This window comes from Grampus griseus, assembly GCF_964374135.1.
Source record: "Grampus griseus genome assembly, chromosome: 3".
In the NCBI taxonomy this organism is placed as follows: Eukaryota; Metazoa; Chordata; class Mammalia; order Artiodactyla; family Delphinidae; genus Grampus; species Grampus griseus.
The window spans coordinates 132,056,446-132,128,534 of NC_139019.1; the positions used below are offsets into that span (position 1 = coordinate 132,056,446).

At 38.8% G+C, this 72,089-nt stretch overlaps 2 protein-coding genes across 2 annotated transcripts in view; both read right to left on the bottom strand.

The window, feature by feature from the left end:
- Positions 1-16,351: 16,351 nt before the first annotated feature.
- Positions 16,352-40,664, bottom strand: HAVCR1 (hepatitis A virus cellular receptor 1; the record flags this gene model as incomplete). Its single annotated transcript, XM_082650347.1, has 6 exons — positions 16,352-16,454; positions 24,073-24,109; positions 31,677-31,772; positions 34,915-35,256; positions 38,425-38,757; positions 40,619-40,664. The coding sequence occupies 6 exons, from the start codon at positions 40,662-40,664 to the stop codon at positions 16,352-16,354; spliced, it is 957 nt and encodes a 318-aa protein (XP_082506473.1).
- A 22,452-nt stretch (positions 40,665-63,116) lies between these two features.
- HAVCR2 (hepatitis A virus cellular receptor 2) overlaps positions 63,117-72,089 on the bottom strand; it is a gene marked incomplete at both ends in the record, with an annotated part of 17,010 nt that continues 8,037 nt past the window's right edge. Inside the window, 4 exons of the mRNA XM_082651093.1 lie at positions 63,117-63,276; positions 64,940-64,976; positions 69,005-69,131; positions 70,818-70,858. Coding sequence (XP_082507219.1) covers positions 63,117-63,276; positions 64,940-64,976; positions 69,005-69,131; positions 70,818-70,858 — 365 coding nt within the window. The remainder of the gene's footprint in view (positions 63,277-64,939; positions 64,977-69,004; positions 69,132-70,817; positions 70,859-72,089) is intronic.

Sequence of the window (72,089 nt, forward strand, 5' to 3'; positions counted from 1 at the left end):
GGCCAAGAAGCGCATGAAAAGCTGCTCAATATCACTAATTATTAGAGAAATACAAATCAAAACTACAATAAGGTATCACCTCACACCAGTTAGATGGGCATCATCAGAAATTGTACAAACAACAAATGCTGGAGAGGGTGTTGAGAAAGGGGAACCTTCTTGCACTGTTGGTGGGAATGTAAATTGATACAGCCACTATGGAGAACAGTATGGAGGTTCCTTAAAAAACTAAAAATAGAATTACCATATCATCCAGCAATCCCACTACTGGGCATATACCCAGAGAAAACCATAATTCAAGAAGACACATGCACCCCAATGTTCATTGCAGCACTATTTACAATAGCCAGGTCATGGAAGCAACCTAAATGCCCATCAACAGACGAATGGATAAAGAAGATGTGGTACATATATACAATGGAATATTACTCAGCCATAAAAAGGAACAAAATTGGGTCATTTTTTGAGATGTGGATGGATCTAGATACTGTCATACAGAGTGAAGTAAGTCAGAAAGAGAAAAACAAATATCGTATATTAATGCACATATGTGGAACCTAGAGAAATGGTAGAGATGAACTGGTTTGCAGGGCAGAAATAGAGACACAGATGTAGAGAACAAACATATGGACACCAATGGGGGAAAAGTGGTAGGGGGGTTGGTGGTAGAATGAATTGGGAGATTGGGATTGACATGTATACACTAATATGTATAAAATGGATAACTAATAAGAACCTGCTGTATAAAAAATAAATAAAATAAAATTTGAAAACAAAGGGAGACAGGCTTTAACGTATCAATAATTACATTAAGTGAAAATGGTCTAAATACATATTTTTAAGAAGAAAGACGGGAAAAGTGGATTAAAAAGCATTACCAATTTATACGTTGTCTACGCTTCAAATATACAAATATAAGCAGGTTGAAAATAAAAGGATAGAAAAATACACTGTTATGGGCTGAATTATATTGCCCCAAGTTAATGCTGATGTTCTAATCTGCAGTATCTCATAATGTAACAGTACTTGGAGATAGGGCCTTTAAAAAGAAAACTAAGTTAAGAGGATCATTAGGATTGGCCCTAATCCAATATGGCTGGTGTCCCTAAAGAAGAGCGAATTAGAACACAAAAATATACAGATGGATGACCAAGTGAAGACACAGTGAGACTTTGCAGCCATCTATAATCAAAAGAGAGAGGCCTCAGAAATAAATAAACATGCTACTACCAGGTCCCAGACTTCTAGCCTCCAGAATTGTTAGAAAATAAAGTTCTATTTTTTTAGCCCCCCAGTCTATATTTTGTTATAGCAGCCCTAGCCAACGAATATAGATACCAAGCAAATACCAATCTAAACATTAATCAAAGAAAGCATGAGTTGTTTTAATACCATCACATAAAGTAGATTTCAGACCAAAAAATATTACCAGACACAGAAAAGGACATTATATAAAGATAAAAGGGCCAGCCCAGAAAGACATAGTAATCCTAAATGCATATGCATCAAACAGCAGAGCTGCAAAATATGTGAAGCAAAAACTGACTGAACATAAAGAAGTAGAATATTTCACAATTATAGCTGGAGACTTCAACACCACCTCTCAATAACTGAAAGAATAACTAGACAGAAAATCATCAAGGATACAGAAGAATTCAACAACACTATCAGCCAACAGGATATAATCAACATGTATGAAACCCATAAATAGCAGAATACACATTCTCATCAAGTTACCACAAAACACATTTCAAGACAGACTATATCTTAAGCCATAAAACAAACTTCAACACATTTAAAATAATGGAAATCATATAGAGTATGTTCTCTACTCACAGTGGAATCAAACCAGAAATCAATAATAAAAAGATAACGGGAAAATTTTCAACCACTTAGAAAATAAACAACAGACTTCTAAATAAACCATGGATCAAGGAAGAAGTATCAAAGAAATTAAAAAATATATTGAGCTGAATAAAAATTATGTCAGAATTTGTGGGACACAGCTAAAGCAACATGAAGAGGGAAATTTATAGAAATTTTACACATACGTTAGAAAACAGGAAAAAACTCAAATTAGTAATCTAAGCTCTAAACTCAAGAAGGTAGAAAAAGATGAGAAAAGGAAACCCAAAGGAAGCAAAAGAAACCCAAGCCAAAAGAAGGAAGACAATAATAAAGACAGGAATTGAAATCAATGAAATTTAAAACAGAAAAACAATAGAGGAGATCAAGGAAACAAAGAGCTGGTTTTTTGAAAGGTCAACAAAATTGAAAAACCTCTAGCAAGAACAACCAAAAAAATAACAGAAAAGAAACAAATTGCCAATAACATAAATGAAACAAGGGCTATCACTATAGGCCCTGTAGCCACGAAAATGATAATAAGAACAAACTAAGAATAACTTTACAGAGATAAACAAATAAACTTGACATTAGATGAAATGGACAAATTCCTCAAAAAACACAAACTATCACAACTCACACAATTTGGAATAGATAATTTGAATAACTCTACAACTGTTATGGAAATTGAATTCATAATTTAAAAATGCCTCCAAGGGACTTCCCTGGTGGCTCAGTGGTTAAGAATCTGCCTGCCAATGCAGAGGACATGGGTTCGATCCCTGGTCTGGGAAGATCCCACATGCTGCAGAGCAACTAAGCCCGAGCGCCACAACTATTGAGCCCACGTTCAACAATTACTGAAGCCCATGCCCCTACAGCCCATGCTCTGCGACAAGAGAAGCCACCACAATGAGAAGCCTGCATACCACTACGAAGAGCAGCCCCTGCTTGCCACAACTAGAGAAAGCCTGCGTGCAGCAACAAAGACCCAACGCAGCCAAAAATAAATAAATAATTAATTAAATATTTATTTATTTATTAAAAAAATGCGGGCTTCCCTGGTGGCGCAGTGGTTGAGAATCTGCCTGCTAATGCAGGGGACACGGGTTCGAGCCCTGGTGTGGGAAGATCCCACATGCCGCGGAGCAGCTAGGCCCATGAGCCACAACTACTGAGCCTGCGTGTCTGGAGCCTGTGCTCCACAACGAGAGATGCCGTGATAGTGAGAGGCCCCTGCACTGCAATGAAGAGTGGCCCCCGCTTGTCACAACTAGAGAAAGCCCTCACACAGAAATGAAGACACAACACAGCCAAAAGTAAAATAAAATAAATAAATAAATAAAAGAAATGCATTCCATTAAAAACAAATACCTACAAAAGATTTCCAGGCACAGATGATTTCATTGGAGAATTCTACCAAACACTTAGAAGAGAATTAACATCAATTCTACACGATCTCTTCCAAAAAATGAAAGAGGAGGGAACATTCCCAATTCATTTCATGAAATTGGTATTACCCTGATACCAAAACCAGGTAATGACTACAAAAAGGAAACCACACTCAAGAGCACAGATACACAAATCCTTCATAAAATATTAGAAAATACAATTCAGCAACATATAAAAGGAATTACACATTATTACCAAATGGGATTAATTTCAAGGGTGCAAGGCTGATTCAACATTAAAAAATCAATGATTGTAATCTACCATATCAATAGGCTAAAGAAGAAAACTCATAAAAGCACATCAATTGATCCAGAAAAAGTACTGGATAAAATTCAACACCCATGTGTGAATAAAGCTCTCAGACATGTAGGAAGAGAGGAGAAATTTCTCAACTAATAAAAAGCATGTACAAAAGAAAAAAAACCCCTACAAATAGATCATACTAAAGGGAAAAGGCTGAATTTTCCCCACTAAGATTGGGAAGGAGGGAAGAATGCCTACTCTCTCCATACTTATGCTACATAGACCTAAAGTTCTATCCAGGTCAATAAGGCAAGACAAGGAAACAAATGATATACAGATCAGAAAGGAAGAATTAAAACTGTCCCTGAGTACCCTCTTGCACTGTTGGTAGGAATGTAAATTGATACAGCCACTATGGAGAACAGTAGGGAGGTTCCTTAAAAACCTAAAAATAGAACTACCATACAACCCAGCAATCCCACTACTGGGCATATACCCTGAGAAAATCATAATTCAAAAAGAGTCATGTACCACAATGTTCTTTGCAGCTCTATTTACAATAGCCAGGACATGGAAACAACCTAAGTGTCCATCAACAGATGAATGGATAAAGAAGATGTGGCATATATATACAATGGAATATTACTCAGCCATAAAAAGAAATGAAATTGAGTTATGTGTAGTGAGGTGGATGGACAAAGAGTCTGTCATACAGAGTGAAGTAAGTCAGAAAGAGAAAAACAAATACTGTATGCTAACACATATATATGGAATCTAAAAAAAAAAAAAGTCATGAAGAACCTAGGCTCAGGACGGGAATAAAGACGCAGATGTAGAGAATGGACTTGGGGACACGGGGAGGGGGAAGGGTAAACTGGGACGAAGTGAGAGAGTGGCATGGACATATATACACTACCAAATGTAAAACAGATAGCTAGTGGGAAGCAGCCGCATAGCACAGGGAAATCAGCTTGGTGCTTTGTGACCATTTAGAGGGTTGGGGTAGGGAGGGTAGGAGTTAGATGCAAGAGTGAGGGGACATGGGGATATATGTATACATATAGCTGATTCATTTTGTTATACTGTAGAAACTAACACAACAGTGTAAAACAATTATACTCCAATAAAGATGTTAAAAAAACAAACAAAAAAAAAAACCTGTCCCTATTTGTAGATAACATGATTGATCATCTATGTAGAAAATCCCAAGGAATCTTAAAAAAAAAAAAAAAACTCCTAGAACTCCTAGAACTCATAAGTGAGTTCAGCAAAGATGCAAAATACAAGATAAATATACAAAAATTGTTTTTTATTTCTATACACTATTTTATTTCTATTTACTAGCAAGGAACACAGGGACACCAAAATTTAAAATATACCATTTAAAATTGCTCAAAAAAGAGAAATAGGTGCAAATCTAACTAATATATATGTGTGTATATGTATGTGTATATATATATATGACTTGTATGCTGAAAACTACAAAATGTAGAGGAAAGTGATCAAAGAAGATTTTAATATATTGAGAGATATACTGTGTTAATGAGTTGGACAACATAGTAAAGATGTCAATTCTCCTTCCCCAAATTGCTATATAGGTTTAATACTACTCTTATCAAAATCTCAGTAATATGTTTGTAAAAATGAAGATTATTCTAAAATTTACATGGAAAGGAACTAGAATAGTTGAAAAGATTTTGGAAAAGTAGAATAAAGTGGGAGGAATTAGTCTACCCAATCTCAAGATTAATTACATACCTACAAGATTAATTACATAGCAAGATTGTGCAGTATGGACAGAGAGATACAAACACAGACCATTGGGACCAAATAGAGAACTCAGATATCTGATTAGGGGTTAATATCCAAAATATATAAAGAACATATAATAACTCAATAGCAGAAAAAACAAATTTTTAAATGGGCAGAGGATCTGAATAGACATTTTTTCAAAGACATCCAAATGGCCAACAACTACAGCAAAAGAAGATTAACATTACTAATCATCAGGATAATGCAAATCAAAACCACAATGTGATATCACCTCACACCTGTGAGAATGGCTGTTACCAAAAAGATAAGAAATAACAAGTGTTGGAGAGGAGGTGGAGAAAAGGAAAACCTTGAGCACTGTTGGTGGGAATATAAATTGGTATGGCCACTATGGAAAAATGTATGGTGGTTCCTCAAAAAAATTAAAAATAATAAAACTAACATATGATCTAGCAATTCTACTCTGGAAATTTATTTGAAGAAAAATGAAAACACCAATTTGAAAAGATATATGCACCCCCATGTTCACTGCAGCATTATTTTCAATAGCCAAATATGGAAAAACCTGAGTCCATCAATGGAGGAATGTATAAGAAAATGTGATATATATCTACATATAATTGTGATATATACTACACACACACACACACACACACACACACACACACACACTGGAATACTATTTAGCCACAAAAAAGAATGAAATCTTGCCATTTGCAACAATACGGATGGACTTTGAAGGCATTATGCTAAGTGAAATATGTCAGAGAATGACAACGTATGATCTCACTTCTGTGTGGAATTAAACAACAACAAAAACAACAAGCCAAGCTCACAGATACAGAGAACAGATTGGTGGTTGCCAGATGTGGAGGATGGGGGACAGGAGAAATGGGTGAAAGTACAAAAGCTACAAACTTCCAGTTATAAAATAATTAAGTCATGGGGATGTAATGTACAGCATGGTGACTACAGTTAATAACACTGTACAGTTTATTTGAAAATTGCTAACAGAGTAGATCCTAAAAGTCCTCATCACAAGAAGAAAATTATTTTCTAACTGTATATGCTGATGGATGTTAACTGGACTTATTGTGCTGATCATTTTGCAATATATACAAATATTGAGTCTTTATGTTGCACTCCTGAAATTAATATAATGTTATATGTCAAGTATACCTCAATAAAAATAAATAAAGGACCTAGAAATAGACCCACACAAATATGCTCAGTAGAGTTTTTAACAATGGTGCAAGTGCAATTCAGTGGAGGAAAGATAGGCTTTTCAACAAATGGTGCTGGAGCAATTGGATATCCATAGGCAAAAAGATGAACTTCGCCCTAACGTCACACCTTATACAGAAATTAATCCGGGGGATGCAGCTGTGGGAATGGAAAGGAGGTGATGGATTACAGAGACAATGAGGGGATATAATCCACAGGCTGGACTAATTTTTTATAGGGGATGGATTAAGAGCTTTAGGCAGGAGTGAAGCAAGAGGGAAGAATCCAGGATGAACTTGGTTGTTGGACTAGAAGCTATTTGGGAGAGTGGGGCTAAAAGATGATATGTCCAGATGTGGACATAGAAAGCTCCAGCTGCCTATAAGATATCCTGGTGGAAAAGCCCAGTCAACAGTTCACAACTGGGCCTAAAGCTCAGGAAAGACATGTGACTGTACTAGAGATCTGGGGGTCGCCAGTAAATAGGGAGAGGATAACAAGAAAAAGGCAAGCAGTGGATTGAGTCCTGGGAACATTAACACTTAGGGAGATAGAGAAAGAGGATCCAGCCACAGGTAGTAAGAACAAATGCAGAAGGATAGGAAGAAAATCAGGATAAATGGTACCACTTCCTGAGAGCAAAAGGAAAGAGAGAGTTGTAAGAAGCATGGCTTGGTCAGTGGGGTCAAATGCTACAAAGAAGTCAAATATGATAAGAATTGAGAAATAGCCACTGCACTAACATTGAACTTTTGCTTGATAGCTTCAATGGAGGAGTAGAGCCAGAAGCCAGTTGCATTAATTTAAGGAGTAAATGGGAGGCAGGGAAGTGGACATTTGGGACAGAAAAGTTTGGCTCAGATATAAAGGAAAGAGGAAGGGGAGTAGCTAGAGATTGTGAAGGCATTAAAGGGTCAAGGGAAAGTTGTTAGGGGGCATTGTTTGTTGTGCTCACAGGCAGAGGGGACAATTCCAATAGAAAGCAGAAGGCTGGAGATATAGATGAGACTGGAACACACATATATCAAGATATCTTATAAAATTCTCATAGTCATGGCTTTTGTTCAAAGCCTGAACTAGGTGCTTTTCCACTAAGATCAGAAACAAGGTAAGGATACCCCTCTTCTTTTCAACACCATACTGGACATTCAAGCTAATGCAAAAGGACAAGAAAAGGAAATAAAAGGTATACAGATTCAGAAGAAAAGCAAAACCCTTTGTTCACATGACATGATAGCCCATATAGAAAATTCCACAGAAGTGACCCAAAAAAATCATGAAACTAATAAGCAATTAAATCAAGATTGCAGGATACAAGGTTAATATCCAAAGTCTATTGTTTTCCCAAATAACAGCAATGAAAAATTAGAACTTGAAATTAAAAACATAATACCATTTATATTAGCGCACGTGAAAAAATACTTAGGCTTAAACCTAACAAAATACGTTAAGATCAATATGAGGAAGTCTACAATATTCTGATGAAAGAAATCAAAATTGGGCTTCCCTGGTGGCGCAGTGGTTGAGAGTCCGCCTGCCGATGCAGGGGACATGGGTTCGTGCCCCGGTCCGAGAGGATCCCGCATGCCGTGGAGCGGCTGGGACCATGGGCCATGGCCGCTGAACCTGCGCGTCCGGAGCCTGTGCTCCGCAATGGGAGACGCCACAGCAGTGAGAGGCCCGCGAGCCGCAAAAAAAAAAAAAAAAAAAAAAAAAAAAAAAGAAATCAAAATTAAATAAATGGAGAGCTAGTCCATGTTCATGGATCAGGAAGCTCAATATTATTAAGATGTCAGTTCCTCCCAACTTCATCTGTAGACTCAATGCAATTTCAATAAAAATCCCAGAAAGTTATTTTATGAATTATAACAAACTGATTCCAAAGTATATATGGAAATGCAAAAGACTCAGAATAAGTCAACACGCTATTGAAGAACAAAGTCAGAAGACTGATACTACCCAACTTCAAGATTAATTATAAAGCTACAGCAATCAAGACAGTATGCTACTGGCCAGAGAATAGAAAAATAAATCAATGGGGCAGAATAGAGAGCCAAGAACGAGAACCACACAAATAAAGTAAAATTATCTTTGACAAAGGAGCAAAGATAATTCAATGGAGAAATGATTGTTTTTTCGATAAATGGTGCTGGACTAACTGGATATCTACCTCAAAAAAATGAATCTAGATGCAGAGCTTATAACCTCCACAAAAATTAACTCAAAATGGGTCATACTCCCAAATGTAAAACACCAAACTATAAAACTCCTAGATTATAACGTAGGAGAAAATCTAGATGACCTTGGATAGGGCAATGGCTTTTTAGGTACAACACCAAAGACATGACCCGTGAAAGAAAAAAATGAGAAGTTGCACTTCATTAAAATTAAAAACTCCTACTCTGTGAAAGACACTGTCAAGAGGATGAGAAGACAAGCCACAGATTGGGAGAAAATACTTGCAAAAAAACATATCTGATACAGGACTGTTATGTAAAATATACCAAGAACTGTTAATACTCAGCAATAAGAAAATGAACAACCTGATTTAAAAAATGGTCAAAAGACCTAAATAGACACCTCACCAAAGAAGATATACAGATAGTAAATAAACATATGAAAACATGCTCAACATCATATGTTATTGGGGAATGCTAATTAAAATGAGACACTACAACATACCTATTAGAATGGTTATAATCCAACACCAATTGCTGGTAAGGATGTGAAACAACAGGAACTCTCATTCATTGCTGACGGGAATAAAAAATGGTATAGCTATTTTGGAAGACAGTTTAGTAATTTCTTACAAAACTAAACAAACTCTCACCATACAATCCATCAGTCATGCTCATGAATGTTTACAGCAGTTTTATTCACAGTTGCCAAAACTTGGAAGTCACCAAAATATCTTTCAATAGGTAAATGAACAAACAAACTGAGGTACATTTAAACTATAAAATATTATTCCACAGTAAAAAGAAATGAGCTATGAAGCCACAAAAAGAAACAGAGGAACCTTGAATGCATATTGGTAAGTGAAAGAAGTCGACCTGAAAAGCCTATGTGTTGTATAATTCCAGCCACATGAAATCTCGGAAAAGGTAAAACTATGGAGTCAAAGGTCAGTGGTTGTCACAGGTTTGGGGGGAGGAAGGAATGAATAGGTGGAACATAGAGCAGTAAATAGGGCAATAAAACTATTCTGCATGATACTGTAATGGTGGACACGTGTAATGATACATTTGTCAAAACCTGTAGCATGCACCTCACAAAGTGTGAACCCCAATTTAAACTATGGACTCCAGTTGATAATGATGTGGCAATGCTGGTTCATCAATTGTACCAAATGTACCACGCTTGCGAGAGATGTGGATGGTGGGGGAGGCTGTGTATTGTGGGGAGAGGAAGGCGGCCATACGGGAACTCTCTGTACTTTCCGCTCAATTTTGCTGTGACCCTGACACTGCTCTAAAAAATAAAGTCTATTGAGAAATATGCGCAACGTTCATCATCCAAGTATCTTGTTTAGGCTCCAGCAGGTGCAGGAACCGCCAGACAGAGCATACCCCATGTCAGCAGTTGAGAGCACAAAACAGAGAAGGTTACCTTAGAGCACTTCCTCAGAGGCCAAAGGGGACTTTCTTCTTTGCTTATTTTTACAACTGGTGGAAGAAAACATTTAGTTCCTTGGAGGCCCAGGGACAGTCAAACGAGGCAGCTGTGGGCCAGCTTTCCGAGAAGCCTTACAAAAGCATGGCAGCATCCAGACTTCCTGTTCCCAGGGCTGCCATCAACATCATGCCATTGCCAAGGAAGCCAGATGGAGGACAGATCAGCTGGCACCCGGCGTCGGGCCATTTCCCTACTTGGTCGTTCACCTGCTCCAGCCCACTGTTGATGTGTTCCTGTTTTGGTTGTATCTTTTAAGCTTTTCCAGAGCGCTTGTCACACACAACAAGAAAACATGCTGTCCCATTCCCTCTCCAACTCTCTCTAGGTCAGTGGTGCTCAACCTAGGCTACACATTGAAATCATCTGGGGAGGCTGAAACGGCTGACACTACCTGGGCCCCACCTGCTGAGATCCTAATTTGATTGGTGTGGCAGTGGGTTCCCACGTGATTCTAATTTGCAGTCAAGGTTGTAAATTACTAGTCTCAGCGGGTCCGTGGGGTTTACACAGACTCCTACACTCCACCCAGCCATAGGAACGGGGTTGTTTCTGGTTTCAGAGACATTCTTCCATGCCCCATCCCATCCCCAGCACACACAACAAGGCTCTAGGAAACATTCTTTCAGTTGATGTATTCACTAATCGTCATGGATATGTATTGAGCACCTACTACGTGTAAGCTAGATGCTGGGAAACTACGTACACTTCCCTCAAAGAGCTCAGTATAAAAACATCATCAACCTAAAGACCTCTTATACAAAAGATTAAGTTCTAGGGTCACTATTTAAGGTGACAGTTTGTAGAGAGTCAATTTGACAAGTCTCCGCCCTGGCTCAGGGCTCTGTCAGCCAGAAGGAGGAGGAGGCCTCTTTGTAATTCACCCAAGGTACCACACATGCTAGCTGGGGTGCTGGCCTCATGCAGAAGGACCTGAGTCAGGCACTAGCACCATGCCTGGTGCATGGGAGGTACTCTGTATTATTCATTGAGCGACTACAATGGGCTGCACAGAAGCGTTCATAAGAGGGATTAATTCTGTCTACAGGGATGAGGTTGAGAAAGTATGAAGAGGTAACAGTTGAGCTGAACCTTGAGGAACGGCATGCCTGGTGGGGAGACAGGAGACAAGCATCCCCCCAAGATGGGTTGAACTACGGAGTGGAGAGTGGGTATCTGAGGCATTTATATCTGCCGGAGCACCGCATGGAGGGGCTGCGTGAAGCAAGCAGACAAGGGAGAAGTTGTGAAGGGCTTATGATGGAGTAGGGACTTGTACCCACTGGGGAGCAGTGGGAGGATTTTCATCTCACATGTAGCACAATCAGACCTTGGTTTCTTCGATTACACTGGTAGCCATGTGGAAAAGAACATAACCAAAGACTCCAACTCAGTTGCAAAGGCCCTTAGGAGCCTTGAGAATTCCCAAGGGAAATTTAAAGTTAGATCCCCAGGAATTCTCAGGATTCGACTCTTCCTCCCTCAGCCTCCATACACCCTGCTCACACTCTACACCAAGGCTACTAAAGGCTCCATCTGGGTTTTTGTTGGCTATTAGTACCTTTGCAGTGGGTGCAGCAATGGCTTTGTCTATACTTCTTCAGATGATCTGAGGTGATCAAGAGTCAAAGAAGAAACAGTCTTGAGAGGATTTGTATCCTGAGACTTCTCCCCTCAAAGCTGTCCACAACCAACTGACAGAAGACCTTGACCAGAGGGAGAACAAATGATAAATTTTGACGAGTATTCCATTCCTCCTAGAGAGCGCTATGAATCTTGAAGAAACACTTCTGCAAAACCAGAGAGAAAATACGCTACCCTACATTTCTTAGGGTGTTCCTATATTTTAGGGACTCAAGAGTGAGCAATTTCTTTTACCCTCAAAAGCCCATCAGATACCCAGTCTAAATATAAAGTTGTCATGTTCATTTCATGAAATGTACTGCTCACATAAGTAGAAATGGAGGATTATCGCATGCTCTTCTTTCTACATATTCTTTCATGAATTCTGAATGTTTTTGTTGAAATGTGAAATAATTTTTAGTAGCTTATCTTCTGTAATTTAAACCAACAAAAAATAAACTCCTAGGGCCCACCTCTCTTACTGAATCAGAATCTCTAGGAGCAGAGCCCAGGAATCTGTATTCTAAGGAGCTCCCAGTTGATCTAACTCATTGCCTCCCTGACTTCAGGCATCTACATAACCTTTGCCATAGTCACAGTGCCCTTTTGCTATTGTTCACTCAAGTTGTTTTAGGTCAACTTTAAAATTGTATTCATCCTAAATAATATCCATTAAATCACGGTTTTGATGCATCGTGTTCTAAAAATGTACATTAAAACACCTATTTAAAAAATCCATTGTGGACTAGCTGAAGGCAGCCCCTGCTCCGCCCCACCAATTCAAACTAATTAGAAAGAGTGGGTTCAGCTGCGTCCGGGCCCATGTGATTCAAACTTTGGAGTCTCTTCTTCCAGGACCCCTCTTCCTAGGCATGGGTGCCCTCACACAGCCCTGTGGAAAGCCCCTCACTGCCAGGACGCACCCCTGTCCTTCCCCCAGCTACCCTCTCCTGTCGCTCCAACCAAACTGGCTTTTTACATCTGAACTTCGGACGGTATCACTACAGCACGTTAATAAATGTTAAAATAAAATTTGCAGGTTCAACCCCTAGTAGCAAAAGTGCTTTGTTTTCCAAGAATGGGATTCTTCTCAAATGGATATGTTCATACAGCCCTTTGCATCAGCACCTAAAAACGGCACCCGTTTCTCCAGCTTCATTTCTTTTCAATCTTCCTCACTCACTCTGCCTCAGCCACACTGGCTTTTTTAGTCCTTGGAACACACCATACTTTCTCCCTCTTAACATACAAGCTTATTCCTACCTCAGGGCCTCTGCGTTTGCTGGATTTCTTCACGTCACTGCCACCTACACATTCTTTCGGTTTCAACTCAAACGTCACTGCTTTCCCAGAGGCAGCTCCTGACCAACTCAGCAAAAGTTACACCAATTCCCCACAAGCGCTCCCCTCCAGGCATCCTCTATCACAGCAGTTTTCAACCAAGGGTATTATTGCCTCTCAGGAGACGTTGGTAATGTCTACAGACATTTGTAGTTGTCACTACCTGGGGGGCACAAGTGTTCTCTAGTGAGTAGAGGCCAGGGATGCTGATAAACAATCATGTAATGCACAGTACAGCCCCCTACCACAAAGGGTTATCTGGCCCCAAACGCCATGTTTGAGAAGTTCAGCTCTACCGGTGTATATCTTTTTTTCCTTATCATTACCAGCACCAGAATTGATGGTGTGGGGTTTTCTTTCCTACTGAATTGGAGCTCCTTGGGAACTGGAGTTCAGCGCTGTTCTCTGTTCCACCCACAGCACCTAGAGGAATGTCAGGCACACCTGACTCTCAAATCTTGCCCCATTTGCCCTTGTCCTGAGAGTCCACAGCAAGTTGAAGATGGCTGGCCTTGACTAAATGATGAGAATAAGAAAACAAGTCAATTTCCAAAATGAAAACAAAAATGTGTTTTATTAATGAGTGTATGTACAAATCAAGCTCATGATGAGGAGTCCCTCACACTTGCATGTACTCACAAAATTATCTTCACAGCCATCAATGAAAGATTGGTTCCTCTACTTTTAAAGATGTGCAGAATTTCCTAAGTTCAAATATATAGCTTTAATTATACCAGTGTCCTAAAGCCCCAAGATCGATTGTAGAAAATGGAATCTCGATGGTCTCAAAAGATCAAAAACAAAAGTAAATTCATTATATAAAATTGGTACTTTTACAGAAAAGAATTTAATATTAACTAAGTACCTCCCCTTCCTTCCCTCTAACCCATGCTCCCTCTCAGTTATTGACAAATTTTTGTACAGTTTAAAATGATAGCCAAATTACCCAATATCAACTTTTCAAAAACAGAAACATTATTCAGAAAAATAATAAAAGGTACCATATAGCAAGAGACTTATGAATGCAACACCGTTGAAATTATTTACTGAGCACTGATGCTAGATCTATCACTACCAACTCCACACACACACAAAAGAAACCTTTGCATTTCTGTAGTGTTTTTCACTTTTATTTTTCTCACAAAGAATATGTCATTGGAATTACCACTATACACCAATGTATGTTTGGAAATAATTCTAAGAGGTGTAAAAAAAATTTAGCACAACATTGTAAATCATCTCTACTTCATTAAAAAATATATTAAAAACTTAGGCATAAAGAATGATTTATCCTAATGTCATCAATGTTACTGGTAAGAGTTAGGATTAGAACTCAGGTCCTATCTCTAATTCTGTGTACCATCCGCTTTCTCCCAGTTTCCCCATCTTGTTTCACAGAATGCTACTGGGTATGCCAGTAGTCATGGTGCTCAGGGATTTTAAACAAATTTTGGAAATGCTGGATTGAATAAAGTCGATCAAATTCCCACAACCTGTAATGTGTCATCACAAAACTCCAGGAAGGATATGGAGAATAGAGCACGCATCAAAAAATTCAAAGCCCCACAAGCCACAAAGCAGGTAACAAACGTGAGCCTGCAGGCAAGGCAAGGGCTGGGGCGGGGCTGAGGGATGTGGCGCCATCTAGTGGGGCCCTGGCTGCATAGGGATGCAGCCCGATGTTGTTAGCTCTTTCCAGAGAAGTTATCCATCTTGACATTAATTTGAAATCACTGTGGTTATGCATGTTGTCTTGAATTAAAAAAAAAAAAAATCCCTGTAGTTGGAATATAATTTTTTAAACTAGATCAGCCTGGTCCCACTTGTGAAAACTAGTATACAATGTTTAGCAATCTTCTTTGCCCCATAACCTTTATTCAGAGGTCCTGTTAATTTCCCAGAACTCCGCAGAAGTGTCAAAAACATTGCCTTCAAAAACGAGCATCCAGCCCTCATGGACCACTTTGGTGAGAGTAGCTCTGAACACCTCCCAAATAACTCAAGCATGAGTTGTTTCAGGGTTTGCTCAAATTGAAATTAATTTCCAGTCTTGTTAACTGTTCATGTAGAAATGCTCCTAGTGATTAAAAATATCCTTACCGTTAGCCTTTCTCTAACTCTTCTGGAAAAACCAAAAATTTAATTGAGCTGTGAAAAAGATATAACACAGGAATTGATTCAATATGAAAAAGACCCTTTATCCTTCCAAAACAATTTTAAAAATCAAAGTGGTTCGAGGACAATTTAGCATTTCGGTTGAAACTGGTAACACTCTCAAACAACACTATTATATTTGCAAACTAGCTTTTCTAAGTCAGAAAGCCTCTTTTACTACTCCCTCCCCCTCTTTTTTCCTTTTATTTCCACCCTACCTCATTCTAAAAATTACATCAGAGAGTCTGCCAGTTGTCTGCATAAGTGCCTAGAACTGTGGCACCAATGTAGCAGAAACAGCATAAATCATGTGGCAATTGATTTTCTTCCCCTGGTGTCTCCATGGTCCACTCACTACGCTAGCTTCTTCTAACTGCTAAAATACCCATCCTGGTCCCAGGGAAAGCAATTCTATTTCCAGAGCCCTGAGAAACCAGATCTACCTATAATGGCAAAATCACACTCACATTTTCCCATTGTGTAAATAAAAACCTGTACACTCCCATGATTTGAAACCCTTGGGGGCCCTAAGGAATATAACATTTGAAGTTACTTGATTAAAAAAAAAGACAATCATGAAATGCTTCCAAGTTAAGTCCTTTAAGTCCCAAATTGGATTTGCTGATTTTAAGTGGTATTCAGCTCTTCTTGACAGCTTTGGTAACTGAGGTAGTAGTGTTTATTCTGTCTCCCCAAGGAGAATTCTTGATAGAAAACAGGATTCATAGGGTCTAAAGAGAATGTACAATTCTAAGGAATAAATTTCATGTTTTGGAGAGAGCTCTGCAATGACCAGAAAGATTGAACCAGTTTTAGTATAAAAAATTAGGACAATGTTACAGAGGTTGACGGTACACAGATGAGCTACACTCACTCTACCCAATATCACCGACTGGTTGGAATGCCATGGGAAACTGACGGAAAAATTGTCCTGCTTCATGAAAGGACTCTGGCACAGTGATATCTGGTCACTGTCTTCCACAGTCAAGGGCATAATGCCTTAGAAGGCCACTGGATCCATGACTTAATGAAGGTCATCAATAATGTAGATATTGTCTTCTGCTCGGACAGGCTTCAGAGCTGCATTTTTCAAAGCTCCAATGTGAGAGTCCCTCAACGGAATCACACTACAGAAAGAATAACATGAGTAAGAGAAAAGCAGACCACTTCTCAAGTATGAGCAGTGCATTTGTTTATGTTCAAGTAAGAATGGGTATTTGCATTTCCCAGAACCCCATTCACACAGCCTATGAAATAAATAGAAGCTTTCAGAGTTGTGAATATGAAATTTCAGGAAAGTCTGTTTAATAAGCAGGTAGAAAACCTCAGCAGTAGTTTCAGAAACCTCAGACTGGTCTCCTTCTAGAGTCTCATGTAATAGAATACAAAAATTAAAAATCTAGGGACTTCCCTGATGGTCCAGTGGTAAAGAATCTGCCTTCCAATGCAGGGGACGCAGGTTCAATCCCTGGTCGGGGAACTAGGATTACACATGCCATGGAGCAACTAAGCCCGTGTGCCAGAACTACTGAGCTTGCAGGCCTCAGTGAGAGAGCCCTCATGCTGCAAACTACAAAGCCCACACACTCTGGAGCCCACGTGCCACAACTAGAGAGAGAAAACCCGTACACCACAACTAGAAAGAAGCCCATGCACTGCAACAAAAGATCCCACATGCCTCAAAGAAGATCCCATGTGCCACAACTAAGACCCGATGCAACCAAATAAATAAATAAATATTTTTAAAAAAAACAAAGAAAGAAAATCTAAGAAGACAAACATCAGACATCAAATTGAAGTACTAAACCAGTATACATATTCTCAAAGACGGCTAGGAAATGGTTTGGCTAGTGTTTTTCCAACTGTGGACTGTGACCCTTTAGAGAGGGTTATTAAATCCATTTAGTGCTCTATATCCTGTTTTTAAGATAAATATATATAAGTATACAAAATATCAGAGCATACTGGTATAGTAAAATAGTATTGTTTCATCAAAGTGTATACTAGATCATGGAGTCAAAAATCTTACCATGCCTTAATGGTCAAAATTAGAAAGCCATGGGTTAAATGACTTTTATAACACATATGCTCACACATCAATATGAATAGGTCATTTGTGGAGTTTTGATATTGCTACTCTTTTATAATTTGTAGTGTATACAGTTACTACTTTTTATTAGTTAAGCCTGCCCAGAAATGATATGAAATGTACTACATCTTCATTCAGCTCTGATCTTTAAATGGATTAGTCACACATGTGTGGAAACCGTTTAGGTGTCAGCAGCTCAAAATGAATCAATGTGATATAGGTGCACCAAAAATAACTTCATGGGGAAATGCTCAGTTTTGGTTTTGTTTTGCTTTGCTTTGCTGTATTAAACAGTATTTCCTACAATGAATATTTTCTTTTCTAATTAGATGACAAAAAGTGAAACTTTAAAAAAACGTTAACAGCAAAAGGACAAAAATAAACTAAAAGGATGCTATCTTTCATGCTTTTCTGCCTGTAGGGAGTATTTTTTTTCTGCCATTCCTGGAAGCAGATAGTCAAAAATTTCTATAAGTATAGGTTTTGGACTCTAAGAGACATAAGACTGAGTCTTTTACCTGCTGTGGTGTGTGACCTTGGATGTTGCTTAACATCTCTAAACCTGTTTTCCAATCTGTAGACTAAGAATAATAATAGTGCCTATGAAGGGTTTACAGGTTCACTGCTGGGAAGGGCATGACTGCAATAATAAAAGCCAATGTTTATGGAACACTTGCAATATGTTTGGCATAGTTCAAGGCATGTTCTGTGGATTGGCTCATATGATTAACTCAGACATAGGAAAGACTATGTAATAACATCCAATGAAAGAGAACTAGGAATAACATCTGGCAGCTTAAGAGGGATGGATTTGGAATCGAAGAAAGACCTGTTTAAAGCCCAAGCTGGACAATCACAGAAAGACAGACAAAATGAAAAGGCAGAGGACCATGTCCCAGATGAAAGAACAAGATAAAACCTCAGAACAAGATAAAACTAAATGAAGTGGAGATAGGCAACCTTCCAGAAAAAGAATTCAGAATAATGATAGTGAAGGTGATCCATGACCTCAGAAAAAGAATGGAGGCAAAGGTCAAGAAGATGCAACAAATGTTTACCAAAGGCCTAGAAGAATTAAAGAACAAACAAACAGAGATGAATAATACAATAATTGTAATGAAAAATACACTAGAAGGAATCAATAGCAGAATAACTGATGCAGAAGAACGGATAAGTGACCTGGAAGACAGAATGGTGGAAATCACTGCTGTGGAACAGAATAAAGAAAAAAGAATGAAAATAAATGAAGACAGCCTAAGAGATTCTCTGGGACAATATTAAATGCAACAGCATTCGGATTATAGGGGTCCCAGAAGGAGAAGAGAGAGAGAAAGGACCAGAGAAAATATTTCAAGAGATTATAGTTGAAAATATCCCTAACATGGTAAAGGAAATAGCCACCCAAGTCCAGGAAGTGCAGCGAGTCCCATACAGGATAAACACAAGGAGAAACACACCAAGATACATAGTAATGAAATTGGCAAAAAGTAAAGACAAAGAAAAATTATTGAAAGCCACAAGGGAAAAACGACAAATAACATACAAGGGAACTCCCATAAGGTTAACAGCTGATTTCTCAGCAGAAACTCTACAAGCCAGAAGGGAGTGGCATGATATACTTAAAGCGATGAAAGGGAAAAACCTACAACCAAGATTACTTTACCCAGCAAGGATCTCATTCAGATTTGATGGAGAAATCAAAACCTTTACAGACAAGAAAAGCTAAGAGAATTCAGCAACACCAAACCAGCTCTACAACAAACGCTAAAGGTACTTCTCTAATTGGGGAATACAAGAGAATGAAAGGACCTACAAAAACAAACTCAAAACAATTAAAAAAATGGTCATAAGAACATACATATTGATAATCATCTTAAATGTGAATGGATTAAATGCTCCAACCAAAAGACACAGGTTCACTGAATGGATACAAAAACAAGACCCATATATATGCTGTCTACAAGAGATCTACTTCAGACCTAGGGACACATACAGACTGAAAGTGAGGGGATGGAAAAAGATATTCCATGCAAATGGAAATCAGAAGAAAGCTGGAAAAAAAAAAAAAGAAAGCTGGAGTATCAATACTCATATCAGATAAAATAGACTTTAAAATAAAGAATGTTACAAGAGACAAGGAAGGACATTACCTAATGATCAAGGGATCAATCCAAGAAGAAGATACAGCAATTATAAATATCTATGTACCCAATATAGGAGCACCTCAATATGTAAGGCAAATGCTGACAGCTATAAAAGAGGAAATTGACAGTAACACAATAATAGTGGGGGACTTTAACACCTCACTTACACCAATGGACAGAACATCCAGACAGAAAATTAATAAGGAAACACAAGCTTTAAATGACACAATAGACCAGATAGATTTAATTGATGTTTATAGGACATTCCATCCAAAAACACCATATTACACTTTCTCCTCAAGTGCACATGGAACATTCTCCAGGATAGATCATATCTTGGGTCACAAATCAAGCCTGGGTAAATTTAAAGAAATTGAAATTGTATCAAGCATCTTTTCCAACCACAACACTATGATATTAGAAATAAATTACAGGAAAAAAATGTAAAAAACACAAACACATGGAAGCTAAACAATATGCTACTAAATAACCAAGAGATCACTGAAGAAATCAAAGCAGAAATCAAAAAATACCTAGAGACAAATGACAACAAAAACACAATGATCCAAAATCTATGGGATGCAGCAAAAGCAGTTCTAAGAGGGAAGTTTATAGCAATACAACCCTACCTCAAGAAAAATCTCAAATAAACAATTTAAACTTACACCTAAAGGAACTTGAAAAAGAAGAACAAACAAAACCCAAAGTTAGTAGAAGGAAAGAAATCATAAACATTAGAGCAGAAAAAAATGAAATAGAAACAAAGGAAAAAATAGCAAAGATCAATAAAACTAAAAGCTGGTTCTCTGAGAAGATAAATAAACCTTTAGGCAAACTCATCAAGAAAAAGACTGAAAGGACTGAAATCAATAAAATTAGAAAAGAAAAAGGAGAAGTTACAACAGACACCGCAGAAATACAAATTAGCATAAGAAACTACTACAACAAACTCTATGACAATAAAATGGATAACCTGGAAGAAATGGACAAATCCTTAGAAAGGTATAACCTTCCAAGACTTAACCTGGAAGAAATAGAAAATATGAACAGACCAATCACAAGTAATGAAATTGAAACTGTGATTAAAAACCTTCCAACAAATAGAAGTCCAGGACCACATGGCTTCACAGGTGAATTCCATCAAACATTTAGAGAAGAGCTAACATCCACCCTTCTCAAACTCCTCCAAAAAATTGCAGAGGAAGGAACACTCACAAACTCATTCTACGAGGCCACCATCACCCTGATACCAAAACCAGACAAAGACACTACTAAAAAAGAAAATTACAGACCAGTATCACTGATGAATATAGATGCAAAAAATCCTCAATAAAATACTAGCAAACAGAATGCAACAACACATTAAAAGGATCATACACCATGACCACATGGGATTTATCCCAGGAATGCAAGGATTCTTCAATATATGCAAATCAATCAATGTGATACACCACATTAACAAATTGCAGAATAAGAACCATGTGATCATCTCAATAGACGCAGAAAGAGCTTCTGACAAAATTCCACACCTGTGTATGATAAAAACCCTCTAGAAAGTGGGCATAGAGAGAAGGTACCTCAACATAATAAAGGCCATATACCACAAACCCACAGCAACATCATTCTCAATGGTGAAAAACTGAAAGCATTTCCTCTAAGATCAGGAATAAAACAAGGATGTCCAGTCTCACCACTATTATTCAACATAGTTTTGGAAGTCTTAGCCACAGCAATCAGAGAAGAAAAAGAAATAAGAGGAATACGAATTGGAAAAGAAGAAGTAAAACTGTCAGTGCTGGCAGATGACATGATACTATACATAGAAAATCCTAAAGATGCAAAGTAATCCTTATCAAATTACCAATGGCAATTTTTAAAGAACAAGAAAACTACTAGAGCTAACCAATGAATTTGGTAAAGTTGCAGGATACAAAATTAATGCAAAGAAATCTCTTGCATTCCTATACACTAACCACGAAAGATCAGAAAGAGAAATTAAGGAAACAATCCCATTCACCATTGCAACAAAAAGAATAAAATACCTAGGAATAAACCTGCGTAAGAAGGTAAAAGACCTGTACTCAGAAAACTGTAAGACATTGATGAAAGAAATCAAAGATGACACAAACAGATGGAGAGATATACCATGTTCTTGGATTGGAAGAATCAATATTGTGAAAATGACTATACTACCCAAAGCAATCTACAGATTCAATGTAATACTTATCAAATTACCAATGTCATTTTTTACAGAACTAGAACAAAAAATCTTGAAATTTGTATGGAGACACAAAAGACTCCAAATAGCCAAAGCAATCTTGAGAAAAAAAAAAACCAAAAAACAGATCTGGAATCAGACTCCCTGACTTCAGACTATACTACAAAGCTGTAGTAATCAAGACAATATGGTCCTGGCACAAAAACAGAAATTTAGATCAATGGAACAGGATAGAAAGCCCAGAGATAATAAACTCATGCACCTATGGTCAACTAATCTATGACAAAGGAGACAAGGATATACAATGGAGAAAAGACTGTCTCTTCAATAAGTGGTGCTTGGAAAACTGGACAGCTGCATGTAAAAAAATGAAATTAGAACACTCCCTAACACCATACACAAAAATAAACTCAAAATGGATTAGAGACCTAAATGTAAAACCGGACACTATAAAACTCTTAGAGGGAAACATAGGAAGAACATTCTTTGACATAAATCACAGCAAGATCTTTTCTCACCCACCTTCTAGAGTAATGGAAATAAAAACAAAAATAAACAAATGGCACCTAATGAAACTTAAAAGCTTTTGCACAGCAAAAGAAAGTATAAACATGATGAAAAGACAACCCTCAGAATGAGATAAATATTTGCAGATGAATCAACGGACAAAGAATTAATCTCCAAAATATATAAACGGCTCATGTACCTCAATATCTAAAAAACAAACAACCCAATCCAAAAGTGGGCAGAAGACCTAGATAGACATTTCTCCAAAGAAGACATACAAATGGCCAAGAAGCACTTGAAAAGCTGCTCAACATCACTAATTATTAGAGAAATGCAAATCAAAACTACAGTGAGGTATCACCTCACACCAGTTAGAACGGCCATCATCAGAAAATCTATATTACCATATGACCCAGCAATCCCACTACTGGGCATATGCCCAGAGAAAACCATCATTCAAAAAGACACGTGCACCCCAATATTCATTGCAGTGCTATTTACAATAGTCAGGTCATGGAAGCAACCTAAATGTCCATCGACAGATGAATGGATAAAGAAGATGTGGTACATATAGAGAATGGAATATTACTCAGCCATAAAAAGGAACGAAACTGGGTCATTTGTAGAGACATGGATGGACCTAGAGACTGTCATACAGAGTGAAGTAAGTCAGAAAGAGAAAAACAAATATCGTATATTAATGCATATATGTGGAATCTAGAAAAATGGTATAGATGAACCAGTTTGCAAGGCAGAAATACAGACACAGATGTAGAGAACAAACATATGGACACGAAGGGGGGAAAGTGGGGGTGGGGAGGGATGAATTGGGAGATTGGGATTAACATATATTCACCAATATGTATAAAATAGATAACTGATAAGAACCTGCTGTATAGCACAGGGAACTCCACTTCGCTGTACAGTAGAAACGAACACAACATTGTAAAACAACTATATCTCAAAAAAAAAAAGTCCAAGCTGGACCAAATGAAGCAGGCTATTTGGATTTGGAAGTAGGCAGATGTTTCCTACCATTACAGACAGGTGTTTGGGGAAATGACTACATGAATGCATATAAAGAGGATTTCACTTTCCCTGGGCAATGGGGTAGATTTGCAAAAAATTCAAGTGCTATGAGGCCCAACAACTAATGTAAAGGAACAGAGCAGGCTGGGCATGTAACAATGGGGATGGTGGGAAGGGGGGGGAGCTGGAAGCACGTGCCTTAGCCTGTGCCTTTGTATGTCTTCAGCCTGGAGTCATCTTCCTCCAGATCTTTGCAGAACTGCCTTCTGCTCCGTTGGGGCTCACTCACATAGCCTATTGCCTTGCTCTGTATTCCCCATGGCATTTCTCTGCAAGTTCTAAAAATACCCTGCTTATTCATTTATACGTTTCTGTCTGTTTTGTCCATCTCTTTGGAATTTAGTAGGCATTTAATAAACACTCAATAAACAAAGCCCTGAATGAAATCAAATAACAAACCAAACAACCCATTCAAATGTCCCATCAAACAAAATCTGCAATTTAGTTCTCTTGCTCTAGCGGTCAGGTTTGAGGTACTGTTTCTGGAGCAGTTCTGGCGCAATTCCAGGGAAATACAGAGATGCTAAAAATATCACTGGAAGGTTGGACGGCAATGGAGGTGTCCTATATACTAGATTTTTCAGGATCCAGAGTATAAAATGGAGAGTTCAGAAGGAAAAGAGAGGGAGAGAGAAATTATCCTGATTTTTACTAGAGTAAGAATATCAAAAAGCATTGACATAAACTTTCAACCTTACCGTAGCAGCTCCACCTTGCTACTCAGGCAAAAATATCCTAAATTGGGGAAGAAGTGAGAGAAAATTAAACATGTAAGACATAGAGTTCATGAGATTTTTTTTCCAAACAAGTATATTATTACTGTTATTACTTTGATATGAACAAAATCTGTACAGACCTCAGAAGCTGAAAAAATTAATTTACAAGAAAATATTTTTAAAAAGAAGGGGAAAAAACCCAATCTGGACCCTCGCCTGATAACTCCAGGTAACTTTTTTTGAATCTGTAGGAGCCAAATAAGCCCCTTAGTGTAAAGTATCTCATGTTTACTAATAGTTTAGTGTATTCACCCACATGTCCCAACTTACTTTAATGCAATTATATTTCACTGTAAAAAAAATGGGGGATTGTGTTTCTTCCATAGGTGACAGGTTTTACACACACGCACAACTGGTGGAAGGAGACCAGGAGGCCCTGGATGGCTGCCTTGTGAACCCCTTTGTTCTACTCTTAGCCCTGAAATCATGTATCCCTCTCAATGTCCCATTTGCTTCTTCTGTTAAGTGGGTGTTGTAACACCCTCAACAATTTCACCCCCTATAGGGCCAAAACTTGGTTCTTGAGGGAAGGGGGAAAGGAGGAGTGAACACATCTTATATATTACAATGGTTTGCTACCTTCCAAACCCCAACTCTACCCAATCAACATTTATTTCTCCATATTTAATTTCTCCTATGGAGAATTTAAATATCATGTTTCTCTCTATGGGACAATAATTTTAAGATAAAGAAAAAATAAAAAAAGAACAAGGTAAAAACCAAGGAAGTTATGTGAAATTCAAATCATGTGGTGTGTAGGGCTACAGGCAGTTTGGCTCAAGAAAACTCCCGCAGGCACAGTCCTGAGGTGACTTACTTTTGCTAATCATGAAAACCAAAAATGTGAGCAATGATACCAAGGCAGTAACACAGACTCCAATGTAGACTCCCTTATTGGTGCTCATCCATGGATCTTGTGCCAGCGTCACAAGCTAAGGAAACATCAGCAGACCAAAAAAAAAAAAAATCTTCTTAGAATTATGGGTAGAAAACATTTCTGAAAATAATGTACACAGACACACTTATCTTTATTGGCCTTTGGCTAGTTCCGGATCATGAGGGGAAGACCAAATGATTTAAAGTTATAACCATGTGGTGAAATTCTAAGACAATTTAGAATTCAAAATGTATTTGGGGATGGTGGAAATGTTTTATCTCTTGCTTGCGGTGGTATTTACAGAGGTGTATACATTTGTCAAAACTCAAACTGTACACTTCAAATGAGTGTGCTTTATTATATGTAAATTATACCTATTTTAAAAAATTAATAAGCTATTTTCATAAATAATCCTCTTATGATATTAAAAAAGAAAACAACAATTTTTGTTCCTATATAAGTTGACGTGGTGGTGTTATCTCAAGCTATGTGAATGTGTTCAATTATTAAAATTGGCCCTTGATTACAAAACTTTTTTTTTAACTAGAATTCAAGATTCCATCTATGTATTTATAAATGGACTTGAAAGTAGATGCTCATATACATGGCCCTGCTTAACAATTAAAATGTTGCACAACTGGAAAGAAATACAACTTTATTTAAATCTCCTAGTATGGTTCATAAGGGATCATCACCTCCCGGAATAAAACTGAAACACGCCATGCATCATGTTCAGCCCCTTTACATAACTTAACTCTAATCCTAAAGAGGCCCCATGGGGTAGGTATTTTAACAGAAAGGAAGTGAAGATCAGAGAAAAAGATTAAGTCTCAAATCTCTTCCTGCATAAGAGTTTAATCTCTGGAGTCAAAATTCCAGCTCTTTTACTTAGTTGCTGTGTGACCCTAGACATGTTATTTATCCTCTCTGAACCTCTGTTTCTCTGTCTGTCAAATGCAGATTAAATAGGGTTTTTGGGAAAGATAATTTAGGTACTTCCTGATCAACACTATGAGGAACACAAAGGATGGTGACTTACAATATGAGCTGTCCTTGCTTAAAGGGGGAACAGCCAGTGTCTTGGGAGGAAAAAGCTGTGTAATTACCTTACTTGTGGGGGGTAAAGGGGTTACATGGAACATGGAGTTACAGGAAGCAGGCTTTGCTTCCTTTTTAAAAATATTATGTTACATGAAAACTGCAGTTTCATTTTAGAATGTGCAGCTAAGCATAAAGAGAGGAAAACAAAAATCAACCATAATCCCAACATCCAGAAACAGCCACTATTACCATTTTTCATTACATACTCTTCTAGAATTTTATCCTAGTGTTTTTCTTAACAGAAGTAGTTACTATATTCAATATATACTACAGTATATACACTACACACACACACACACACACACACACACACACACACACACACACACACATTTTTTGGTCGTGCTGCATGGCATTTGGGATCTTAGCTACCCAACCAGGGATCGAACCAGCACCCGCTTCATTGGAAGCACAGAGTCTTATTAACCACTGGACTGCCAGGGAAGTCCCTACACTATTTTAAAAGTTAGTTTTTTCATTTAACAATCAACACTGTCTTCTCATGTCAGTAAATGCACTGCAGTGACAACATGTTTAATGGCAATAAGCGGGCATGCTTAACTGACTAAGTAATTAATCCCTTATTATTGAACATTTAGGTTGTTTATAACATTTTCATGAGTACAAATAACAGCAATGAACATCTTTTCTTATACATCTTCACATATTTGTTCAATTCTCTCCCTAATATGGAGTTCAGGAAGTTGATTTACTGGGTCGAAATATATGCTGCTTGGTTTCAGGATACCTGGGAGACACCTTGACATCTTCAGAGTCAAGACACAAAAAGCCCACGATTTTGCCTGTTGTGAACTTGCTTCTACTTGCTGCTAAACATACCTGTCCTGCCGGTAACTGAGGTAAAGAACAATCTCATCGTTCAGAATGTTTGTTTCTTTTTTCTTAATCCAGCTATAACAATATAACAGTCATTTACGTTGTGGCAGTTCTGCTATTTAACAGGCATATACAAATTCAGCACATATCCATCAGATCAATCAGGGCCCATACCATAAGAGCTGTTAAAATCTTCAATATCATTCCTATGTAGTGGTGCTCTCGTTGTCACTAAGGTATGTAACATAAGGCCATTTGACCTCACACTAGATAACCCCACTTGCCTGAGCTTGAATTTCTCTTACAATGGCCATGCTGCAACTTCTCACCAATTGTGATCAGGATGACGCTCATACCTGAAGCTCTTTAGGTTTGTTGCTTCTAAGAATTATTTGCACATGGTCAAAGGAAAGTTGGTTCACCCAAGGGAGCCAAAAGTAAAGGACTATTGATAAATTCTTCTAACTTAGAAAGATGAGGTTTTGATGAACATTATAAGAATAAAGCCCCTTAGATTTTTCTCAATCTAACTGGAAAAAGTATGACAACATCCTACAGAATCACAAATTTTTTCAAGGTGTTAGGACCTTAATAAGTCATCATATGGGGAAGTTTATGTATAGAAAGACTCAGAAGTGGCCTCAAAATTTCTATATAGGAGGACAATTGGGTTGGAAAAGGATATTAGGGGGCCTATGTTTAAGCAAGCACACTTTCATTTATGTAATACTTTTAGTTGGGATGGTCCCCATTCCACCACATCAATTCAAAGCGCGTTACTTCTCTAACGATCACTGAAGCCGTCCTTGGTATGTAACGTTAACGCACGATCCTTGAATTAATTCACTCGTTTTTTCTAATTTTCTGGGCAGGAGAAAGTCTGCAGTGTGTGTGTGTGTGTGTGTGTGTGTGTGTGTGTGTGTGTGGAGAGAGAGAATAAAATATCACTTTTCAGGTATTTCTGACAACTAGTGCATCTATATAAACTTTTTAAGTTAATTAAAGCATCCCTATTTAAGAGTCAAATTCTTTTCTTCCTTTATTTGAAATGTGTGGACTAGTCTTACAATAACAATCTCTAAATGTAACTTGCTTCCAGGGAGACATACAAGTGAATCTGGCTAATAAAGTAGGAAGGAATATGCTTACAGTTTGATTGTTATGCCAAAGGGCATCTGGAGACTGGGTCACAGTGCCATACCCATCTGCTCAACAAGAAGGAAAATGAATTAGAAAGACAAAAAGTATTGAATTTTCACTGCAAACACCAAATATATTCACATTGCCTTCTGGTAATGAATGAAAAGTTGAATAATCATATAGCTAAATACTGTAGGCTTGCAAGAGTTATACCAAGTTACTAACATTTATTAATTTAACCTGTAAGGTTGTGCTTCTTAAACAGTTTTGTCATGGACCCTTCCAAAATGAACCCTTTTTTTTTCTCTCTGTGGAAAAAAATGCACGTACACAGAAAGTTTACCTACAATTTTAGAGGAGTCATAGTGGCCCATTATCAGAAGTAGGTTAAAAATTGCCACTTAAAGTTATGTAATTAATATTTTCATGATAGCTAAGAAGCTGCCAGTGAGGATGCTCAGAGGCCATTGCACATCCAAAGAGCAGAACCACCCCATTCAAAATAGTTGTTACATTGGTTTTATATTCAAAATGTGTGTGAAATGTACTAAGATATCTGAAATAGGTGGCATCCAACTCCTACATTATATGCCACAGTGCCTAGACATTGTTGCAGAAGTGCTTTAGAAAATACGTTATATCAGCCCCAAGGCCAAAGTATCTTATACTACCTAAAACCCCAATATAAAAGGATATTATGCCTTAAAGTTTTGAATATCCAAATTTTAATAGTGTTTAAAATATCTCGTTTGTCATACAGAACATATACTGTTGGCCCTCCTAAGCAACTATAGGTCAAATACAGGTTTCTTTTTACTGACCACTTTACATCCTTATACCAATTTTTTAAACCCCATTTTATAGATGAGGAAACAGATCTGAAATGGTTAAAGTTTCCAACTCTAGTAAAAGACAATAGCCTCAGCTCATAACCACCACACACATTGCATTCCCATTCAGTGAAAATACTGCAGGTCTTACGAATTCCCTAACTATTGACAACGCTATAAAAATGTCACTGTCTGGGCTTCCCTGGTGGCGCAGTGGTTGAGAGTCCGCCTGCTGATGCAGGGGACACGGGTTCGTGCCCCGGTCCGAGAGGATCCCACATGCCGCGGAGCGGCTGGACCTGTGAGCCATGGCCGCTAAGCCTGCGCATCCGGAGCCTGTGCTCCGCAACGGGAGAGGCCACAACAGTGAGAGGCCCACGTACCACAAAAAAAAAAAAAAAAAAAAAAAAATGTCACTGTCCAGTGGCAATGAAACTGGACTAACTATATCCCCTCAAATTTTTACACTTTACATTACTGTGTCTACATTTTATTCATTCCGACACTACTTCTTAGAGAGCCAAAGACAATATCTACAGTCTAGGCTCTGTGTATGACTTGTGTTATAACCTTAAGTAAGTACTTCAGGTACAGAATGGGTGATGTTGCAAAAACAGCATAAAAAATAAATAAATAAAAACAACATGGACTTGGGTCAGATAAAACTTGACTTCAGTGCTGACAATGTCCCTTGGCAATGTGACCTTGATCAGGTCCTTTGCATATACATTTATGTATGTATGTATGTATATATATATATTTATATTTCTAGCTGGGGTAACCTTGAACTACAAGCTGTTGATAGCACTTGTCTGTCTCATAAAGTTGTCACATTAGAAGATGCACTAAACACCATATTAGACAAATATCAGCTATTACTATTATGTTATAATGAAAGGAGCAATAGGGGGAGGAACACAGTGCAATGGACTTTCCAAACATCACGTCCTTCCTTCCTCACAAACACGCAAAATGAGGAATGCAACAACTGCCCATGGGCATGCAGCCAGTAACTGGCAGTTGAATTGGAAGCTATCAATCCCCAAAGCAGAACTAAAGAGCCTCCCCAGTCTGGCAATGGCAGTAAGGAAGGTCTGCCCTGAAAGAATTAAATGAGGTAATATATGACAGTTTGCTGGCACATCCATCTGTCAAAAGGTGGGTAGCAGGCCATATGATGCCCAAATTTCCTTCCAGATTAACATTCTTTGCTTTGTGAGGCTTTAACCCACGGAATTCTGACTGGGGCACTGTAAGGATTTGGCTGGAGAGCCTCACAGACACTGACAAGATGGCAGCAGTCACAGAAGTCATGGGGACACAGCTGCTCCAATGTCTGTTCCATTCTGGAAAGCTCTACCCTGATCAGGTTTCAGTGACATATTTTAGAGAACGATTCTCCACTCCTACTTTCTTCTTCCTCATCGCATAAAAGTGTGGGTTGCAGCTGCTCCTACTGCTGTTACTTTGTATTTTAATCTACTTTCACTTTGTTTCTGTGCCCGGAAACAGTTCACACTAAGGAGTCTACTTTCAAAACCAAATGTCACCATTAGCTAATCCCAAGTGAATTGGTCCCTCTCTGAGTTTCACTTTGGCTCCATTTTAAACTAGCTAGCTTGCAGGAATGACTGGCAAAAGGCAGGCCATACTGGGGGTCCACTACAGATTGGCAACTCCTGAGCACGATGTGTCATGTGCACGGGGAGTCTTGTAAAGCTTCACCTTGTTTGGATGTATCACAGGCACAAGGACACATAAGCTAGCTCTGCATTACAAAGGGGTTCTGCATGTGGCACTCCCCAAATTTACCACCATAGGTAACAGAGGTAGCTGGTAAAGATGACAGGACTCAGCATCACCTTTCTCCATCACAGGAAAGACAGGTCAATCTTACATCTCAAAAGAATATGTACCTACCCAAATTGGGGAGAGTGGGGAAGACTTTTGTTAATTATTAATTAAATTAATATTTAATTCCTTGAGGTCCCTTTAAGGTGACAGTACTGTCCAATGTCTGAGTCTTGGTAATGAGCCCCAAAGCAATGTTCTTGGTACCTTGGCTCCTTCTGCAGTGGGGTGGAATAGCAGAATCTCAGCGGGGCATGCCTCTTTGGTGCCAGTGTCATGTGTCCTCAACCCATCTCAAAGTGTCCATGTGAAATGAAAACTTGACAAGGCAGAAGGGGAGCCTTCTGGCTCTACATAGCCTCTGGGTCTTAGAGGAAGCATAAACACAGGTGACCAGTTTGGTCCGGACCAGCGTAGTTTGGATTTAATTGTTTTAAGGCTCTGGCCCAAGGGAGTAAGCCCAATACTAAGTTTGAAGTCAAAGCTGGTTCATTTAATTTAGAAAAATACTGATATGCATGTGGATGTTCCCAAATCATATAAGCTGTCTATGCCGCTCAGTTGTATGTATTTCTGGACATTCTAAGTAATAGTCATAATTGCCACTAAATCTATCACTTACCTTTTAACTGTGTCCCAAGATCTTTATCTTATTTAATCCTTGCAAGAATTCTACAAAATCAGTAACATTCCATCCATTTTACAAAGGATAAAAACTGATTGATTCAAAGAGGGTAAGATGTTTGTTCAAGTCGCATAGCTGACTGGAGTAGCCAGTGTTGGCACTCAAGGCAGATCTGTCTTATTCCAGAATATGTGTTCTTAACAATGTGCCGATGTTCATCAAAATTTGAAAGCTCCCAGGTGTTCAGGAAAGAAACGGAAGTTACCTGTTGAGCAAGAGTGCGATGGGGAGCCGGTTATATTTGTTTCTTGCTGTGTGGTAGGCTGGGTTTCCGCTCTCTGCGTAGGAGAAGATAAAGAAGCTACTGGAATGACAAGAATGGAAGAATGGTGTTCAATTTGTGGAGGAAAATTTCCACCCCCAAGAAAAATAAAAAACAAAACTACAATCAGGAGTTACCCTTTGACTTTCTTAGAAAATATTCAAGGATGGCCTTCAGGCAGTATACTGCCACATAGGTATTTCATTATCATGAATAAATCTGATCTAGAGAATGATCTGGAGAGCTTATCAATAGACAGAATTATTTCACTTTTTATACTCCTAGGATCCCCCTGAAGCCTACAACAGTGCATCTTATGTAGGACAACCAATTAAACTTTTATTCATACCAATGGCGTTGCACTTTTGTGGACCAGGGCCTTGAGGTGGGCACTAATCCACTCTCCCCGCTTCACAAGAACCCCAATCTGGTTTTCCTCACCTTATTCAAGTTCCTAATTATCCATCCGCACATCTTTCCAGGGAGATGCACACACTGACCAGCATGGAAAACATACTGAGAATATTTAATTCCTTGAGGTCCCTTTAAGGTGACAGTACTGTCCAATGTCTGAGTTTTGGTAATGAGCCTCAAAGCAATGTTCCTTGTACCTTGGTTCCTTTTGCAGTTGTGTTTTGGTCACTCTTTTTTTTTTTTTTTTTTTGCGATACGCAGGCCTCTCACTGTTGTGGCCTCTCCCGTTGTGGAGTACAGGCTCCGGACGCGCAGGCTCAGCGGCCATGGCTCACGGGCCCAGCCGCTCCACCGCATGTGGGATCTTCCCGGACCGGGGCACGAACCCGTGTCCCCTGCATCGGCAGGCGGACCCTCAACCACTGCGCCACCAGGGAAGCCTCCAGTCACTCTTTTTATAAGACTGATTTCCTGTGTTATCTGATTCATCTTCCATTTCTCACCAAAAAGCTTCACCAAGAGTTCTCAGGGTTATGTTTCCTTTTCCTTTCTTGAAATCTCTTCTTTATTTTCTATCAGACATTTCACTTTACCTGCAGAGTTGACCACTTGCCTCTTAATAAGATCTTTACATCCCTTCCTCTTAGAGCACTACAGAAAATCAGAGCAAGTTAGTGGTGCTGGCTGGACAAGAGTTCCCAAACCTGGGCTTTCCTCATTGCCTCTCACTGGTCTTTCTATTTCCACTCCCCCACCATGGTGTTCACATTTCAACATCATCTCTTCTCTTGTTTTGAACTGTCTTTTGTTTTTGGTGGGGTTGGTTTGTTTGTTTTTGCTTTCCTCTAATGCTCAAATCTGTAACAGGATGTGGCTCTCTTTAGGAACTATAGGAATTAAGAACAGGATGAATCAGAAAGTCAGATGATCAGCGTCTTCAGTCAACTTAAATCCATGCAAAAGACCTCTTGAGCTTAACTTCATCTGCTAGTTTGGGTCTTTGTGGTCATCTTTCTTTTCTCCTCTGCTCCTACAACTTTATATCCAACCAGTGCATGAATATTTTAGGCAACTAGCATGGACGGGGCACAGAGCACAGAGAGGGAATGGATATAAAGATAAATTCCCCTGCCCTGGATCTGCTCCAGTGTTCACCTCCTTTCTATACTGTAAAGTTCAACTCTAAACTCAAACTCTTTAGGAAACTATCAGGATGCCTATAAGACTCAACTAATACTATCCCCCAGGAGGTCACATAAACCAACACTTTCCTTCTGAAACTCTGCTTTAAACAAAGGCCGTAACTTACACATGTTCACCAAACAAGGAGCACTAAGCCATCCGCCTCTGCAGGCACAAACTATTAAGAAGCTAAGTCAATATTGAGAAAGTCAACAGATGGTCTAGTGTGTTCGCTGCCTGGAACAAAACTATTTTTCTTACAAAGTTTTATGGCTCTAAAATCCCAGTTTTAACCTAAAGACGTCTCTTTGAAACTCAGTTCAAAGTCCAATCCTTCAGATCCCTCCTGGTTGAATATAGACATGGTTCAACGGGAATGAAGGGAAATCGATATGTTCCATCAGACTTTTTCGGCTAAAAGGTTGTGATATTTGTGTTATTCCCCAGGATCCAGAGCCACTTTCAAGTGCCAAAGGGTTGTGGAGGCTTTGAGAACCTCCACTAAAAAGTTACATTTTTAATCCAAAAAATAGAAAGTTTGAACCTAAACATGTCCTCAGAATGGCAAGCTATTTCCCCAGCTTTAAGTCAAATTATTTTCCACTTGTATTAACCTAAACTTTAATCTAACATAAAGTTGAACTATGAACTATGTAGCCAGAATTGAAAAAACAAACGTGTGCACTCTAAATCCCATAAGTCCTTAAATCTGATGTTTACTTTGTCATCAGTATAAATAGCATTACTCTGCTACATAAATAAATTAAAGGATGCCAGAAGCAAAACTGTGTAAGTCACTGACACCCTGAAAAGTCAGGGTAATTGTATGAAGGCTTTTCCAGTGAGAATGCCAGATCAGGACAAATTCATCCAAACATAAGCTCTATGTTCATAATAGAAGGCAGCAAAGGCCCAACATTCAAATTAAAGGGGACAATCTTGACTCAACCATTTTCTATTCATATGACTGTCAACACTGAACTTAGACTCTGTGCCTCGGTCCTCACAAATGTAAAATAGGATTGAATCACACCTACAAGGCATAGGATTGTCGTAAGAATGAAGTGGCTTAATACTTGTAAAGCAGTTAGCATGGTTCTAGAGTAAACATGAACTTCAATGAAATCTTATCCTCAAGTGTTGGGTGAGACTTCAGAATGCATTAAATGATCTCTATTCAGAGCTCCTTGTAAGGACAGAATCTCATTCACCTGACCCTGTTCTGGCATTCCCTATTTTTCCTCATAAGTCTGTGTTCAACTGGGCCAAATCCCCACCATCCTCCTTAGATGTCCAAGATCAGTGGTCTGGCTTTTTTATTTCTTTTTTTTTTTTTTTTTTTTTGCTATTAATGAATTCCTTTGAGAATCTGATAAAAAGTTATAGGGTCTCCTCACTCTGAAGATGCTTATACATACAAAAGGTGAATATAACATGGGACGGAGGTTCACAGATTCTGTGAAGCCAGGTTTGGAAGCCTATTCAAATCCTTACCCCAGATTGCACTTCTGCCTTAACACAACACCCTGGATGGTCTATATCCTCCCTTTTAAAGCCTTCTGGGCTCAGAAGCACATCTGTTTACCTGGCTGGAGGTTCTCTGTGGGTGCTGGCACTGGAAGAGCAGAGGTAGAGGCCCTCGTTGTTGTTGGAGCAGTGGTGACCATCGTTGTTGGTAGAGCAGTAGTGGTCGTCATTGGTGGTGGAGTAGTAGTAGTGGTAGTTGGTGGAGTAGTAATGGTGATTGTTGTTGTTGGAGTAGTATTAGTGGTGGTAGTTGGTGGTGGAGCAGTAGTGGTCGTCATTGGTGGTGGAGTAGTAGTGGTAGTAGTTGGTGGTGGAGTAGTAGTGGTGGTAGTTGGTGGAGTAGTAGTAGCAGTGGTCATTGGTGGAGTAATAGTGGTCATTACTGTTGTGGTAGGTGGAGCTAGAAATCAACATGAAAGCAAGGATTCATCAAGCAGCAGGAAACAAGAGTCATGTGCTGGGCCTGTGCACCAACACAACCACTGGGACTGTCCCCAGGCAGAAGTGAGCACTTATCTCCCATGAACTCGGAGTTCTCCTCATTGGTCAACTAGAATATGTGACTGAGGAGGGAGTGAAGACATGTTCACAACAAGGAAACAGCTGCATTGAAAGGAATATATATGGGGAGGTTTGGAGATAAAAAAATGACACCTGGGATTTGTATCGAAGCCCTTTGAAAAGACTAGTCCCACATATCAGATTTATGTATCTTCATAAAGGTCTGTGGGGTAGGGAAAAAAGTCTAGAGCCTGAAGCCGTGTTTGTCCTCAGTGGCGTGTGACTAGGACCTAAATAGTAGTTCCCAAGAACCAGAATATTTACCAAACAAATAGCATTCCGTTCAGTCAGTCCTAAGGGTACCCTCCCAACAGACCTGCATCCTAAATGTGGATTAATTCACACCATTAACAAACGCTAGATAACACAGATGCCTTGTGCATTTGGTTTGAAGGTGGACTAGACCTTTTAAGGTTCCTTCCTTCCTAAGGGATAATAACAAAAGGTAATGACTTTGTCTCTTTCCAGAGTCAGAAATGGTATAGGACTCCAAACCACTTACTGAAGTCCTCAGAGCTACCCAGAGAAAGAACTGCAACTAGGATTAACCCAAAACACAGTGCCTGGCACAAAAGCAGAAATTGTAGGATTGAATCAAGAATGTGTACTTTTTTCTCACCAGGCATCTTTTTTGCCCACAAGAAGTATTCTTAAATTTCAACTCTACTAACTATAAATTAGAAGCTCAAAGCTCTTGAATAGGAGACAATTGGTGTGAAAACTCTTTTGAGGGATTGACGTCAATTTAGTTTGGAAACTAACTAATTTTTGCCTTAAAGAAGAAAAACGTTTTTTTCAACAAATATTTATGAGTGTCTATTATGTACAAGGCATTAGTAAATGTTTTAGGCTTTGGGGGTCCTGTGATCTCAGTGGTAATTGCTCAACTCTGTCAGTGTGAAAACAGCCATAGACAGTATATAAACTAATGGGTGTGGCTGTGTTCCAATAAAACTTTATTTATAAAACTGTTGGTGAGCCTGTTTTATAATCTGATCTGGTCCTAGGGCTACAGTTTGCTGACCCTGCTCTAACAGTGTAGTTAGAGGTTTTTAAGAAGAGTGCAATCCAATCCCCTCCCTTCAGTTTGAAATCAAATCTAGAGAAAAAAGGAAGCAAGCAAAAAAGTCTGATCAAAGGCTATAAAAAGGAAGAAACCTAACTGGCTTGTTTAACTAATGTGTCTTCCTCAGTGGTAAGTATTTTCTGAGGAAGAATCTAGGAAACTAAGGGTAGAGGAGCTGCTGAGGAAGAGCCCTAACAGAAGGTTGAAAAGTAAGCTGATTCTGTGAAAAGTGCAAGAAAACTTAAGCAAAAAATTGGATTGGAGGCAGAGTCACTTTGGCTCAGTTACGGACCCGTTTCCCACTGGACAGAGCAGTGGCTTTGTAAATATTCATCTATTAAAGAATTTCTAAGCACTCTAAAAGTCCCCTACTGGGACCTCCCTGGTGCTGCAGTGGTTAAGAATCCGCCTGCCAATGCAGAGGACAAGGGTTCGAGCCCTGGTCTGGGAAGATCCCACATGCCGCCAAGCAACTAAGCCGGTGCGCTACAACTACTGAGCCTGCGCTCTAGAGCCTGAAAGCCACAACTACTGAGCCCGCAAGCCACAACTACTGAAGCCTGCGTGCCTAGAGCCCATGCTCCACAACAAGAGAAGCCACTGCAATGAGAAGCCCACGCACTGCAATGAAGAGCAGCCCCCGCTCTCTGCAACTAGAGAAAGCCCGTGCGCAGCAACGAAGACCCGACGCAGACAAAAATAAATAAATTAAAACAAAACAAAAAGAAACAAAAAAGTCCCCTACTAATTTCTTTCTCTATCCTTTTAAAAAAATATTCAGCCAGACCAATCAGATAATTTCACAACTCCAAGAATAATCTCTTCTCCACACGTTGCCTCGTCACATGTCTACATCTCCATCCTCTTTTGGTGTCTTTAAATTGCCTCCTACATATAGGTTCCCCAGAGTCAGCTATTTGCTGCATCAGAATTGACCTTATTTTACCTGCCTTTATAAAGGACACAAGCCAAGTACAAAAGTTGGGAGATTGCAATATCAAGTTCATTTAAATCAAAAAAGAGTCATAGCTTATGAAGGCCACAGGTATTGGATTCTGTTGTCAGTAGAAGACTTTAGTGGGAGAAGATTCATTAGGAAAGAGCATCAGAAACCAGGAAATCCTGAAGAACCTGCTCCTTTCATCAAATGGCAAGAAAAATTAGGATGTCTACATCAAGATGGAAAAATGTAAACTTCCCAGATTTTTGGATTTTGTGAAATTCTTAAAAGCAACAGGTGAACGTTATTGAGATGCAAATGTTTTCATACTGCAATAAAGCCATTTTATTTTTTCAACAGTCAATTTAGTGATATGGTGTGAAATATGCTTCAAAAAATCCAAGACAGGACAGAGGGAGGGGGTGAAACTATATAGGCTTATACAATGTATATGCAACAAGACTGAATTGATGATTGTTAAAGCTAAATGATACATCTACTTGACAGGACCTTATATTACCTATTTTATATGTATGAATTCTCTATAAGTCTTAAAATGTTAAGACAGGACACTTGAGAATTCTTCTAAGACATAACCTCAGACAAAAGGGCAGTTCTTCAAGTGGAATAAATTTACCTCCATAAAAATGTTCACTGTGGAACAGTGAAAGCTTTTTCATGAACCAACTAGCATTTTTGAAGCACTGCTTTAGGAGATAGTTTGCTGACTGGGAAGATCTCTAGACTATGGTCTTGAATCAAGGTTAGTCTTTTTTTTTTTTAATTAATTTATTTTTTATTTTATTTATTTTTGACTGTGTTGGGTCTTAACACTTCATTCTACACTAATAGAAGTTATTCTATTCCAAAAGTTATTAGAAAACAAGATTATAGGAACCTCCTCTTTCCCTAATAAAGGAAGACAGTTAATATCAAACAGAAAACTCTTATCTCTGGGAACCCACAGGAAGTAATCAAAGAAAGGAGGAAGACAAGCTCACCTGGCTTTATACTCAAGTCTAGGGTGATTTTTATATCATTGAACCACCCTCTCTTCTCAACACGGCAACAATACAAGCCACTGTCAGCCTGAGCTGCATTCTCTATGGTCAAAGACACATCCCCTTCACCAATGTTTCCGTTTAGCTTATAACGTTTGTCCTTCTGAAAGGTGACACTGTATCCATTAGTCCAGATAATGGCACTTCCACAGCGAGTTAAAGGACATGCCCCTTGGCCCCAGCACATGCGCTTGACTTCTCCACCATAGGTGCAGGGTAGCCTGACAGACTGACCCTCCACTCCAGTCACTCGTGGGTAAGACATTACACCATCTGTAAATAAAGAGAAACCTGAGCATGAGGTCTCAATATTTTAACTTTAATTTCATTCTCATTTTTTTTCTTTATATAGCTTCTTTGGTTTGTAATCATCTGACTATATCTTGAGTTTTAAAATTTAGTATAAGCATTTTTCTGTGTTAACATATTCTTTAGCAGCGTTACTATTTACTAGATGTATTTGTAGATAAAACATCATATAAACGTTTTTCTGTATTCAGGATTATTTCCTAATAGGAAAAGATTTCCAAGAAAGAAAGTATCAGGATAAAGGGCAGAAATATATTCAGTCTCTTGGTGAATATGACCAAATTTCTTTCCAAAAGGTTTGAAACAAATGATACTCCAGTAATGCATGAGTGTGTGTGTACTTCATCCTGTGTTTGACAGGTATCTGCTTATTTAATAGGTAATACATACATGTGGCTTTTCCTCTCCCCTAGATTCAATCACTGTCTCAGTTGAAATCTGTTTTAAAAAGTCTGTTGCATTTAAAGTTTTGATTTTCAATTTTTATTGCAATTTTAAAAATGGCTATTGCAAATAAAGTCATCTCACAACCCCTCTCTTATTTTTAAAAAAAAAAAAGCAGAGCTAGTGTTTTACTTAAAGCAGCATTGACTAGAAGGCAGAAGCCTAGTAAACTCTTTAGAAATCAGTTCTTAGAAAAAAGGGTTTATAATAGTTTCAGGAGGAACTGAGGCTTATCATGCTTTACGATCAATCCAAAAAATTTAAGCAGGGATCCTTTCTCGTGAGTTGATGACAGCCCTGCAATGCAGGTGGTAAGGTCCACTTACCCAGGTGAAACCAAAAAATCGGAGAATATTCGATCAAATACTAAATTTTGCCTCTTAAAAACAAATAGGCAGGAAAACTCTCTCCTGTGGCAGTAGCTTAAAAAACGCTGAATTGCCAAATGCAGTCTGGGTGGTCCTTGAAAGAAATCTGAGATTCAACAGTTAATCATAGTTAGGACTGAGCTGTGAGTTTGGGAAATGCTCTGGGAATAAAACACTCATTGTTACATAAATTAAGAGTCTATATTTTTCACTGTAATTCTGATAATATTTAATTTTGCTTAATGTCATTTTTGGACTACAAAGGTAATACATGCTAATTATAAAAATTTAAGTTTTAGAAGTATAATTTTAAAATGTACTTTCCTCACATTCCCACCTCTAGAGATTGTTTTTAAAACTTAGGATATGTCTATTTCTAAAATTTTTCCCTATCTCACAGAATGTTTTGAATTAACATATTTTTCTTTTTAAATTTTTTTTTTGGCCACACCGGGAGGCATGTGGGATCTTAGTTCCCCAACTAGGGATCAAACCCTCGCCCCCTGCTTTGCAGTCACGGAATCTTAATCACTGGACTGCCAGGAAAGTTAAAATATTTTCTTTTTAAAAGAAATAGTTGCACATGGTTAAAAAAAATCAAACGGCACAAAATGGTACAATAAAGCACTCGTCTCCTTGCCACCCTATCCCCTTTTCTTCTTCCCGTCCCCTTCCACACCGTGATAACAACTGTTACTCTTTGCTACATACACTTGAGTAGTTCATGCATACACAACCATCTACCTACTCCTTTTTTTGGTTTCAACACAAATGGCAGCACATGTCATCCTGTACTGCATGGTGCCTTGTTCACCTACCCATAGATTTTGTAATTCTTAGCATTTATGCAATTTCTTTGGTTTAAGGTGTCAGCCTGGTTCTTTGGTCACTAGTTGACCCCATTACCTTCCAACAAACCCCAAGAACACCTACCCTCCCCCACCACACCCACACCCCCACACACACTCCCCTTTCCTCAGCGCTTCCAAAGTACAGCCCACCTATTCACTTACCTGTCAGAAGGAGTATGAGGCCCAGGATGGCTACCCACGGATGCATGATGGTATCGGCCTGAAGGAAACACAGAGCACGCTGGTTGGTGTGCCCCCAAACCAGATGGTATCAGAACGAGTCTTAATTCTCAGATTGCAACTTCTCCTTTCACCCTGATGGGGGGAATCACATAAGACTACCTGCTGGAAACAAGACCATGCAAAGGCTTCAGGTCTGTTGGCTCCAGGTGACTGAGGGCTCTGACCCTTCCAACAGAAAGGCAAAGGTGTCCTCTGAAGCAGTCCCCTCTTCCCCAGCTCCTTTCCTATACTTAGAGTCCAAACTGACTCCAGGTGCTGACAGAGGAGATAAGGGAGCAAACAGGAAGGAAACCAGAGGCCGGCTTAGCCAAGGACACCAGAGCAAAGACCAGACTTCCCGTGGCAAAGGTGCACTTACCCTTTGCCTCGAAGATGAGAGTCAGCTGGCCTTCTGGCGAGGGCAGGGGACTTCCTTCCTGCTCTGTGGCCACAATGGCTAGTCTCCAGCCTCAGTCAAATTGTCAAGCGCCCACTGATATAAAAACGCACAACATGAGAGTTGTGAGTTTCAGTTTTCTTTGGGGACTTACTGAGGACCGTCTTTGGCCCAGGAGACTGCCTTTCAGAGAGTTCTGAGGAACCTCTCCCAAGAGACAGAGGTGGAGAGATAAGCATATATATGATTTTGGAGAAGTACAATCAGGCACACATCTCGGTAGAAGGTCGCCGCTGGTCACAAGGAACAGATATCTCAGTTCTAGTGCTTTTCTAAGTACGGGAAGATGAAAGAAATTTGGATTCATAAAATTTTCTCCTGAAAACATCTAACTATCTGAAGGCCTGTTCAACCAGTTTTCCCAGAGCACAGAGTGCCATTCCTGATCACTGAACTCCTTTCAGGGTGTATTGAACATCAGGGACTACAGTGGCTAGTGACTTAACTCTTCTAGAATCAGATGGAGAGTGACACTGTATAGCTGGCAGTGCCCCCTCATGGTTATAAATTCAATCATTATTTGGGAGGCAATTCAGGACCATTTTATCCCATGGTGCTAAGAATACTCTTTCCTCAGTCAGGCCAGGATTCTGTTGATCCTCAGTTTGCTGTTATTGGACTAGGCACAGCTAATAGTAGCTAAAAGTCTCTGGACCACCTGTCTTACTAGTCTGCTATGGTCCAGGCAAAGATTCCCTTTTGTTGCTTCTTCCCATATCGAGAGTTACGCTATTACAATCTTGAGTTCATAAAGAAATATATATATGTGTGTGTCAGTCATTTCAAGTTGCCTAGTCATCATTTTTATCAGAGGCTCAGTCACACGTTTGGTAATGCAAGAAACAACCACCTTGTAAAATACGCAGAATACAAATAATATAGCTAGTAGCATTAATAGGGTCATAAGTAAATATTTAAGCCAAGCGCTTCCATTAGGTGCGGTCCAGTATATTCCCAGCTCATCTGACTCAGTCTCTCCTTACCAATCGCTATCTTAAAAGTAATGAAATATTGGTGTTGTTCATAAGACACCCGGCCTAATTTCCTAGTGTTATTAGGTTGATTAGCCTTAGTTTAACTGTTCCCAATATAAGGGAGCTTTTAAACTTAAATGACTTAAATAGTCTGGTGATAGTCATATAAATCCACCCCATAACTGAAGGAGGGTCCCTCCTAATAAATGGGAAGTTATATTTTTTGACTGAAATTTAGCTTGTTCTTATTGAGCTTGAGTAACTTTAAAAGAAAATTCATATGTATAGCCATGGTCAGAGCAAGTACCGTTGATTGGCCAAGTGAGAGGGTCCCATCTAGTAATACCAATATAGCTCAAACAGAACTATAACTTCTTTCTTCTAAAATAAATTTCCTAAGGGTCATCCAATTAGAGCCTTGGAGAGGAGAAATTCACCAAGGTAACCCAGAAATATTGGATGTAGGTAATTGACCAGAAACCCAACAACTGGATTAATTTCTAAACTCTGTGTAGGATTTATGCCCATGATAGAAAAACATGGATTTATGCAAAAGTCCAAGAAATTAGTATAAAGAATTATAGTATATAATTATATTCATATTTCTATAATTTTAATTGTATATTATTATCTAATGTAATTATTATATTGAAAACATGATAAATAATCATATGGGTCAGGTCTGGCATCTAGGAAGAGCCATCTACTTCTGATGTTGTCTTCTTCTTGTCTTGGTGTGAGTGCAGTTTCTCCTCTGTTTGAGCATTGTTTTAAGGTGAGTTTGAGGTCAGCAGTTCTCTCTATAGGCCAGTCCAGTGCAGGGGCCCTTTCTAAGTGGAAAATATGAATCCAAGAGTCAATTTCCCTCAGTCTTTCTGTGCATGAGCTAGTTAAGAGTACCTGATAAGGGTCCTTCCATCTAGGTTGGAGATAATCCTTTAAATGATGCCTTTTCCAATATGCATAATCTTCTGGTTATAGTTCATGGGGCATCTGATCTTCATCCAAATATAGATTACTGTGATAAGCTTCAGAAACAAACTTAGAGTGTCCTTTTAATAATTCAGTTAAACTTTACAATAATGTAACCTTAACAACAGGGGGCTATCTGGTAAGTGAGTCTTAGGCAGTAAATACAGACCTCAATTAACAACACTAGAATTTAATATCCACTGAAACATAATTTTTCCCTCTAAAATTACCCTGATTTCTATCAAATATAGCCAAATTAAGAGTAATTTGTTGGCAAAAATAAGTCTGGTTTCAATAAACTTGGCCTGATTATTTACATAAGTGTAACTGATCATACGGGCTCTTTTTTAAAATTGGCTTTGCTGGAACTTTTTATAAAGAATCTCAGATTGAATTTTTTAAAGGCTTCTCAAGGCCAGAAAAGCCATCCCATGGGCTTGCCATCAGATCCCACCTACAATATCTACAGATTTGGGTGAATTCCTCTCTTCTCAAGGTCCCAAAATATCTTCAGATTCCTGCATCTACCAGGAGGTGGCCTCCCTTATTCACTTGATAAGGCTGCTAGTAACATAAGGGTTTACAGTTTTGGAGGAATCAGGTAGAAAGAAAAGATAAATGTTTCAGTTCTGCTTACGAAGGTATCATTTACCAAATTACTGTAAGTCATAATTAGCTTAAAGGGAAAGGTTTCCTTATATCTGGAAAACAGATTAAAAAGCAGTAATATTTCAGAACAAAAAAGGCAGTAGTATTTCAGAAAAAAAATTATAACCATATTGATCAGTTCACTGAGTCCTATGTAATTTTCGATCTTTTGTTAACAGTTTTATGAAGAGTTTTACAAGCCTGTGCTTGTCAAAAGTCCTTTCTATGAATTTTCTTTAAGATGAAACATTTTTGCAAAGACATCAGAATCAAACAATAACTGTCTATGAATGACAAAGATTTTAAAAGGCATGGTTAAAGATCTGATTGCAAAAACTACGATGAGATATCACCTCACACCAGTCAAAATGGCTATCATCAAAAAATCCACAAACAACAAATGCTGGAGAGGGTGTGGAGAGACGGGAACCCTCCTACACTGTTGGTGTGAATGTAAGTTGGTACAGCCACCATGCAGAACAGTATGGAGGTTCCTTAAAAAACTAAAAATACAGCTACCATATGACCCTACAATCCCACTCTTGGGCATATATCCGGAGAAAAACATGGTCCGAAAGGATACATGCACCCCCAATGTTCATTGCAGCACTGTTTACAATAGTAAAGACATGGAAGCAACCTAAACGTCCACTGACAGAGGAATGGATAAAGAAGATGTGGTACATACATACAATGGAATATTACTCAGCCATTAAAAAGAACAAAATAGTGCCATTTGCAGCAACATGGATGGACCTAGAGATTGTCATACTGAGTGAGGTAAGTCAGACAGAGAAAGAGAAATATCATATGATATTGCTTATATGCAACTCTAAAAAGAAATGATACAAATGAAAGTATTTACAAAACAGAAACAAACTCAGACATAGAGAACAAATTTATGGTTACCTGGGAGAAGGGTGGAGGGAAGGGATAGTTAGGGAGTTAGGGATTGACATGTACACACCGCTATATTTAAAAAGGATAACCAACAAGGACCTACTGTATAGCACAAGGAACTCTGCTCAATGTTATGTGGCAGCCTGGAGGGGAGTTTGGGGGAGAATGGATACACGTATATGTATGGCTGAGTTGCTTTGCTGTGCATCTGAAACTACCACAACATTGTTAATTGGCTATACTCCGATATAAAATAAAAAGTTAAAAAAAAAAAGAGCTGATAGTGATGCAATTGGCAAAGAAATTTGTTTCATAACATTTTAAGATAATAATCAATTATGACTGATAACATTTTACTAAGACATACCAGGTTTTTAGGAATTCCAATAATTTCTAGAATATCTATATTAATAACATTTCCCCCTAAAATATAGCCTAAGAATGTTTATCACAATTCATTTGAAATGCTTTCCATGTAATTTAACATACCAAATAAGCCTAATTAGTTTAATATTTCTCTGTTAAGGAGAGAAAACAATTCCCTTGAGGTATTCCAGGGCCTTTTGGAAGACCTCAAAGTTAGCTAGAGGTCAAATATAAACTTCAATTAGAATGTGATCTTTGGGAAGTTTGCCAAAAATATCAAAAGACTTTAAAACACTTGGCATCATAGGTCACTGTGAAACAATACTCATTCACTTAATCAAGAGACAATAAAAGATTTCAAAGGCAAATACAGAAAGTTATTACAAATTACTTAAAACATAAAGAAAATTTACAATCTGTTATAAAAAGCAGATCAATATTCTAAGAAAACACTCCCCTCTTAATACAGAAAAAAACAAAATCAGGTTTTGTACCATTTTACCTTTAATACTTAAATTCATTTGCTCAGTTAAATTTATTCTAATCTTAGTTTTGACCATACAAAAAAATTCCCCTCTAAAGTTTCTTATTTTTTCTCTCAAACCTTCTAAAATTTTCTATACCCATATTAATTTGTCTCTTCTTTCCCATTTAGAAATAACTAGCATTAGGACAAAATTATTTTCTTTTTCCTTAACAAAATACATTTCTATTTCTTATACCTTCTTTTTTCTTGCATACAAAGATGTTTTCCATATTAACTTAGTAGTCTAATTACATATATTAATTAGAATTCTCAACTTTTAAAAACCTTAATTTCTAGTGAAAACTAAGAAGTAAGCAATTATGAACTGTCTTTTACATTAGCATTCTATAGATTGGCAAACTTTAAATACTACTTATAATTTCTAAGAAACGTGATTTCTTAAAGAAAATGTCTCCAAATGTATGTGGCACCAAATATGTTTATTAATAGTCCTAAATATCTTTAATTTCTCTGCAAAATGATGCCTATGTTCAGTAAATAATGTTCCAGTTACCTTATTTTATTTGGGAAGGACATCAATATTTAATAAATTTCTATCATTTAACTTATTTTAGCAAAATTCTAAAGTTTCAAGTTACCAAATATTTAGAGAGACTATTTTCAAGTAGACATTCCTAAAACATAATTATTTCTAAAGAGTTTACCTAAAAGTTCTTATCTCACTTACATTTAATAGACTTATAAAAAATTTCATCATACCAAGTTATTTTTCTTGCTGACAGATATAAGAACTTATTCTAGTAAATCTAGGTACAATAAAAGTATTATATTTATGTTGATGGCTCTAAAGACATGTCTATATTAATTAAACCAACAAGCTCTAACTTTTATACCAAATATTAATTTAATACTGAATATTTCCCAGTTCACATGAACCTAAAATTCATCTGGGCTAGTTTATTATATATTTCTGAGAATTTATATAAGCACTTAATTTCCTTTAAGTCAATTAAATAGAGCTCATTTCCAAATTAGTTTTGGTAATACTCTCCAGAGGTAGAGACCTATCATATCTATAAGGCACACACAGACATGTAGCTTCATCTTAAAAACTTAGTTACAAATCAGTTATTACAATATAAAACTCACTAGTTTTTAAATAACAGTTGGAATAAGTTGTTTACTTGCTGGTATTTTAAAAAGCCTTTCCCCCTTTTTTCTCAGTTTCAGGAATTGAAGATGGTCTAGATAAGATAATGGATCCTGAGAGCCCTGCTAGAACATTTACATCTCAAGTCACAGGGAGAGAAATGCAAGGTTCTCCTAGAAGGACTTGTTCCCTTAGAGTCAGAATTCTTTAAAGATGTAGGCTGACATTCTGAAGCCCCTATTTTAGGAAAGCCCTTAGGCCAGCTTCCCACCTAATCACCCAGTCCAGACTGCTCCAGTCTCTTTCAACCAAAGTCCTCCAATATCTTTCAACTGGGTGGGGGTGGGGACAGTTAGGGGCAGGTACTTATTATACACCACCAAATAAAACTCAGGATCATCCACCGATTATCAGGAGATCTGAGAACCAGAAAGGCCTACTCAAATTCATCTGGAGACGCTGAGGAGGCAGACAGACAGAAGGGCAATGGGTCCTGCTGGTACCAAGGGCTCTGGGTCCTAAGTTCAGGCAAAGGACAGAAGTCTGCTCTGCCTCCCTTCATGGTCCTCAAAACTGTCAACTGAAACAAAAATGTACAATGTGCCTGTGAGTTTCTGTTTTATTTGGGGACTTAATGAGGACCAGGAGACAAGCCTCTCAGAGAGCTCTGAGGAACTGCTCCAAAGAGGTGGCCTTGGGGGGAGGGGAGGTCGGCATGTTTGTGATTTTGGAGCCGTGCAGTCTGTAGAAGGTTGCTAGTCACAAGGAACAGCTATTTCAGTTAATGATTTTAGTGCTTTTCTAAGGTCAGAAAGATGAAAAAAATTTTGGATTCATAAAATTTTCTCTTAAAGATATCTATCTGAAGGCCTGTTCTGCCAGTCTCCACAAAGCATAGAGTGCCTCATTCCTGATCTCTGCTCCAAACTCCTTTCAGGGTGTGTTGAAGGTCAGCGACTGTAGTGGCTACTGACTCAATTCTTGTAGAGCCAGGTGGGGAGCGACATTCTTTAGATGACACAAGAATTGAGCAAAAATGCAAATCATTATACCTCACCATTCATGCTACAGGATGCAATGTCGCAGACCACATCTTACTGAGTGGTATCAGGAGAATGTTTCAGGAAGCAGAGTGTGGACTAGACTTGGGTTCAGATCCCAGCTCTGCCACTTACAAAGCTGGGTATCCCTGTGAGTTATGGAGTTCCTCCAAGCCTTGATTTCTTCCTTTGGAAAATAGCACTAAAAATACTTGCTCTATCTCCCTCAGAGACTTTTCTTTATGAGCAAAAGGGCTGTGGGAGAACTTAAACTAAACTTAAATATGCACTGATATTAGCTAAGGTTTTTGGAGAATATACTGTGTAGCAGCCTCTGTGTCAAGCACCCACATGAATTTAATCTTCACAGAACCCCTTAGGCAGGTGCTGTTACTAACCCCATTCATGGAAGAGGAAGCTGAGGCTTCCAGAGGTTAAATGAGCCTAGATTCCAGATGAGGGCTTCTGACTTTTGCTCTTAATCATTAAACCATACAAACAAGTATAAGCCTGGCTAGTGTTTCATTAACTCTCCTTCTGGTCTAAAGATTCACTAATTTCCTCTCAGGGAGGCACTGGTGCTCCGTTTCTAGGCTTCTCGCAGCTCATGACAGGCTTCCTGGAGAAGCTGACGATGGCCTTGGCATCCTGTGGTCATGGGTCCTGTACTGCCCAGAAACGTGAACCCTGCTCTCTAGCAGCCTCTGAACTCGGAAGAGGCCTAAAGCCTGATGCTGTAAACTGGAGGCCCAAAGACTATATCTGGCCTGCAGAAGTACTTTGTACACAGTGTTTAAAATGTTATTTCTTAATTAATAGCCAAAATTAAAAATCCAGAGAGCTCACGTGAGAACTCAGCTTTTTGTGTTTTGTGAAATAAAATGAGATGTCAGGGCTTCCCTGGTGGCGCAGTGGTTGAGAGTCTGCCTGCCGATGCAGAGGACACGGGTTCGTGCCCCGGTCCGGGAAGATCCCATATGCCGCGGAGCGGCTAGGCCCGTGAGCCATGGCTGCTGAGCCTGCGCGTCCGGAGCCTGTGCTGCGCAACGGGAGAGGCCACAACAGTGAGAGGCCCGCGTACCGCAAAAAAAAAAAAAACAAAAAAGATGGCAACACGCGGCCTGTACCACACTTTCACCTTAGCGCATGCCCTCTCCAGCTTGCCCCTGCACCAGCCCTGCCTGGGGGTGCTTCAGTCTCTGAAGAAGGCCTTGGTTGGAGGAGGCCCCTGCCTTAGACCTTCCTCCACCTACTTGAATACAAGCCCCCTCCTGTTGCTGGGCCTTCACACAGGCTGTCCCCTGAACTATTTGTTGAAAATCACCTCTTTCATAAAACCAAGAGGTATGACCATATGTCTTTAATAGGCCTCCTAGCTTTACGATGCCATGCACTTGAATTCAACTAGGTAACAAGAGGCATTCTCCCAAGGAATAAGCATATTTCTGGATACCTGCTTTCATCTTGTTCTCTGCCTTTATACACTTGGAGGGGACACTACTGACCCCACTTCAATCACCACCGAAGGTCGGGGGGAAAAATTCTGAAATGCCTCATGCAAAAATAGGCCATGCCTTATTTATTTGGGAGACAAAACATTTTATGGCTACTTTTGTTACACTCTCAGACTTGGCCAAAGCCCAGTAGATCAGTGATAAAAATTTTTTAATTTAATTCAATTCTACCACACTTATTATTAATATATTGAGGCTAACAGGGCATGATTCAACACACCAAGGATGAAAAAAATCCAGAATTGTGCAATCAGGCAGAGACACAGGTAAGTAAGCAACTAATAAAATTGAGCAGAATGATGTAAACGATAAATATATAATCAGACTCTGTCACTCCTCAACTTACAACCCTCCTATGTTTCTTTCAGGGAAAAAAAAATCTAACTCCTTACCCAGATTTACAAAGCCCCAGTGATCTGGCCCTTGCCAACATCTCAGATTTCTTCTACCGCTCTCTCCCTGCCCACAGGGCTCCAGCCACATGGGTTTCCTTCAAATGTATCCTTACTTTAGGACCAGTGTTCTGCCTAGATCCCCATTCCTTCACCCCATCATTTTCAGATTTCTTCCCTTCATTCTGATCCCTGCTTAAGTGTCACTTTCTCAGACATTCCCCAGGTCCCTCTAGCTAAAGTAGCCAACCAGTGACTGTTTCAGTTCTCTACATTTATTACCTTGTTTCCTGTGATATATATTGTGTACATGTGTGTATGTATGTGTGTGTGTGTGTGTGTGTGTGTGTGTGTGTGTGTGTGCATGAGTTCCATCTCTCTTCCCTCTTGTACAGTGACATCCAATAGAACTGTCTGTGATGCTGGAGTTATTCTATATGGGTGTCATGCAAGCACTTGTAATGTGCCCAGTACAACTAAGGAATTAATTTTTTTCCATTTAACTTGATTTACCTTTAAGTTTAAATAGCCAAACATGGCTACTGTGTTGCACAGCACTCAACACTAGACCATAAACCCCTTCAAGGCAGGCCTCCCCCTTTCATTCTCTGCTCTATCCCTGAAAACTTTTTAGGGACCCAATAGGTATCGACTGAATAAATTATGGAAGCACAAAGGCACGGGGAGAAACTGTTCACTGACTGAGGGGGTGAGAGGGAGGAATGGGAGGAAATCTCTTTAAAAAGTGACATATGAGCTTCACAGCTGGAGAATGGGGAAGGGGCAGAGGGTGTTTTAAGTGGAGGAAATGATGAGCGAGCGCCAAGATAGGGACACAGAACCAAGGCTCTGAGATGTGAATTAACTGTACAATTCCATAGGATTGGATTTTCTGACAAGCCCATCTCCCACGAGAGCCCCCACTATGTCCTAAAGGCTCCCAAACAGCACAATGGATTTTTTTGTTTTTTAATTTGAGCTACTCAACCTCCATCAATCGCTACTCTTTAGAGTCAATTTTGTGACCCTTAGAAAGATACGTCCCAGTTGAGGCACAGGCTCAGGCAGCAAACATGAATTTCCAGCTGCTTACTCCACAGGAAAACGAGCCCCAATGCAGGCACAGTGGGGTGATGGGGTCAGGCTCACCTCTGAGAAGGAATGCTGGGGCTGCTAGGGTGAGAAGCATGAGGACCTGTCAGGAGGCTATTGTAGTATTTCAGGAGAGAGAAGGGGAGAGCAGCTCAGGCTCTGGATGTTTCAAAACAGCAGGATTTCCTGCAGGGTGTGGAGTAGCAGCCTAAAGATGACTGCAAGCGATTTTGGCCTGAGCAACTGGAAAGACTGGAGGTGCCACCAGCTGAGACAGGGGAAGCTGTGTGTAACACAGTTTGGAAGGAAACACTGTGGATTTTGGACATGTTGAGTTTGAGATTTCTCAGACACCCAAGTGGAGACTGTTAAGAGTCCAGGAGAGGGGTCTGGGCTCAAGGTACATAGCTGAGAGTCATCGGCATAGAAATGGGATTTTAAAGCCGTGAAGCAGAGTTGATGCTCAGGGAATGCCCTCGGCTTAGGGACTAGGTCCTGGGGCCTTCTGCAAAAGGTGGAGGTGGAAGAGGCGCCAACACACACACAGAAGCAAACCAAGGAAGCAGGAGGAAAAGTAAAAAGTAAATGGGATCCTTGTGCAGCCAAATAAAGCAAGTGCATTAACAGAGAGGCAATGATCACGAATCAAACGCTGCAAAGGCAAAAGGGATGAGATGTGCCTATAGGACAGAGCAACATGGACATCATTAATGACCTTGATCAAAGCAGTTTCGGTGAAGAGTAGCTGAATGATTGTTCACTTTCCCTATGTATGTTACATCTCAGGAAAAAGGTTTAATGGAATGTGAAAGTCAAAAGAGAATTAAAAATTGAAGACAGGGAACTCTTTCAAGGCGTTTTGCATCCAAAAAATAATAATAATAAGGAAGGGGAAGTTTGGAAGTAGGGTCAAGAGAAAGTTTTCTTAAGATGATAAAAATAACAGCATGTTTGTATTATCTGGAGATGACTCAGAGGAAGAAGAAGTATTGATTTGGGATAGGTGAAATGTGTGGAGCAATAGAGGGACAGAATTCATAGTCCAATTAGGGAATGCTGCTTTGACATGACCAGGAATAGAACATCGGACTAGGGACTCAAGCATGACCATGTGGAAGCACTGAGCTGCCACTGGATGTGGGGGTCATGAAAGCAAGACCAGCCCAAGCAGCCCACGCTCTCCAGCTACCTGCAGCTGCCAGCTGTGGGGGAGAACCCACATCTGAGGATAGCTATTTTTTAAACCTTCTCCAGTATCTAAATAATCCAATCAATTATCTTCCCCACCTTCAAGCATTTAATGGTTCCCCAAGGCCAAATTCCAAACTCTAAAAGCTGCCCACCTTCCCAAACTGGCTACACCCTTCTATGCCAAGCCTCACAAAACTCCAACCAAGTCAAACTTTTGTACTTGCTAATCTTTGCAAGGTCAAGTTTCTAACACATACAAGAATACTACCAAATCTGCAAAAGTCAGAAGCCAATACTAGGCTCCTCCTTCACACTTAACACATATTTTAAATGTACAAGTCACAGACGTCAATGAACAAAACTGCTACTATAGCTATGCTCCAGACACACATACTCCCATTTCCATGATATTGTATAACACCCATCTAACAGATGAGAGGCTCAGCAAATGGATGCATTGACTCTAAGTCACACAGCTTTTTTTTTTTTTTTGGCCCTGCCACGTGGCATGCAGGATCTTAGTTCCCTGACAAGGGATCGACTCCATGCCCCCTGCAGTGGAAGCTCGGAGTGCTAACCACTAGACCACCAGGGAATTCCCCACACAGCTTTCAAGAGAGCCTCAATAAGTATGTCTTCCTCCAAAGGTACCACTCCATTCTGCTGAGGTTTCTTTTTCCCCTCTGCTCCCCTCAATGATGTTGCTCAGGAAAAGCTTTAACAATTCCGATGTGTAAGTCCATGATTCCATTTAAATGTGAACCTATCTCCCAAGAAACCCAAATCTATTTTATATGAGTTACCCCAATTTCTATTGGCTCAGTCATCATTGTCCTAAGACCCCATATAATACCGAGAAAGTTCAAGCAGCAAAGTTCCAGTTTTCTCTTCAGTATAAGTTTCCAGAGGATTTACTTACCAGTGAGTTAGGAGGTAGTTTTCCAGCTCCTCTGGTGGTCTGTCACTGATTCCTTCTCTTTTCTCTTTACGGATAAAGATGGAATTCTATTCCTTATCTCTTTGCCACACCTTTACATAAGAATGTTGGGAAGTATCTTTAAAAGTCAAGCTTCTCCAGTCTGTCAGTCTTTTTGCTGGATTTGATCCGCTTACTAAATAGATTACCAGGAGATCTTAGTGAGCTGCAATAGTATTTGTTCTCTGCTAGGCTGCTTTTATTTTTTATTGAAGTATATTTGATGTACAATATTATATAAGTTACAGGTGTACAATGCAGTGATTCACAATTTTTAAAGGTTATAATCCATTTAGAGTCCTTATAAAATATTGGCTACATTCCCTGTGTTGTACAATATATCCTTGTAGCTTATTTTATACCTAATAGTTTATACCTCTTAATCTCCTGCCCCTATATTTCCCCTCCCCCTTTCCCTCTCTCCACTGGTAACTACTAGTTTGTTCTCTATATTTGTGAGTCTGTTTCCTTTTTGGTTATATTGACTAGTCTGTTTTATTTTTTAGATTCCACATATAAGTGATATCATACAGTATTTGTCTTTCACTGTCTGACCTATTTCACTTAGGATAATACCCTCCAAGTCCATCCATGTTGTTGCAAATGGCAAAATTTTATTATTTTTTATGTCTGAGTAGTATTCCATTGTGTGTGTGTGTGTGTGTATATATTGTGTGTGTGTGTGTATATATATATATATATACACACCATATCTTCTTTATTCATTCATCTGCTGATGAACACTTAGGTTGCTTCCATATCTTGGCAACTGTAAATAATGTTGCTATGAATATGGTGGTGCATGTTATCTTTTTGAATCATTGGTTTTTTTTTTTTTCAGATTTATACTAAGGAGTAGAATTGCTGGGTCATATGGTAGTTCTATTTTTAGTTTTTTAGAAACCTCCATACTGTTTTCCACAGAGGCTACACCAATTTACATTCCCACCAACAGGGTATGAGGGTTCTCTTTTCTCCACATCCTCACCAACATTTTTGTTGTTGTTCTTTTTGCCAATAGCCATTCTGATGGGTGTGAGGTGATACCTCATTGTGGTTTTGACTTGCATTTCCCTGATAATAAGCAATGTTGAACATCTTTTCATGTGCCCATTGGGCAACTGCATGTACTCTTTGGAAAAATGTCTATTCAGGTCTTCTGCCCATTTTTAAATATGGCTGTTTTTTTGATGTTGAGTTGTATGAGTTGTTTATATATTTTGGATATTAACTCCTTATTGGTCATATCATTTGCAAATATTTTCTCCCATTCACTATGTTGTCTTTTTGTTTTGTAATGGTTTCTTTTGCTGTGCAAAAGCTTTTAAGTTTAATTAGTTCCCATTTGTTTATTTTTGCTTTTATTTCTGTTGCCTTAGGAGCAGATGCAAGAAAATATTGCTATGTTTTATGTTAAAGAGTGTTCTGCCCATGTGTTCCTCTGGGACTTTTATGGTTTCCGGTCTTACATTGAGGTCTTTAACCCACTTTGAGTTTATTTTTGTATGTGGTGTTAAAGAATGTTCTAATTTCATTCTTTGACATGTAGCTGTCCAGTTTTCCCAGCACCACTTATCGAAGACTGTCTTTTCTCCATTGTATATTCTTACCTCCTTTATCATAGATTAATTGACCATAAGTGTGTGGGCTCTCTCTTCTCTTCCATTGATCTATGTGTCTATTTTTGAGCCAATACCATAGTGTTTTGATTCCTGTAGTTTTGTAGTATAGTCTGAAGTCAGGGAGTGTGATTCCTCCACCTCTGTTCTTCTTTCTCAAGACTGTTTTGGCAATTTGGGGTCTTTCATATTTCCATATAAATTTTTAAATAGTTTCTAGCTCTTTGAAAGCTGCCATTGGTATTTTGGTAGGGATGGTATTGAATCTGTAGATTGCATTGGGTAGTATGATCATTTTAACAATATTAATTCTTCCAATCCAAGAACACAGTATAACTTTCCATCTGTGTCATCTTCAGTAGTTTTCCAAGTACAGGTCTTTCACCTCCTTAGGCAGTTTTATTCCTAGGTATTTTTATTATTTTTGATGTAGGATGTTCTCAAAATATTCAATACAGGTCTTAATTTGGGGTTGGACTCTAGGCCTGAAAAGTCATATGGACTTTGAGACTGTTTATACATGAAGGGACCTTTGACTACCTGGAGCCAAACCCCTTGATTTATATGTGAATAAACTGAGGACCAAAGAGAGGAATAGAGAAGAGGACCCTTAGAAGTCACTCAGGGCAGATGCAGAAGTGAAAGCCAGGTTCTTCTCCCTCAACAAATATTATTTCACCAAATATTTATCGAGCACAGCATACTAAGCAATGGAAGACAAAGAAAACCCAGAGTCTCTACCCTTGAAAGTTTAGGAAAACAAGTCACCACCTTCAGTAAGAATGAAGTCATCATAGAAAATAAATTTAGGGTTACCAAAGGGGAAAGTGAGGGGATAAATTAGGAGTATCAGATTAACAGATACACACTACTATACATAAAATAGATAAGCAACAAGGATTTACTGTACAGCATAGGAAACTATATTCATTATCTTGTAATAACCTATAATGGAAAATAATCTGAAATATATACACACACATATATAATATATATATACTGAATCACTTTGCTGTACACCTGAAACTAACACAATATTGTAAATCAACTATACTTCAATTTAAAAAAAAGAATGGAGTTGAGCTACACTGTGCCCCGATACAATTTATATACCATGATATAAATTGTATATCAGATATTAATACCATGTCCATTGATGCTTGGGGTTTTGAAGTTGTGAGTGACAAGGATGCCAGAAAATGGAATGTGAGCTGAGCTCCTGCTCATACAGCTAGAGGGCACTGCCTTGTGTAAAGCAGAACGTCTCCCCAAGAACTTATGAGATGATGGGTCCTTTTCCTTCCTTCCCAAAACCAAAACAATGTTTTCTACTTAAAAACACTGACAACAGATTTGTTTTGGGATGAAAACTTTCAGTTTTAGCCAGTGTGCCTTGCTGCAATAACACATGATTGTGAGCCATTTCCTCTACAACCATTTTAGGGAAGATGGGTGGATCAAAAAACCATAATAGCATTGGGCTTTTATCAGATAGGGTTAGGGGAATTTTCTAAAGGTCTCAGCAGTCTCCCAAACCAAGACCACCGCATGACTTGGGCACCAGTTGAACTCCTGTGCTAGTAGCAATTATTGAAAATGTATGCTGAGCTCTGTCAAAACCTTTGTCAAGGCACCCTGTTGGTGGTGAGCATTGGGACTTACCACAATGTTGACAGAACCCTCTGCTTGTTAACTATTTATGTTGATAAAGAATGTCGACATTTTATTGGGACACTCACGTGGAACTATTTCCAATAAATAGTAAGTGAGAAAAACAATTCTATTTCATGGGAAATCTATTTCATGGCAACGTGTTTTTGTAAAACACTGTGACAGAATGACAGTGTATGTACATGCATATGTACCTGTATGGAAAAGTCACAGGAAAGATGTATATGGATACCTATCAGACTATTCAGTGTCCTCTGTGGTAGGGAAGCATGCTGAGGCAAGGGGGACTTTCAGTTGAAGGCTATATATTTATGTATCATTTGAGCATTTTACAACAAGAATGTACCAATGTACTGCTTGTATAATACACGTAAAGGGTTTTGACTAAAGAAAACAAAAAACACGTCCCAAAACTGCAGGTTCTTACAAAAGTGGAAGTCTTTCACATTTGTGTAACATGTTTTTCACAGCCTAATTACAACCATCCTTTTCTTTATCCCAGATAGACAGAAAAGAAAGCAATTTAAGTTGCCTAAAGCAACATTCAGACATCACCAAGCCTCCAGAAAGGTGAACGATTATAAAATAATGCTTTAATAAATATACAAGGGCTTACACTGCAAATCGCATGTTTTTCTACAAAGTAGAAAATACATTGGGTCACTATATGTTTTTTGGAGGTCCGCTGTTGGAATCCATGTCACCTGTATCACTTAATTCATTCACCCAATTAATATTTATTGAGTGTCTGCTATGTGCCAGGCTATCCTTATTCAATGAGAGTCAGCTGGAATTTTATAGAGCTAAATTAAAGAAGTGGTGAAGACAAGAGTTAGTATTTTCAGGAAAAAGAAAAAGAAATCACCAAAAACTGCTTTTCTGCATCACTCAGAATCTAGTATGCAGGTCTGCCAAAGCTTATTGCCTTTTATTATAATCATTTGCTTGGCCATCATGTTGTCCTGATGGACTCTGACTTCCTTGAAGGAAAAACAAATCTTTGTAGTATCTGTGGTGCCTGTATTGTGGCTTGAGTCTGCAGTACAGCAGGCATACATTCATTCATTCAATCCATCTACAAATATTTATTTGGCACCCACTACAGGTCAAGCATTGCACTAGGTCCTTAAGATATAAGATAAGTGACAGTTACTTTCCAGTTGAGGGTTGGAGGAGACAAATCACAAAAATGTAAACAATTAGAATTTCAGATTCAAACAAACTACGCAGGGAATAAACTAGAATAGAGATGGGCAGGTTGGCACTTTTGATAGGGTGTTCAGGGAAAGCTCTTAGATGATATTTAAGATGATATTTCTCAAAGATGAGAAAGGCAGCTCTGCAAACAGTCTGAAAGAAGCATTCTAAACAGAGGGACAGAAGTTCACTAAAAAAGGTGCTGGAACTGGAAAGAACTTGGTCTGTTCTAGAAGCAGAAAGGAAACCAGTGTGGATGAAACAAAAAAAAAAGGAGGGGTTGGTGAGGTCAGAAGAAATTCAGGCCCTGGTGGAGCTGTTGAAAGGTTTTAAATAACAGAGTAATTGAACCTGGTTGATGAGTTTTAAAAAAGAAAAAGAAAATACCTAGGCTGCTGTGTGAGGAGAACAAACTATTAGGAAAGCAAAAGTGGAACTGGATGGATGGAATGGAGGGAGGGGAGTAGGGAGGGTGGAAATAAATGAGTGAATAAATATTAAATGTGACTACAAAGGAATAAGGCCTACGAGAGTCAGTTGGCCTAGTTATTTTAGCTTAAACTGATTCTTAAGTCAAATTTCAAAAACCAAAACCAAATTACTTTGAGTGAAAGGAACACTGTTGAAATAAATTGCTTTCTAAAATGACTGCCTTGAGAAAGATAATATGCATTTAGTAATACACTGACTGGTATATTTGTTCAAAAATATACTACTGTTCTGAGGGCGACACAAGAGGGAAGAGATATGGGAACATATGTATATGTATAACTGATTCACTTTGTTATACAGCAGAAACTAACACACCATTGTAAAGCAATTATACTCCAATAAAGATGTTAAAAAATATATATATATGTATATATATACTACTGTTCTATTGTCATGATACTTCAAATACAATCACATCCTTTGACACAGCATTTCCATATCCAGAATCATATACATTGGAAGTACACAAATGCACATAGGTTTTTGAATAAAGGATGTTCCTTGCAGCCTTATTTGAAATGAGGGGGGGAAAAAACCCAACCAAACATCTACGCTTGCGAAAGTGATTTAATAGGTTATGCACATTCGTTCTACTTAGTACTACATAGCTATCTAAGTAAAGGCTGTTGTCCCATTCTGACATGGAGCGATGGCCTTCTACAAGCAGTGGAAGAAATTAGGTTACTGTGTGTGTGTGTGTGTGTGTGTGTGTGTGTGTGTGTGTGTGTGTGTGTGTGTCTGTATATGAGAGAAAAAATAGAGAATGGCCAAGAACTTTGCTAATTCTAGAGCCAATAGCGACATGTGGTTGTTGAGCACTTAAAATGTGACTAGTCAGAATGGAGATGTGCTCTAAATGGAAAACACTCACTGGATTGTGAAGACTTAAAATGAAAAACAACAACAACACTGTATTTCTACTGGACAGTGCTGGCCTAGAAGGATTGTTCCTGGGGAGTAGGACTGGGGAGAAATTTTGATAGAGAGGACACGGAATAGGGACTTTCACCTTTAATTTAGCCTCTACCCTATTTTTCAAAAAGCACTTAATTTATAATTTTAAAAGCCAGTAGTAGGAATCCAAGCAAAATTTGTAGTTTAGTTAATAGTCATGTGCCAATGTTAAGATCTTAGTTTTGACAAATGGTACCACAGTTATATAAGCTGTTAACTGAAAAAACTGCTGAATACAGGAACTCTTTGTACTATCATTGCAATTTTCCGGCAAATCTCAAATTATTTCAAAATAAAAACCTAAAAAAAAAAAAAAGGGAAACAAGCACTCTAACAAGATGTATTTTCTGCTTAGAGATTCTTACTCGGAGTCTCAACGTACTGTAAAGCAATTGACTCCAAGTTAGCTTGCCCACCCAGAGTTCCTTGTAAACACATTTGCTTGAAATAAGGCAGCTAGGATAACTAAATGTCATATTCCTTAGTTCTCACCTGAAATTCCATCTATTCAGAAAACTCCTTTCTTCCCTGGTGGTTAGAAGCTGTCTGGCTGCTGCTTAGCTACCAGGAATTTTTGTTGGAGTAGGAGGCTTGCTGGAGAGAACAGGAAAGGCAGCACCCCTCTGAGGACTTCACTGAGGCCTGGGCAGCTGGCAGCTTTCAAAGCCCCTCACCATTGGCTCCTTGCTTCAGCCCTCAGATTAAGGTCAAGAGATTTTTGCTAAGATCTTGTGGTGAACTTTGGGATAAAGAAATGAATAAAAAGTCTACATTATTAGTATAGCAACCTTCACCTATATTTTTACAGTTGTTACTTTTCACTTAAGGGTTTCCAGAATAAAAACTAAATTCTGCGTGCAAGTGAACAGGAATGGCAAGTAAAACTGGGTAATAAAATTTAAAACAGATTCGATATAGATATATGGATATAAGGATATTTCAGAACTGACCAAAAGAAGATAACACTGCATTGGAGTGTGAAATATTTCTATTTTACACAAACTAGGTGTAAAATGCATGAAAAAGTACAATTTCAAAATGTAGAAATTACAAAGGACATGTCAACTTATCATGAAGCAGGTTGTTAAGTATAGACTATAAAGCTATAATAAAATATTTTCCAAAGGTGACCCACCCACAAAACAATTATATTAAAATAATGTGCGTATTTAAACAGATGTCCCAGTGCCACCACCACACCTGAATAGCTTAAATAACTTTTTTTTTCTTTAAACATCACTGCTTTCTCTGGAAAAAGAGTCACACCATAAGCAGAAGGAGTTTGACTAAGAATTTACAAAAGAAAACTACTAATAATAAAAGAGTGACTTGGAATGACCTTTATAATTAGTCAATACAACTGAAAAAAAAGATATTAGAGGATCTAGAATCCTGAAACTCATATTGCTCCACTGCATAGGTTTTCCACTGAAAATAGGCCAAAATCTGAGCCCTCCTGAAGCTTGAGAACCCTCCAACCAAGTGTTCCAGCTGCCCCTCTCCTTTTTCCCACTTCCCAACTGAGCCCCAGAAAAGGATGACAAAAATCTTAAAAATTACAGCATGAAGGGCATCTCTACTTACCTCTAGAAAGACTTTCTCAGTAGAAATCTGGACAGAAAATTAATTTGTATTCAGTTTTTTTTAATTCAAACTTAAATGAGAATTAAATTTATATGGGACTAGGCATGAAGGGATGCCCCCAAATAAATTAATGACAGGTTAAACCACTTGGAATTTCTGCCTGGGGAATTCTAACACTAGAAGTGATAGGCAGTTAAAACATGGTAAGACCTTAATTTTTCAGTCTGAAGAGATCAGGGAGCCTCTTCTTGTACTGTGGGTCTCTATGGCAGAGCTCTGGGAGAAAAATCCTAAGCACTTCTAAGAGCAAACCATACATTCAATCTTTTTACATTGTTTTTAATTAAGTGACCACTTGCCATTGCCCAGACCCTCTGGGGTAGCTTGATAGTTTGTTACCCTTTCTGCCATCTTCTGTATTACAAATAATTGATGTAGAGTGGATCCTACCCTGAAAACCAGGGTTCCAATCTCTGCTGGAACACTCTAGACACGTCTAGAGTGCTGGCGCACTCTACTGCCTGCCTTGACCTTGAACTTAACTTATCCAAGTCTTAATTTCTTTCTATGAGGAGGAGGGTGGACAGGAAAACATTGCTACAGTATTTAAATCTATTTTTTATTACAAAAAATGGATAAAATAATTCAAATTATAGAAGCACATAAAAGCAAAAAGTGAAACTATCTTTTGACTATTTGCCCTTGTGGAATAACCATATTAATTTGGGAATATTCTTCTGGATTATTTAAAGGCAAAAAAAAATTAGCATTAACTATATATACTATTCTAGAACTCTTTTTTCTTTTGACTTAGCAATATAGATTTCTCCTTTGACAAGTAACACAAGGTCTGTGAGAGTCGGGATCTTGTCTGTTTCCTTAACTGCTATATTTCTAGGAACTAAAACAGTGTCTGGCACAAAGTAGTCGACAAAAAATGCTCACTGAAAGAATGACTGACTGAATGAAATCATCCTTCCTGTCAGATCAATCAGAAGTTCTGTGGGGTCAGGGATGTGTCTATTTGGTCTCTCTCTATGATCCCAGCACCAGAGAACCTGGCACAGAGTAACCACTTAATATTTGTTGAATTAGCAAAACAGCTCAATGATGAAACCACCTAATTTTTTTTACTTGTGCCAGTGTGTTGACATACCACAATAACCAATTATTCCCCAACTGATGGAAAACATCTCTCACAAACACCATTGCAATGATCGCCCTTGTATATATATCCTTGTGTAAAGATTTTTGCAGAATAAGAATCCCTTTTGTGGGGGAATCATTAATCTGGTTCATATGTTTTCTGTGGTCCCTTCCCTCTAGAATTTCATAAATTTAAAACACTTAATTTTTCAGCTTGTTTAAAAGCTACTGCCTGGAACTTTGCAAACTGATCTCCCTGTAGAAAGCCAGTGCTTCCCAATACTGCCCAGATGCAGCCCAAACACTGCAACAGACAGGCTGCCTGCATCCTTGGTGACCAACATCTCCTGCATGCAATGCAGTAGCAGCTCAGTCATCACCTGGGGAAGGCAGTTTTCAGGCAGCAACAGGTCCCTATTGTTGATTCATTCAGCAGAAAGGGGGAAAAAGACAATAACACACTTCCAAGGGTCTGAGAAGGGAGAGGATGCTGAGAAGAGCAGATGCTTGACAAGAGCAGAAAAGGGAGCTTAGGAGTATTTTCGAGTTCCCCAACAAGTGAAGCTCTATCTGAGCTCTCCAATGGAAAAGTCTTCCCAGGAATCTACCTTTCTGCTTCTTTAATTTTTTCACTCCAAAGATATTTAGTAAATTTCTATCCGTATTATGTGTCAGAGCTGTGCCAAGACTGGGGAGGAAGCAAATAGGCAAGATAGACCTACTCTCTACCATCTTGGAACTAAAGCTTAAGGGCCATTGTCTTTCCATCAGGGGATCTGACAGGGACAAATACAGATGGCTGGAGCCCTTTACCTACTTTCCACCAGGAAACAGAATTTGTGTCCCAGTCATTGCTTCTTCTTTTGTGAGACACACAGCTCCAGTTCTCTCCATGAATGGAGAAGTTGGTCAGAGATCTTTCCCTCTGAGTGCACCCCAAGCAAAACCTGTCAACACACACTAAGCATACTTCCTCTTTCTCCAGGAGCACCTGCCACACCACAGGCCTTGCTGGGCAGTCTTCTTAACTTAGGCCAAGGAGAGCTGTGCACTGGCACTTACTGTCACAGAGTCAACATTCAAAGAAGCATCAACCTTGAGACTCAAAGGGAACCTTCAAGACCATCTACTCCTACTCCAATAGTTTCCGAACCTGCTACGGTTCACAGAGCTCTTTGAGAATCGGCGGCCCCTTTAGACTTCCCGTACCGAAAAAGACACGCACGTATCTCAGCACATAATTTCCCCTGTATTTTCAGAAGCTTCATGGACACACCATATAACTGAATATCTGGAATTCCAGAGACCCCATATTAAGAATTCTTACTCTCTATAAAAGCCCATTTGAGCTCTAATGCCCTGATTAGCAGCCTCCGAGTTGGGTGGCGGGAACACAGAGGTAATGTTGTGCCTGTCTAAGTACAATGCTGGTACCAGTTCAATCCTCGGGTGAGCTCCTTATCTTTAGAACATGGAAAAACTCTGCTCGGTGGCCAAGGACAGAACCTCTAAAACCAGTCAGGTGAGCCATCTCATAGTTTTCAAAGAAGATAACACCAAACCCCAAAAGGAAGTGGTGAATCTGGTGGCGTTGAAAGACAACAGCCCAGGGGTTGTCAGGACTGCTGCCCGCTGCTGACGGAGCAGTAATACTTGTATGGATCCTCCATTTCATATACGTTCTCCTCAATGGTATAGATGTTTTCCTCTGGATGTGTCCTCTCTCCTGCTGTATTTGCTAACCCCGAGGGAGGGAGGTTGGCCAAACTGATGAGGCTGTGGAAATAAAGTGATGCAGTTGAGTTAAGCATCCCAGGCAACATGGAATAGAGTTAAAAGAATGGGCTTTGCTGAAGAGATAGCCACCAAGGCAGTATATGACCATTGATCAGGTCCTGATTAGGCAGGGGAAACATAAAATAGTAATGAAAAGAGTCTGGGGAATAACTGCACAAATTCAAATTAATCTGAATTTTCTTAGGTATACAAATGGCATTGTTTTATCTAAGAGAATGTCCTTATTCTGAGGAAGTGCAGACTGAAGTGTTTAGGTGAAATGTCACGATGTCTGAAACACCTTTACAAATGGTTCAGAAAAAAAAATATGTATGTAAATAGAGAAACAGATAAAGCAAATGTGACAAAATATTAAATGACACGCTTAGGTGAAGGGTTCTACTGTTCCTTGCACTATTATTTCAATTATTATGTCAGCTTGAACAATTTCAAAAAGTAAAAGAAATGAATGTGTTATGGATCCAATGAGACTTGAGTTCGAATTCTGCCTCTGTTGCTTTCCACCCATGTGATCTTGGGTAAGTTGGATTTGCTTTTTTCATTTATTCATTCAAGAACTATTTAACATGTTTATACTGTTCCATGCATCAAGAGATGCAACAGTGAACAAAACACAAAAATCCCCTAGAGGCTGTATATTAGTAAACTTAGTGTCTCAGGGTCCTCATCTATAAAATGGGAATAAATACTCTATCTCACAGGGCTGCTGTAAGGAACGTTTATTCATTCAATCCTCAAATATCAAATGCATACTAAGAATTAGGTGTGTGCTAGGAGATACAGTTGTTAATGTGGCAGACAAGTTCCTAATTTTCTATGGAGTTTACATTTATAGGTGGAGATGAACATTAACCAAATAATTTCATAAAGAATGAATTATTGCATGTAAATATTACCTATTGATATTACCACATTTCAAGTTTCAGCTCTAATAAAGAATACTGACACAGAAAATATAAAGCCATTGATAATTAAATATTTTATTTGATCTTATTTGACTTTTTTACTGCAGACTATTTTGTCTTCATAACTATACGATCTAGATTTAGTCTAAAATTATTAGTGGTTTAGAGAGTATGCAGTGGACAGAATCACTTTTTTCTTGAAAGTTTTTAGAACAATACCTATGGTTAGGCCTCATCCCCAAAGATTCTGATTTATTTGCTCTGGGGTTGACAATAGTATGCTTAAGTGCCCTGGATGATTCTAATAGGCAATCAGAGTTAAGAAGAGCTGGGCTGGGTTGTAAAAGCCCTGAGAGTAGATTCTGAGTTTCTTGTTCACGTCTATAAACCAGTGGCCACCCAGAACCCGGATGTAGTAAGTACTCAATCAGCTGAAGGGTCAGTTCACTGAAAAAGCCCTTTAATCAGAAATATATAAGCATTTCCTATCAATGGGAGACAAATTCTCTACCTTAACTTTAGGACTAAAGAAGCTAGAGGGATTAGGGATCAAGAATAAAACCGAGCAGCATGTTAAATTTGCATTTCATAAATCTAGGCCTAAAGCAAAAAGGAAGTAGTAAAAATTTAGATCCCAAAGTCTCAGGGCAGGACTTCTAAGAGCAAAGATCAAAGCCCAGATTAGAGTAGGAATATCCAAGATTCCCACCTTCCACTACTGCACGCATTATTCTTACCTTAAATTTTGTATCTTCTCTTTGCTATCAGAATACCCTAGGTAAAAAGGTGAAGAAAAGTCAATTTAAAATGCTTTCAGAAAGTAAATGAGATAAATAAAATGAGCTAACTGGAGGCAAAGATTGTTTAGGGAAGTCTGGTCTACCTATTAGATTGAATTAAATCAAACCACTGATATGCGTGTTGATTTATTACATAAACTATGCTAAAAGTAATGAAGATGCATTTTTCATATTTAACAAATGTAGGGAGCGCCCACTACGTGGCTGGTAGTATGCTAAGCACCAGGGACACAAAGGTGAACTATGAGCCCTGACATCATGAAACTTGTCTTCTAGTGAGAGAGGCATTTAAGAAAAAAAAAGTAAATGGGAAAAATAAAATAATTTCAAATTGTGATGTAATAGAAAGAAAAGTATTGCAGCAAAATGGATGGGCCTAGAGATTATCATACTGAGTGAAGTAAATCAGACAAAGACAAATATTATATGATGGCACACATGTGACATCTAAAAAATAATACAAATGGATTTATTTATAAAACAGACACAGAAAACAAACTTATGGTTACCAAAGGGAAGGGGGGGGTAGGGATAAATTAGGAGTTTGGGAATAACAGATACACACCACTATATATAAAATAGATAAACAACAAGGATTTACTGTATAGCAAGGGAGCTATACTCAATTTTTTTTTTTTTTTTCGGTACGCGGGCCTCTCACTGCCGTGGCCTCTCCCGTTGCGGAGCATAGGCTCCGGACGCGCAGGCTCAGCGGCCATGGCTCACGGGCCCAGCCGCTCTACGGCATGTGAGATCTTCCCGGACTGGGGCACGAACCCGTGTCCCCTGCATCAGCAGGCGGACCGTCAACCACTGCGCCACCAGGGAAGCCCTCAATATCTTATAATAACCTATAATGGAAAAGAATCTGAAAAAATATATATATATTTTTATATATATATGTATATAACTGAAATCACTTTGCTGTATACCTGAAACTAACACAATTTGTAAATCAACTGTATTTCAATTTTTAAAAAAAACAACAATGCACTGGAATAGATAATCAAGAAGGTAATCAGGAAAGAATTCTCAGAAGAAATGATCTTTAAGCTCAGTTCTGAAAGAAGAGAATGAGTCAGCCAAATGAAAAGCCGGGGTGAGCATTCTGGATCGAGTAAAGCCCTGGTAAAGATAGTAGTGAGTGGCTGAAACTGAAAGCATGGCTGGAATAAGAGAGTGGCACAAGGTAAGGTCTGAGAGGGAGGCTGGGCTAGATACTATAGGACCTTGTAAGTCATAATCAGGAGTTTGGATTTTATTCTAAGACATAGGAAATAACTGAAGGCCAGAAATATGATCTGACTGGGTTTTAAGACAATCACTCTGGCTGCTGTGTGGAGAATGAATTAAAAGGAGGTATGAAAAAATGAGGAGGTAAGTAGAGAACTGCCTCAGAGTAAGGTGGTGAAAGAGAGATGCAGAATTACGAATGGATTTTAGATATGATTTGGAGAAAGTGCGGGAAAGTGAAGTTGGATTGTGTATTAGGAGTGATGAAAGAGGGGATTCAAGGATGGCTTCTGGCTCTCTGGCTTAAGCAACCAGATGTATGATAATGAAACACTATGATGAAGAAGATCAGGGAGGGGGAGGTTGGGTTCTAAAACGGTGGAATATAGACTCTAGAGCTCCTTTCTTGACACAATGTGGGACACATCTAAGTGGAGATAACAACTGGACAGCTGGCCAATCAGTATCAACACCTTTGAGTGCTGGAGAGAGAAATTAAGGATGACATTTAAGTCTATGGGAATATAGGTCATCATCAGCCAGAGGGCATGGAGAGAGGAAAAGGGCCAGCCCTGGGGAATCACAACATCTAAAGATCATGCTGAAGAAGAGAAAATAACAAAAATGACTGAAAGGTGTGGCTAGTGAAGACACTGGTGTTTCAGAAGCCAAGAGAAGGAAGACTTTTTAGAATGAGTGAGAGTCAACTTAGTTATTGCTGAAAGACGTACTACAATGAAGACAGAGGTATCTACAGGATTTAGCAAAATGGAGGTCACTGGTGAGCTTGACTGAAACTATTGCCATGGCACTTCAGGTGTAGAAGCTAAATTGGGAGGGGGCGTGGTTAAAGAGTGCGGAGGGGTGAGAGGTAGGAACAACGCATCCGAGAAATACGGCTGTAAAGGAGAGCAGAGAAATGGGAGTCACTGGAGAGAAATGTGTGAACTAGGCCATATTTTTATACTAATAAAAATAGCATAAACAGGAATGGAGAGAGAGATGATTCTGGAGAAAGTGATCACAGGAAGAACGAAGTCTTGGCTGAGGCAAAGTGGTTGAAACAGGCTTTTAATACTTCATCAGTGCAGTGAGAGGCGAGGGAGATTTGAGCAGCAATGAAGTATGTGATGCTCATCTCAGACAGTGCACTAGAAACATCCAGGATTGCTGGGCATTACTGAGTACCAATTTATGGCTTTGATGTCATGACTTAAAAACCTATCACCTTGGTTGTATGATTTTCTCCAGCAACTTCTAGGGAAAAGACTGCAGATGGAATACAACTTTCCCATCTATTCTTCCATGTAGTCATGTTTTGGGAGTAATCATATGTGTGCACAAAACATGACTTCTCCCACTCCTCATCACCCTGCTTGCATACCCTCTACACAAACCAGAACAGTCCCTAATATCCAGGCCTCGGCAAAACTCAAAAAGTGGGTGTGGTCATTGCTCCTTATCAACCTGTAGACTCCATATTCATGTGGTCAATTTCCAAACTCCACTGCTATCTCTCCATAAACCCAGGTAAGTGGGGGTGAGTAGCTTCTTCCTCTCAGCAATCCATTTACCATTAATGGCAGAGTAACAAAATGGTGAGCAAGACAGTCCCAGTTTCAAATCCTCTATCAATTAACTGTGTAGCTTTGGGCAAGTTACTTAACCTTTTAGCACACTGGTTCTCCAACTGGTACATGAGAATAATATTAGTACCTTTCTCAACAGGGTAGTTATGAGGATTTAATGCACATAAAGCACTTGGCAGCTTCAAGCCACACAGGATGAGCAACTCATCCCAGTTTTCCCTGGACTGTTCCAGTTTTAGCACTGAAAACCCACACATTAGGAACCTCCTTCAATCCTGGGAAAATCTGGAATGGTTTGTAACCCTACACATAGTTGATGTTTATGTATTAGTAAGAAAGGCTGATAAAATAATAGTGGTATACGGCCTTGGTCTCTGCACCAAAGAGAAGAGAATATATCACGGTTATAAAAGTATGTGAGGCTTTCGGGGTGATGGAAGTGTTTGGGCATTGATAGCGGTGATGGTTTCCTGGGTGAAACCATCTACTGAAATTCATCAAGTTGAACACACTTTAAATATACAGTTTATTGCATATAAATCATACTTAATTTTTTTTAATAAAGATAAGTAACTTAGAAATAAAATATGTGTGCTGAGTGCCACAATGGAGGAAAATACAAACGCTGCGACTCTGGGCATGACCCAGCGTTAAAGGAACCTGCTACCCCTCTTTAAAGAACCATGCCTGAGAAATAAATAAGATAGAAAAATGCACAGAAGAAAGTGATTGTCATTGTTGTGCTTCCTAATAAAACTGGACATGTTCATGAATTAAAAAGGTTTATTTTCTTAACAAAAGATAAAAAAACAGGTACTAGAATCAACCTGCTTGAATTTGAATTCCAGCTTTGCCACTTATTGATTCTGAAACCTTGAGAAAACCTTGAAAGCTTACTGTCTCTAAACGTTATTCTCCTCTGCTATAAGAATAGGAATAACAGTGCTATCTACCTTATATAAGATGGTGACAATAATAATATAAAACATGCCTGTTACATGGTAAGCACTGAATAAAAATGAGCTATTATTATTGTTGAGGTTTGGAAGGACTAAAGAGTATTTATTCTAATCACCTGTAGGTATAAATATAAACTAATAGTTCTATCTTAGGCTTGTGTTGGTTCCTATATTAACAGTTCCTTATCAGATGGAGAGAGAAGCACCATCAAATGACTTACATTTGAGAATTAAAGCACCAGAGATAAGAACGAGAGCCAGCCCAGCAGAAACCCCTGCTCCGATGTAGAGGCCTATTCTGGTGGTGGCGCCCATGTCTTGTAACTCATTAGCCAGTGTGGATATTTCCTATGGAAACACAAACAGAATTGCAGCAAATGACCAGAAATCCATTGTCTGCCCAGCCAGGCTCATGACTTATACATGGGACCATCCCTTTCACAGTATCTCAGGAATGCAGGGACCTTGAAATGACTCATGATCTGTCCCCTTCTAGACAAGCCTCAAACCACCCAAAGAAAGGGATTAGCTGAATCTTTGGAGTTAGCAAGGGAATAAGAGGTGCCTGTCTGTGCTGTGGGTGGAGAAGCAGCCTTAGTAAATGGACTCCCCTTTCCTCACATAAAAAGTGGGGCCCTGTTCATTGATGATTCCCTGGTGTTCCCAGGGAGTTTCAGAGTGGTCTAAATTTGGTGTCTTGCCATGAAACCCCAACTTTCACAGAAAGACAGTGATTTAAAAGCTAGGAATTTGCAGCCAGACTGTCTTGGGTTCAAATCCCAGTTCTGTCACCAAAGAGCTGTGTCATCAGGAAGAGCTGTGTAGAGTTATCAGGAAAATTAAGTGACGAAAACCAGAAAATGCTTGGCACAGAGCCTGGTACAGGATAAATCTCAATCAGTGGTAGCTATTATTGCTATTGCTCTAATTAATTAGATATTTTGTTAACTCAGTCACAGCGAACATACTGCTTCTAAAATTTCACCTCATGTTCCTCCTTTAAAAAGAGTAATGGTAAACACTTTTAAAACAACGTCAAGGAATTAAGTCTTCCATTTATTCAACAGACATTTACTGCAGGAGTGCACCATGCAAGGTCACTTGCAGTAAGCACTGTGGGCACACAGAGGTACTGAAAAGGCAGACCTGGATTGCAAAGAAGACAGGACAAACAAAAAATGCTTGACACTGAGTCAGAGATTGAGTTAAATGAATGCAAACTCCTGGATATGTCCTCAAAGAATTTTCCAGTCACTGCTATCAGGTTGTTCTCTAATGCAGTGGTCCCCAACCTTTTTGGCGTTTCAAGGAAGACAATTTTTCCACAGACCGGGGTTGGGGGGGATGGAGGGGGGATGCTTCAGGCGGTAACACGAGCGATGGGGAGCGATGGGGAGCGGCAGATGAAGCTTCGCTTGCTCGCCCGCTGCTCACCTCCTGCTGTGCAGCCCAGCTCCTAACAGGCCGCAGACCAGTACCAGTCCATGGCCCGGGGATTGGGGACCCCTGTTTTAGTGGTTTTCCCTTTTACTCTGAGAAGGTAGGAGACACTAAAATGGTGGTCGATTAAAATAGTGCTTTATTTTTAGTTAGATACCTAAGTTCTTGGCTTAGAATATTCTTGCCTGGTGTCTTATCATAAATAAATAAATTTAAACAAACAATCTTTGTCATTAGGGTTGCAATGGAAGCAAGGAGAAACATACTCTGGGGTGATGGAGGGTGTCCGAACCCTCCACAGTGGTATACAGCTGTGAAATTTGAGAATAAGGACAAAATGCTAATGCTTCTTCCTTTTGGTTTTCCAGCACCTACTATGTGACAGGCACTTTACATGCATCACCCCACTCCATCCTTACAACAGGACTTGCAGTTACAACAGTTATCAGCAACATGTTACAGCCAAGGAACCTGAAGCCAAGGGAGATTAAGGCATTTTCCCCCAAGGAATGAGTGGGCAGGAAGGAAGTCTAAAGCCATACTTTTTTTCCTCTGAGTTGAGCATAAAGTCAGCTCACACACACAGTTACTCACTGTTTGATTTTTATCATGGAGGGTCTCCAGTGTCTGTGTCTCTGCCACAAAGAAGAAAAATAGCCAGTAGAACAGTTAAGAATGCTTTCTTTTATATGAGTTTTTTTAAATCTTAAAAGCTACCTATAATCCTATTTGAAATTAATTCTACTCCATTATCTTCACAATAATTAACTGAGAGACAAACAAAACTTACTGAACACTTACAAATCAACTTCAGGATGACCACATTTTTTTCGTCCAGATGATGTACCTAACTACTTATGTTCTATGAATTGGAGACTTCTTCCAAGAAAACCTATTTTGAATATGTGGTTTGTTGTGTCCTCAGGGCCCTAAAGGGGTCTTCAAAATTCCAACAACACTGATGACACAGAGGCAGGCATTATAATTAGACTTTTTTAGATCAAATAACTGTTCTCTAATATGTATTTTGTTCATTTTTTTAATTGAAGTATAGTTGATTTACAATGTTGTGTTAGTTTCAGGTGTACAGCAAAGTGATTCAGAATATATATATATTCTTTTTCAGATTCTTTTCCCTTATAGGTTATTACAAAATATTGAGTATAGTTTCCTGTGCTATACGGTAGGTCCTTGTTGATTATCTGTTTTACATATAGTAGTGTGTATATGTTAATCCCCAACTCTTAATTTATCCCTCCCTTCTCCCTTTCCCCTTTGGTAACCATACGTTTGTTTTCTATGTCTGTAGGTCTATTTCTGTTTTGTAAATAAGTTCGTATGTATCATTTTTTTTAGATTCCATATAGAAGTGATATCATATGATATTTGCCTTTCTCTGTCTGGCTTACTTCATTTAGTATGATAATCTCAAAGTCCATCCATGTTGCTGCAAATGGCATTATTTCATCCTTTTTTATGACTGAGTAATATTCCATTGTACAAATGTCCATCAACAGATGAATGGATAAAGAAGATGTGGCATGGTTAGAATTTGAAAGGTAACGAAAGTTAATTTTCTTTAAAAAAAATTTAACATTTACTCATTAAGAGTAAGACAGGGTATTTTGTTCCCTAAAAAATTGAAAATAATAATAACTGTAACTATAATTTACCATGAACAGGCATTGTACTAAATTCTTCAAGGGAAGTATCTCATTTAGCATTCAAAACAACTATCTTAAAGTAGGGACTATTAGTCCCATTACAGAGATGAAGAAGCTGAGAATTAGGAAGCTAAGTGACTTACCCAAAGTCACACAGCTTAGTGAATAACAGAAATGGCCTTCCAATTTAGGTCCACGTGGC